The following is a 72,089-nucleotide window of genomic DNA, read 5'->3' as shown; positions in this document are numbered from 1 at the left end:
TTGATACTCTCCCGTTTAAGGTAGGTTCATTACCTGTGAGATATCTTCGGGTTCCCTTAATTTCAGTAACGTTAAATGCTAAAGACTGTCAGCCTCTCCTGGACAAGATAGCAGGAAGGATTGACTCATGGGCAGCAAAGAGCTTATCATTTTCAGGAAGACTCCAGTTGTAACTGTCGGTTCTGTTCAGCCTTCAGGTATACTGGTCTTGCATCTTTAATTTGCCAAAGAAGATTGTTAAGGCTTTAGAACAAAAGTTTGATAGCTTCTTGTGGCATGGAAAGCATGCCTTGGCTATTGGGGCTAAAGTCTCATGGGATGGAGTGTGCAAGCCAAAAGAGAAGGGGGTTTAGGCTTGAAAACTGGAAAGGGTGGAGGAGTAGAACAAAGCTGCAATTCTGAGACACATCTGGAACCTGTTTGCAAGAACTGGTTCCATCTGGGTGGCCTGAGTTCACTCCTATCTTGTAAAAGGAAAAAGCTTCTCGTGTGTGGAAGCTCCTCAAAATAGTTCCTGGGTGTGGAGGAAAATCTTGAATCTTAGAAATTTAGTCAAACCCTTGGTGAGATTTGAAGTGGGGACAAGTAGCAACATTTTCCTTTGACATGATTGGTGGCATCCAGATGGAGTTCTAATTCAGAAATATGGCGCAAGAATCATATATGATGCTGCTAGTACTTTACTTTGCAAGGGTCTCAATTGTGATAAGAAGTAAAGAATTGTATTGGAAGCCTGAAAGATCAGACAATTTGGTGCTAATACAAAGCAAGCTTAATTTGATTTCTATTGGTGACTCAGATCAGGCAGTGTGGATCCCCTCAAAATCGGGTCATTACACAAGTGCAGAGACTTGGGAAAACATTAGAGCCAAACTTCCAGTTGTTAAATGGTGGGAGTCAATTTGGTTCCCTCAAGCAGTACCAAGGCAGTCCTTCAATCGTTGGCTGGCTATGGGAACAGACTTAGTGCTATAAGGGTGATCAGAATTGTGTTTTTTCTAGAAATAATGTTGAAAGTAGAGATCACTTTTTTTTAGTGCTCTTAATTTAGCAGAATTTGGAAAGAGTTAATGAGGTGCTGCCATCTCTGGGCTCCCAAGTTTGTATGGGAAGACATCACATAATGGAGAGTGGAGAAGTGTAAGGGAAAATCTCTCCAAGCTGGGTGTTTAAGCTAGCTTTAGGAGAAATCTACGATACTTGGCATCAGAGAAATGCAATTATCCATGGAAAGGGTTTTGGTACAGAGGAAAGCATTTTGAAATATGAAGGCTCTCTCTCGAACAAAGTCATTGCAATACTTGGAGTTTCAGCTTGAAGATTTTGCAGAGCTTTTCTTAAATGGGGTTCGTTTAGATTTTGGTTGCTAGTAGGGTGGTTTTACAAAGGCTACCTCTTCCTTATGTGTGCTTTTTGTCCTTTACTGTGACATGCAAATGTATAGCTGCTCTTTACTAGGAGTTCTTTTGGTCTGTGAGTTGAGATAGTAACTGTACATTGCTTTTTAGTTTTTAGTAGTTTATAAAAATATTTCTCATTCATCTAAAAAAAAAGCATTGAAAGGAATATCTAGAATGCAAAAAGTGATTTCAAAGATAAAACTAACATATGCATGGCTGATCCACATCAATATTATCAGATATCTTGCAATCTTCTTTGCCAAACAATTCCTTTTGCCTAAAATGATGTGAATATAAATATCCATGTAAGAAAAATCACCTGTCATGGAAGATAATTGAAGTAAGAAGTGAAAGGGTTCTGATGTTTGTAAATGACCAAAACAAGGAGAATGAATAAAAATTGGTTCTTGTACAAGTCAGCTATCTTCTTGGTATGCAGAACAGAAGATTATATAAATATTACTAGCATACCTTTTGGATACTCTATATTGTAATAATAATATGGTTCTTATACAAGTCAACTATCTTCTTGGTCTGTAGAGAAGTCAGGCTCTTCTGGCTTAAACAACTTGGGCATTTGCAAGGTGGTGGCATCAGCTTTCTGTTGAATCCCTCTTCTGGTGTTTGCTGCAAACTTTGAAGCCAATATAGTAGCTCCCAATTGCTGTGCTTTGTCCACTGATGATCTGCCAGCACCATCATCCTTATAATCAGCGTTTGATCCATCCCAATAGCTGAATTCTTGGTCCCAAACGTGTCCATGGTGGTTGTCCTCTTGTCTTGCCAACTCCATTTCCTTCTTTCTTCTCATGTACCGTCTCCATGCAACTTGTAGAAAGCAAGCTCCCCAAGTTCTCCACTGGTGGGAGTAGTACCTGAAAGCATGCTGGAGTTTCTTGCTGTGAAGGCGCTTAAACTGACTGGCAACAAACTTGAGGTCTTCAGCTCTGAGTGCAAATGCCTCAACTTCAGTTAGGGACTTGACTGTTCGAGTTGAGGATGGAAGGTTGAGGCTAGAGGTGGGCATTAGAGCCCATGTCAGTAACTCTTCACCACAAAAGTCACCAGGCCTGAGGGTAATAGAGTTAAAGAATCCTGACCTTCCACCATTGGTTGTGGAGCTCTCTAGTTGGCCTCTGATGATGAATAGCATCTCATTCACTGGATCACCCTCCCGAACTATGTATGTTTCTTTGGTATTCAAGGATGAGACCAGGCGTTCACATATGGCATCTAGGAGCTGATTATCCATTTGTTCAAAGAAAGGAACCTGAAAAATAGAACTTTCGTTATTGATTCAGTGGATCCAGATGGGCGATATCATCAGCATAATAAGAGTGAACTACGTAAGTTAAGGTATTGCCCCACATGTTCTGGTATAAACTTAAACAAATCAAATACCTAAATGGTGAATTAGTGTCTCAAAAAAGTTGTCCACAGTAATGGACCTTGATGATATAGCCATAAATGTGAAGGATGAAGCACAAATTTGTACACCTGAAATTCACTATAGTGTGTTTTGGCTACCCCCAAGTAAAATAAAAGTCATGATCAGACTTAAATTATTCTTAGATATCTGATACATGAATTTTTCCTTTCCACTTGTATTTGTGGATCAGGACTATACAAATTCTAAATAGCTTTGAATCCTCCCCCAATTTGCAGCTGACATTAACATTACTCAGTTAAATAAAATTTTGCGGGTATGTGCATGTTCAATATGTCAAATTCATCTAACTCCCAAATAGCCAAATCCAAGGATACTAAGTAAAAAGTCCATATTCCTTCTTCCATGTCCTAGGCTGTCTACGTAATATAGCATGACAGATACATGTAGTTGAGACAGTCTAGTAACTCCATGTTGCTAAGAACAAGAATCTTGGGGAACTTGCAATTTAGAAAGCTACTCTTCTCCTCCTTTGCAGGACAAGCTTATATGGTTAAGTAGACAAAAGTAGATAAGACCAACACACCTTATATAAACACTAGAAGTATATGGTGTCTGATTATCATATATGCTAATGAATTTTTGTTGCTGCTAAAGAAGATTTCCTTGTAGTTGCTTAACAACTTAAAAAGTCATTTATGATGTAAGATGCTACTGAAAATCTCATTACAAACGAGCTATAGCAAATTTTCCCCTCCAGTCTAAAATACAGATAGGGGTAGGTTTTGTTTCACTTAATATTTTAAAGGTATTATTGCCAAAGTAGTGCAAATGAAATACTAAAATTATTGGCTTATGAAATTTCAGCTACTAGTTACATATTTTTCCTCAAAACCATTGTTGCTTGCAAAGAATATCATGCAAAAAAGACTTACACGGCGAACAAGGGCCAAACATAGATGCCTTTGAATATCACGTCGAGTGTCCAAAGGCAACGAGCGCAAAATGGATTCTTCATCCACACCTCTGGTGGAAATCCATTTGTATTGAACAAACCGACGAACACGTTCTTGTAGTTCTGGAGGTAGTTGACGGTTCCTCATCCACTCCTCTGTATCTCTTCGTTTGACCCTCCATTCTTCTAGTCTTGCTGTTGTAGATTGTAGATAGTTCTTCAAGAAAACCACAAATAATCAAAATTTCACAACTAGAAGAACTGAAATAAAATCATAATTGCATCTGTTTCACCAAATTTAGCAATTCAGTGTCATGAAGGGAACTGATTGTTTTCAAAACTAAACTAGCCCCCTACCAACTCCTTTCTCTCAGATGCAATGCCTGCATCACTGTGCTATGCCAGCTTCAGCTAGCATATACTAAAAGATGAAGGTGGTCCAAAAGTTATGAATAAGCAAAAACATATTGATATAGATAAATTATTCAACATAGGGAAAATAATACCTGCATGTTTCCTATGAGGTGTGAGAATAGAACAAGACCAGCTAAGCAAATAAGAATGCTGAACAATATTTCACCCATAAAAGTGCTTGTCGCTAAATTTTGTCCATATGAACTGCATATGACAACATCATTGAGCAATCTATTAGCATAACCATAAATAAGGTGGTATTTCAACGACGTTAATTTCTGATTCTCAGACCTAAGTCAGCTAGAGAGAGGGAGAAATTCTAGTAACAAACTGGAAATTCGATGAAGCTAAGAACTAATTACAAATTGAATTTAACAATAAAACCTAAAAATCATTTGCGACATACTCTTTTGGTTTCATTATTTTCTTTAATAATTGTCAAACGTCTTTTAAAGTTGAGAAAATTGTGAATCATCCAGTTATAGGAAATAAATTCAGATGTATTGATTAAATAACTAAGTTACAAAAATGCATAGGTTTTCCAGAGTGTGTGTAAGTTCATCTAGAAATTTAAGTCAATGCAATCAGCTAGACAACTTTTGATTTCTTTTAACCAACTCTTGTGGCTTAAGCATGTAAATACGCATCCACTATTTGCTTCTTGATCCTGAGTTGAACCTAAATTTGACCATCAATGGCATCCAAAAAGCCTCTAATCTGTTAATGAGAAATGCAATTCCAAGAACTGAAAGTAAAAAAATTTCTCTCTCCCTGAATCTTAATCCTCAAACCAAGATGAAATCTGACATAGAAACCCAAGGACTCTTAGGCATTTGTGTCATAACCAGTTTATTCCAGGTGCCAAAGTTGAAAGTTTATGAGAATAATTCCATCAATATGAGCTGATAAAAAAAAATACCACAAAAACCACACATCATGATATAGTTATTGAAGAACCAACAAGAAAGGACTCGTCAGATACCAAAAATGCATTAAAATTACCCCGAATAACATAATCCATGAATTCTCAAATGACTACTAAAATTCTCTTTATGCAATATCTGTGCCAATTTAGTATTGAAGGACTACTGATTTTAGTCAATGACTCAAATGCAGAACCCAAAAAATAATACTTGTAAAGAAGTTGTGGAAGGCTTTCTCAACAAACAAACAGTAAGGTATCCAAATAGATAAAACTCGGCTGCATTAAAGGAAACAGAAACTAAATCAGGTTCAGCCAGTACTTAAACATGTGAGATCAGCTAAGCATACCTTAAATTCCTCAAACCCCACCAGAGGCAATAAAAGTACTTCTCAATGATATTGGAAGAAGCAACATCATTAGTGAAAGCATCAGCAAACAATCCGAACTGAAAATAGTCATCATTTTGAGCATCACAATTAGTGAGCACTTTAGTGACACTCAGCCAAAAACGGCGTTCAGGATTGTTCAAGCTACTGCAATCAAGAAACGTAGGATTACAAGATGGAGAGCGTGTGGCATTCCTCTCCTTGCTGCATTCAATACTCCAGCACTGATGCTGCCGCTGAATGGATAAGACATACCACGAAGCTCCAAAAATCTGCACTGACAGAGTCAGAGATTGAATTGAGATACTAAGCAAGATATATACATAAGTCGATTGATCCTACAGCTATTATAAATTTTACTACAAAAAATCACTTTTACAAACTGATGTGTTAACTTTTAAACTCACAACAGAATAGTAATTTCAAACTTTTGTGTACTACTATTGTTAATTTGGCACTGGTCATATTCATTGTCACGTCAATTTGTAAGCTTTTTGTGAATTAAAAAACTGTAGTAACTTCAGCATTTTCATATAAGAGTGAAGCAAAAATGAGGAAATTTAATTTAGTGCTTACATGGCTAGCTAAAATATAGAGAACGAGATTGTATGCTGCCCCTGCCCAAGCAGTCTTGGCTATAGCTCCAGAAGTTTTAATAATCCGCCGGTGCAAAGGGAAAATAACAAAAAATCGAGGAACATACTGGATGAAAACAATCAGAGAAATAGTGTGGTTCGCATAATCAGCCGTCCGGGTTTTTAGTGCTGGAATTACAAACCATATCACAACCTGCCAAACCAAAAACAAAGTACGAATAAAAAATTCAACAGTGTGGTACATAAAACCTTGTTACATTAATGTAAAATTCCTCTATGTTGGTATGCACAAATTAACAAATGTGATACAGTCAGGTCCACATTAGATCTGCAAAGTTGTTTATCTTGTTGTATATTACTAATATTAACAAAATCTCCACCTGGGCAAGCATTAGATACTAGGTACCGCATTGTAACCAAAATCAGCTAAATTTACAAACTTTGAATGATAATTGAATGACCCACCTGAGGGAGAGGCAAGGTGGCGGCGAGATCAATGATGAAGTTGGACTTCAAATACCGGGCGGCAATGGCAGAGCGGTCCATAACAAGCTCGCCGCGGCCGAAGACACGGGAGCTTGGGGCGACGAATGCTGTTTGGAACTTCATGATCATGTGGAGGAGGTGGAAGAGGTCGGCAATGGTCCTGAAGACAGTGACGGCGATGCTCAGGTTGTAGTCGATTTCCATGCAGGCGGGGCCGCCGATGACGGGGAGGAAGAAGTAGAGAGGGTCGAGGAATAAGGTGAGGAGAGAGGCGACGAGGAATATGAAGTTCCATCGGGTCACGATTTCGGAACCAGGGTCGAGGACTTGGTGCCACCATGGGTCCTCGCGGCGGAGAGAGAAGGATTTCGGGAAGCGTCGGACGAGAGGGGAAGCAGCGGGTAGAGGGTGAATGCTATGCATTTTCCATTGAAGGAGAGAGAGAGAGAGAGAGAGTTTGTGGACAGCAAATGGAAGTTGCAGAGGTTTTCTCGGTGTTCTTCAAACGACAGTTAAGATGTCTTGAACGAGGATTGCCCGCCAAAATAGCTAACTTAACTTACAAGGTAATTGTTAATGTAAACTCATTAATTATTTCTATAAATTTTTTTATTTTTAGAATTTCAAAATATGATATTCGCTTTTAATGGTTGTCCTTTTTATATTATTAAATTAATACATCGATCAATTTTTTGTGTAAGCGTAGATTGAATCACTGATTTCTTATTTAATTATCAAAAAATTTACCAGTTGAGTTAATTGAAATTCACTTTAAAATTTTGTTTTATACCTACATCTAAATTTGAAAAAATTATTACATCCGTCGGAAGGATTGTCGAAATGATCATTCCAACCAATGAAACGAAGCCACCTATGTGAATGTGTGAGTTAGCTTCCTAATCTAAATAATAAATAATAAATTACTAGGTGACGTCACATTTGAATAAATGACTGCATTTTATTGGTTGAGAAGACTAGGGAGGACCATTTCAATAATCCTTTGATGGACCTAATAATTTCTCATAAATTTGGTCCAATAGGTCCAAAATTTGATTGATACACTTTGTTAAATTATGCTTTCCATATCTATAGGCTTGAATATTATTACCTTTTTTTATTCAACAAAGATTTTTGACAGCTAAAAGGTTTCATTTAGCGAAAATATCCAACTCATCAAAAACTTGATACTAAACTTAATATCATAAATTTAAAAATTTCTTATCCCTTTATAATTTTTTTTTTAAATCATCAATTGATCTTCAAATTCAAATTATATCATAAGAAAACACTAAAATTGTATAATTCACTCAAAAACTAAAAATGCTAATATCATACATGGGAAAAAAAACATAAAGAATGATAATACTACAAATCATTAAGTTAAACAATTAAAAATAATATTATTACTTTTTGTCATCTAATTTTTTAATAAATTTGGATTTAGAATAGGTACTCTCAACTCAAATATTCTTTTTCTCATTCTTAAGTAAGTGCACTTATTCTATAAAATAAATAAATAAGAAGAAGAAGAGTAAGTGCAATGAAATAAATCAAATGAACTGAAGTGGACTGCAATGGACCAAAGTGGACCGAATTAGATCAAATGGACTAAATCATCGGCCACATCCCCATTTCTTTTTTATTGATTTGTTCTTCTAATTTTTTGATAATATTAAATATATTAACTAATTGACTTTACACATTCATTTTAGACAATTTTTATTTTTAATAATAATATCTTGGAAAATTTTAACTTTATATATGCATTACCTTTACACATTCATCTACTTTAATTTAAAAAGAACTACTTTCACTTTTATTTTTCTTCATTAAGCTTACTCTTTTTTTTTTCTTTTTTCTTCTTTTGAAAGGATTACTCTTACTTCAATTCATTAATCTTAATTTTTTTTAATATTATAAAAAAATAATTAGAGGAAAAAATGGTGACATGGCCAATGATGTGGTCAACAAGAGTATAACAACATTAAATGATACTCTTCAATTTTTAGATATTATATATGGGCATTGTCAGAAACAAACAATGCTCATCAACTTAGGCTTCCAAAATTACATCAAGAACAATTTTAATTTAACATATTAAACCCCCCATGCACTGCCCAAATATTTAGAATCAAACATTTGAAATTTTCGTGCAAAAATATTAATTTTTCTTTTCAGGTTGCACTTGTTCTCACAGCCCTTTCTTTAATTGTAATAAGCAATAAATTAATTTCAAACAAATAATATATTTTAAAATTTATGAAAAAATTAAATGAAAGTCTATCAAGAACCTACAAATCTAGATAGGCCAACCATTTGGTCATTCTACCTTGGCCAAGAGGGGTGGAGCATAATCTCCCTTGGCCAAGAGGAGGCATGATTCATTGATTCTAGATGGTCTTCTTCAACCTCTAGAATCCCTAATTTTAGAAAAATTTCAAATTTTGACTCTAACTTCGATCTATCATAACTCTCTTAATTCTTATTCAAATCAAGCAAATCATATACCTTTGGAAAAGCTTATAAGATGTAGATTCTATCCATGCAGTTGTTTTTCCAAAATAACCGATTTATTTCATCAAAAACGGGGCACAAAGTTTTGGGTTGCAAAAATAGGGTCTAATATTTTATCTCTCAAACCACACCACAAATGGCCATGAAATTTTAAGGGCATAGTCTGCATTATTATCCACAGTGTGCATGTGCGTGTATATATATATGTGTGTGTGTGTGTGTGCATGTGTGTGTGCGCGCGTGTGTGTTGTGGGCTAACTCAATGAAATTAGGTGTGTGCTTGTGAGATTCATTTGAAAGAAAAAAAAATGCAGATTAAAAATACACGGTTTCTTTTCATGTTTTCTCATCAAGAAAACATTTAGACGTAAGTAAAATGAGAAACGCTTAGTGCACTCTGATACCAATATTGGAAAGTGAAAACAATGAACTTTACCTTAAATCAATTTTACAAATGTCTTTTGTAACTGTGGAATTTGACTTCAATGTGAAAGATGTGCAGGATTTGAGAAGTGGGAAATTCATAAGCTTTTGAGTGATTATTGAGCTAAAAGAAAGAAGGACAAATTACATGCCAATCTCTCTCAATATTTTATGAAATGACACTCCTCTCCAAACGTTTTAAAAAATGACATTCACATACAAGAATTATATTTCAATTTCAAAAGTCCAATATAATATGTAATCTTGGAGAGGCTGATTTACAGATCAATGCAATAAATCAAGTTCTAAATTATTTTGATTGGGAAATTAGAGATTGTTGCTGAAACCATATCACTTTTGGATTCATCTTGCTCAATTCGGAAAATGATAATTTTATTAATAGAGTCTCTACCTTCTAGCCCCCATTTTTGTTCCCATCTCTGCCATCCCTCTTGGGTTTTTTGCCAAATCAGAGATGGGTTTGGCCCATAGGGATTTGTATTCTCATTTTATTCAGGGGTAAAAGGTCTAAGAAGTTTAGAATAGCATTAAAAAAAATCCAAAATTCATGGTAGAGACAAAAAGCCACTCGAACACTATTAGGTAGAGACAGACACAAACAAAACAAAAACACTGGAGATAGTCAAATAGGCAAATAGCTGAGCAAACCACGTGCACCTTTTTCATAGGAAAGTCAATGGATTGCGACTTCTTAAATACAGCCACTTTTAACATTTTTTTTCCTAAAAGTGTGAAAGCAATTGTTAGGACAAACAAATAAACAATTAAAAATAATAAATAAATATCACATCAATTTCACAATATTTTTAAATTGGCAAGTTAACTGACACATGGGTCCATCACAATCTTCAATTTAAATTTTTTTTAATGATATAGTATGTTAATTTAGAAATTTTGTAAGACCGTTGAAACTTTTTATTGTGCTCATAGCATTACTTAAATTGTGATATTATTCAAATGGCAGTGTTTTTAGTCTTTAAGGGCTATAATTGGAATGAAAAAGTTCATAGACTGAAACTCAACCAACTTTTTCACACTATTGTATATAGAGACAGTTTTTGGACTAAATATTCTTTTGCACTTGTTTATATATACTATTCCACACATTATTCATAATAGATAAAAATGTTTGCATTTTAACATATAAATAAAGATTTGAAATAGTGAATGCGTGAGAATAAAATCTTAATTTTTTTGCCATAACTTTTGTCTTTGGATTGAAATCTCACATCCTCGTGTAACTATTAAATTCTATAATAAAGAAAATTTTCCATTAAAAAAATTAAATAAAGAAAAATTTGGCACAAGGAGACCAATAAAAATAGTATATATTGAGGGTATGGTACTAATAACATTCATAATTCATAACCATGTATTTTCAAGTACTTTAATCTTTATCATTCATTTTTTAATGTAAATGAAACAATAATAAGATAAAAACCAGATATTTTCTTAATTCTATATATGCATAAAGATTTTTATGCACAAGCCCCTCTCAACAGAGTTTTCACTTTTAAATTCACATCAAGTTGTAGCTTAAAAAAAAAAGAATCGATAAGACGTTAATCAAGCTTTTGATTATTATAAATGAGGTCAATACCAAGATGTTAATTAAAATTTTGACTTGTTAAGATTTAAGACTTTTGTAATTACGTGATATTATGTTCAATTTTTTCATGAAAAAAATATATGGATCCCATTCCCCTTCTCTACTTTTTTTTTTTTTTTTTTTTTGATAACCCATTCCCCTTCTCTACTTGGTCTCATTAAATAGATTTTTTCCCAAAAAAAATCTTTGATGCAGAGGTGGTTACAACAGTGTCGAAAAAGGTGATGTGATGAACATGATGACCAACAATGGCAAAGTGAGAGGGTTGGGTGGGTTGAGGAGAGAAAGGTGAATGGCCTGACCCCACCACTTTGGCCTTGGCCTTGAGCCGTCCCTGCGTCGAAGATAGTATGGTGATAATGGTGGTGGCTGTGTTGTGGGCAGTGGTAGCAGTGATGGTGTCATTGAAGTGGCAACGGTGGTGATAGTGGTGTTTGGCATCGTAAAGAAATGGACGGAAATTAGGACACAAATGGGAAAATGACAATAAGTTTCCCACTTCTTTTGGTTTAGTTTTCCCTCAACTACAGAAAACCTTTTGTTTTCTTTCATTCTTCATTATATCAAATACCAAAAATAAAAAAGGGGAAACAGTTTCCACCAGATCATCAACAAGATAGAATTTTGTCAGAACAAGGGAAAATTGTGTAAGATGCCCATTGTTTACAAACCTAAGCAATCATGAAGGCAAGAATGCACATATGTCCGTTATCATTTTATGTCACCAATATTTCTTTGAATATTGTTGGCATGCAATGATTGGTGTACTTGGATTCAGTGCGGTGTAATATTATTACTTCTTAAGTTATAATCAACCATATGACTGAAAGAAAAGCATGATATATATAACTCTCTTATATAGCATCTTCCTTGGTGAACCATTTGATACTTCTTTTTTTCTCCCAACTAGCTTCCCATTTTCCAATAAAATTCTTCTTTGGATCTCTCAACTTTCAAAGAGAACATTGAATCCATCAAATCATCATCGAAATCACACAAGAAAGTGACATTAATTTAGTCAAAGAGTCCAATAGTTTCCCAAATCTTATTTAAGCCGCATAGAGTGAGTTTTTAACATATTTGTAGTGGTTCACAGTATCCAAGAGCCCTACATAATGTCAACAAAACTCACGGAAACGACAAGCATTGTTCTACGGCATTCTTCAAGGATTTGTAACTTGAAAATGACAAAAGAAGATGCAGCTGCGATCATCAGCAACAATGGAGAAAATGGATTCTCAGCTGCTCAACCCGTCCCTGCTGAAATGTTGGAGGAGGACAAGAAAAATCCCGGTGATCTTAAACATCCTAGCATTCCTGGTTGGTTTTCAGAGTATTGTCCAATTTGGCCAGGTAGGCTTCACTTTCAATGATGTTCGCAAAATCTATAGGTTTTCTATTTACACTAATTAAGTGGGGTTAAGGGATCTGAACCTAGATTCTCCTTAATGAGAGTATCGGGCAATATGGCTATAAGGTTTTTGGCCTCAATATCTATGAAATAATTTATTCTAACGTATTGGATTATATCTTTGTTCATATACATATATTTATGAATTATGGTGTTAATAAATTTTAGCTGAATTTATAGGCTATAACTTATTTTTTTACTTTCTCATCAGTTTTATACATCCTATTGTAATTTCTATCATGATGGATTTCCCCTTTGTCCATAAAAAGGAGGTAAGTCCATGCATGCCCTCATAATGGAAGACTGTAAGTCATTATATATCCAAATTCAAAGCTTTCTTTTGCTTTTTTTTGGTTTATTATTTGATAGTTACAACGGGATAAGAGAACTTAAATCCTGGAAATCTCCATTGGAAACATCAAGAAGCGTTAATTATTTGAGTTACAAAACTCTCAACAAATTCAAAATATTGAATTTATGTATATAACGGGATATAATTTTGTTTCAATAGTGGAATATAATTGGATTCTTATATATTTTGTGTCTGATTGGTTAGAAAAGTAGAGGATAGAAAAAATTTTAGTTTTTCCTCATGTGTTTTTGTTTGGGAAGATTTCCCCTTTGTCCATAAAAAGGAGATAAGTCCATACATGCCCTTGTTATGGAAGACTATAAGTCATTATATATCCAAATTCAAAGCTTTCTTTTTGCTCTTTTTGTTTATTACTTGATAGTTACAACTGGATAAGGGAACTTAAATCCTGGAAATCTCCATTGTAAACATCAAGAGGCATTAATTAGTTGAGAATTTTGTTTGGGAGGATAAGAAAGTAGAGGGATAGAAAACCTCTTTATTTAGTTGAGAAGAAAAATAAGAGGATAAAAAATACTCTCTCCGTCCCATTTTTTTTGTCCTCTATTCCATTTTGAGATGTCCCAAAATATTGTCCTGTTTCTAAAAATAAAAGTCATTAATTTACTAATGTTCCTATTATATCCCTATTAATTTATTAATTTAATTTTTTAATAAATTTTTTTAAGGGTAGTTTTGAAAATTTATACATTTTTAAAAAGTAGACAATACAATAAATAATGTTCCTTTAAAAAGTTTGACTTTTCAAACAGGACAAAAAAATTGGGACGTAGGGAGTATAACTTATATATATTTACTCTCATGTCCCTATTACATTAAAATATATATATATATATATTAATAGTTAAAAGGAAAAAAAAATACTGTTAGGATACCCAAAAAAAAAAACTCAATCATATGCGTTGAAAAAAAAAAAAAACAATGTTAGGTTTGGTTGAAGGGAGGAGAAGGGTAAATAGGAAACTTCCTATCTAAACCTCTCTCTCTCTCTCTCTCTCTCCTATTTTTTACCAAATTTTGGAGAAGGGGTAAGAATTTGCTAGAAACAAAGTTGCAGCACTTCCTATATATTAGTATATGTGTCAAGATATTAGGACACCTGTCCATGACAAAGTTGTAGAATTTAACAGAATTTTTCTTCAAATTGGTCTTGGACAGGTGTCCTTCTAATATCTTGACACATATACCAGTATGCAAGAAGTTCTGTAATTTTGTTTATAACAAATTCTTACCCAATTTGGAGAATAAGATTTTGGTAAGTTCAGAGAGAAAACACTTAAACTCCATCATTTTCTCTTCCTTTTTTCCTCTCAACCAAATACCCTTTTATTTCTCTCCCCTAGATTTCACCTCAACCAAAGGCAATGTTATGCATGTCTAGGCACATAGCATCTCGGAGAAAGAATTGACAAAGGCAAATAGAATTAGTGTTTCACACCCCAAAGTACTATTATAGTGTGGTATGATGGAATATTTTTGGAGCACCTTGGTCCTGTTATTTTGATGGGGTAAAGTTTCATGTAGTTGGTTTATCCTCAAACATGTGCCACACATAGCCATCCAAAAAAAATAAGTGTCACACGTGTCCCACGTTTAGATATGGTACTTATAGTGCTAGTTCTGCATTCGTTAATGCGAAAATTGCAATACAAGTGGCTGCTCCTAGATATATATGAAAAATCTCTATTCCTCTATTTCGTCACAAAGACGTAACTTAATTATTGCATTACAGCTGATTGTGACTAATATTTTATCCTCAAAACTTTTAGAATATACTGAAAACAATTCACAAAGCTTCCAAAAAAATCGCATATTTGATGAAGATCTTGCGCATGCGTTCTTAGTTTCAACGTAAAAGTTGTTTAACTATTAATTCTGGCTTTGAAATTTGTCTATTCCACTTGCACCCAGATGGAGCATAATCAAATTTTATATGAATATAATCTTGTAGGACAAGCTCACTTTTTAAAGGTAGAGAAAATCTTATTTCAAGGATCGTCCAAATACCAAAGTATGATGGTGTTTCAGGTAAGCAATATATTTTGCCAAGCTTTGAGTTAAATTAGTACTATGATGTAAAAAAGCATGTGATCAATGCAAAACTCAAATACATATCTTGAAAACATTGTTGACTACTTTATTGCAGTCATTAGCATATGGTAAAGTTTTTGTCCTTGATGGAGCTCTACAACTCACTGAGAAAGATGAATGTGCTTACCAAGAAATGATTAGCCATCTTCCACTTTGCTCAATTCCAAACCCAAAAAAGGTTTCTCTCTATATTATATTCAAGATATGCACGAAAATCTTATGGGAACTCAATGTGTCAATCTTATAAACTTTTCAGGAATATGACCCATATAAACTATTTGGCAACGGAAAGTATGTAGAAGATAGTCAAAAACATGCTTTTGCTAGTAATAGTACCAACTTTATAATAATTTACTCCATCATCTTTTGCTTCAGGTATTGCTTATTGGGGGAGGAGATGGTGGCATCCTTAGAGAAATCTCTCGCCACTCTTCTGTGGAGAAGATTGATATTTGTGAAATAGACACAATGTTGGTTGATGTAAGTATAAACACCCAGTTGTATAGAAGATATCTCATATGTCGGATATATGCATTCTTCCTCCCACAGCATATAAATAGTTAATCAAGAATACAAAATGGATGTTCGATTGGTGTACCATAAAGCAGAACACTCAAACTGAACTAAAAGATTTTTAATCTATTGCTATCTTTGGAACCCAATATATACGTCTTTGTTCAAGCATTAACCTATCAGACCATGCCTCATAAAATTTAAAAAAAAAAAAAATTACTCAAAAAATGAACTTAAAACTTTAAAAATGTTCAGGTATATTTAAATCATTATTAAATTTCAAGTGCCTTTAAACATGGGAGCATTATGTGAATAAACTAAGTAATTTTGTCTCCACTTAGTGTAAAATATATATGTAGCTCGACCTGTCTTCGTTTGGACAAAACTTTGTGTGATACGCATGCAAGGTTGGTGTCATTTTCAGGTGTATAAACAATTTTTCCCAGATGTTGCAGTTGGATACGAGGATCCTCGGGTCACACTTCATGTTAGAGATGGTAAGTCCAATTTTGTTGCCGTAAGCTTTGCCATTTTGCCTTCTTTGGAAGTTCCTTTGTATGTTACAGTTTGTCTTCTTCTTCTTCTTCTTCTTCTTTTTCTTTTTTCTTTTTTTCTTTTTTTTTTCTTTTTTTTTTTTTTTGTGCAGGAATTGCATTTTTGGAGTCTAATCCAGGAGGAAACTATGATGCAATAATAGTGGATGCATTCGACCCAATAAGTATCTCTCTCTCTCTCTCTCAGAAAATTTATTTTCTCCTTTCAAGTTAAGTGTTTTAAAGAAGTCATATGTGTGTGATACAATTCAGGGCCTGATCATGAGCTTTTCAAAACCTCATTCTTTGAGTTTGTGGCAAAAGCTCTCCGACCTGGTGGAGTATTGTGCATCCAAGCAGAGAGCATTTGGTTTCACTCCCTTGACATTGAAGAGCTTGTCACAAAATGTCGCCAAATATTTAAAGGCTCGGTTGAATATGCATGGACTATTGTTCCTGCATATCCAAGGTATATATGAATGCTCTCTCATCTCTATCATATGTAGCATCAGTGGTGGCTCTATGAATTTTTCTATAGTAGCCATCAAGAAAATTAAATTATAAAAAATCTAATTAAAAAATAATCAAATATATAAAGTTTTACAATTTCCCTACTATTAACAAAATGAAAAGACAAAAAGGGACTAATAAGAGATAAAGTGAAACTAAGAGTGCTGAGATAAAAGTAATAGAGAGAGAGAGAGAAGAGAAAAATGGAGAGAGAAAAAAATCAGATGGGAGCAAAGAGCAACGAATGATACATGTTGCGACTATGAGCCGAGCCGCTGAGTAGAGTAGAGCTACTGCCACTACAAAGCCAAAAAGAGTAGATATGTTGGTGCCACTGAGGAGAACTCATTGCCCAAGTATCTTTCTTGGTACTATTTTTTAGGAAAAATGAAATTATTGATTATTTATGGAATAGGTTAAACAAGTCATGAATATGAATGATTAGAAAATTTTATTTTTTGTTTTTTCCTAGGCTTTTTATTGAATATGTTATTCATTTGTTGTTGTTTGGTCTAATCTTCTTGCTGTTTAGGCTATTATTGTTATTTGAGTTTTTTTTTTTTTTTTAATTTATTTAAGGCAGTCAAGATTATTTTATTGAACTCAAATTCTTGAGATTCTCAAATCATGGTATTAAATATATAGACAAAATAGGTTAGTTTAAAAATAATTGTGTGTGTCTATATATATATATATATATATATCTTCTTCTTCTTTTTGCAAGTCTTGCTTGTGCTAAAAATCTTGAACACTATAAGTTGTACCTTAAGCTGCCCCTGCCTGTGCTATATTTTCTTATCAAACAAAAATCTAGACCAAAATATATCCGAATTTGCCCCTCTTCCAACGCACATTTCCACTTCTTCCTCCTTTTTCTATTTTTATTACTTACACGCCCTTGGAGGCCTCAACTTGTAATTTACGGTGTGAAAGAATAAACATGTAATAATATCGTTGTCCAATAGTACATTATTGGTCAAAACCAGAAGTTACACCAACTTTCTTGTTGAATATATAAATCTTAAATTTGTCAAAGTAATTATTATTTTGTTTCTTAAAGGGTTTGGAACTTTTATCATCACTTGTTCTAATTAAAAAAGGTTGTGAGGTAGGACAAACTTTTTTTTTTAAAAAGACAAATTAAACCAATCAATATACATAATGTAATTGAGCATATACAACTAAATTTGACATATTAAAATTAAAGATCAAGTTACTTTTGTAACATTATTATTTTACTCTCTTCCTTCCCACTTTTTGCCGACTGCTTTAACAACCCCCAATTGATCCTGTCAAGTATATTCTTCTTAAATTATTGCATTTTTTCATTCTAATCCAAGCTCATTTTGTGTCTTATCCAATATAATACTAGTAAGTTGAGTCTCAATTTCTTTGACTCAAATTCAATATCAAATCTTAATAATTATAGCAATAATAATTTTAATAACAATGTGTAAACGTTCTAGGATGTGACTATTAAGATTTTCTCTATTTCTTGCTTAATTTGTTTTATTTATTTATTTATTTATTTATTTATTTTCTTTTTTTTTTTGTGCTTTTTTTTTCCTTTAAATTTCAGTGGGGTTATTGGTTTTTTGCTTTGCTCCACCGAGGGGCCGCCTGTCAATTTCAAAAGTCCAATCAACCCAATTGATCCAAATAGTTATGGAGTAGCAAAAGGGCCCTTGAAGTTTTACAACTCAGAGGTATCAATGTGTACAATACTACAATTCCTTTGCCACTCAAATTTGGAGGACAACCCCTCCTCATGTAGGGCATAATTTTTATTGATATGTTTTTTAACTCCTAGTATATTCCGTTTCAGGTACATTCAGCTGCATTTTGTTTGCCATCTTTTGCTAAGAAGATGATTGACTCCAAAGTTGGTAGCACCATGAATGGAGTGGGTACAACTACAACTACGACATAAGTGAAAGTTCAAGTAGAAGAAAGTTGAGTAGCATTATTTGCCACAATTTATAGACACTCTTCGACAATAATCTTATCGAATTCAGACATCATGATTGTGTTTTGATTGTATTGCCAAAAGTTAGATTTGCTAGAATTTTATCGATTTGGTTGGCTGGAAAACAGAAAATTCACAATATATGCAATCCATGTATATTCAACATGGAGAATTTTATATATAACAATCCTTCTTTTTTATTGCATATATATTACATTACTTAGCTAAGCAAATATCATAATATTTGCTACATATGAATTGCAGCAATGCAAATACCTAGAACCAATCTTTACTCTCTAACCTTAATATGGAATTAATTGCTTGAGCTCCCAAGCTTTCTCATTAAAGTCACTAGGAAGATAATACCTTGCGTGAAAAGGTTTGCGCTTTTTTTGAAAATCCTTCCATATATGAGGATAGATAAAGCCTCATCTAAAACCGAACCATAAGCCTTAACTCCTGGTTTCACCTGCGAAGGTTATGAGACCTATTGGTGCATAAATCAACATACACACTAATTCTCTATTTTGTATCGGTTTAAATATCATGTCATATTAAGGTTATTCTAATCATTCCAAGCGAAAACTCTATTTCAAATCTAAATGGAATTGGGACTGAGTTGTTTTTTTTTTTTTTTTTTCAACTTATAACATTTTGATAAATTTCCTCCCTGAATCAGACCTAATCAAGTACATTTAAAGTTTTAATTGGGTTTGTTAATTAGACCGTGAGTTGTGCCACTCTACCTCAAAACTAATTAGTGACAAAAAAGACATACTCAAATCTTTTATGACATTCAACATCACATCCCACGAGCCTATTTTTAGAACGATTGTAAGGAGTCAAATTGTGGTCCACCAATATGGTTATTTCTAAAAATTTGAATGTTCTTTTTCTTTTAAGAATAATTCTTGAGATGAGAATATGAAATGATTTGGTTATTGTTCACCATTTTCTCATGATATTATTAAATAATCCTTTTATATTGGCTAATGAGATGGCATGAATTATGTAGTTCTTATATTATTTTAGAAGGAGTATTTATATTTTAGTAATTTTGAAACAATACACCATCGATATCGAAATATTCCATTCTTGTGACCAATCTAAAAAATCCCACAAAAATTTATTCTAACCTTTGGTTAGAAGGAAGTAGGGACTGCAATGGGGTGGGCAAAGTCAGATCATGGTTGCCCCATCCCTGCCCAATCTCCTCTTTGGGGTGAGAAAAATCTGTGTTAGGCAGTAGCGAGCCAAGATAGGTCAGGTTGGAAATTTTTTTACTAATCCTAATGAGATTACTCCAACATTGATAAGATAAAAATAAAATTAAAAAGGAAAGGATGACCATGAGAGCATTAAGAGAAATGTAGACACAAGTGTTTTGAAGATAGTACTAAATAAGTAAAATATATAATTAAATAATAAACATTCAAGGTGGAGCAGGGCAAGCAAAACCCGTACCTGCTCACCTCTTCGGAACAAGGAAAATCCGCGCGGGATGAAGCAAGACAAGTCTACTTGTTTTTACCATCCTAGAAGGAATTTTATCTTAAGGTTTAAAAGAGTTAGAATAAGAAGTCAAACTACTCTACCATAGGCAAAGTATGCCAAGCTCGCTGTCAATCAAAAATATATCAAGTTTGATGCAATATTTTGGGACAAAATTGCCCTTTGCCCTTTTCGAACAAATTATATAGCCTTATGCCCCCCTTCTCAAACTAATTAGGGAAATGTCCCTCTTTTAAAACTTGATTTAATACAAATCAAGTTAAGCCCTATCGTGACATTTTTAAGGACCTATAGTAGCGTTTTTTAACTTGACCTCTATAAAATCAAGTTATAGGTAAAAAAATTGCCTATAACTCGATTTCATGGAGGTTGAGTTAAAAAACGCCACTATAGGTCCTTAAAACGTCACTATAGTCTCCTTAAAACGCCATTATAAGGCTCCAGAATTTTTTTTTTTTTTTTTTAAACTCGATTTGTAGTAAATCAAGTTTTAAAAGATGAGTATTTTCCTAATTAGTTTGAAAAGGGGGGCATAAGGCTATTTAATTTACCCAAAAAGGGCAAAGGGCAGTTTTGTCTCAATATTTTGAGTGTTACCGTAGTCCGTAGATACCTTACTTACTTTAGAGGTACCATAGAAGGACCACGCGTTGAATATGTCAAAATATATGTACTTTAGATGATAAAATGTGAGACTCTTGGATAGTTGGATGTGAACATCTAATTCATATGTGATTCAGCCGACAAGATATTGGGAGCAGATACTCCATAGAGGTAGTGCTTATGTCCCTCATGAAGCATGAATCACCAAATGATTGAATGCCCTGTTATCAGATTATGACTTAGTGAAGACTATTTTGGTTTGTAGAGTACCTAACTTGAAACTTGGCTCTTTCTATTAGGAGTCAAAACAATTAATATGGGACCATTAATTATTGGATTTCATCAATTATCACAAAGGAAGAATCTAAGAAAAAAAAATTTCCAGAATCCAATTTGATGCCATGAACGTGATCAAATTTTGGAACCACGTTTCAATTCACAGGGTCCATTGTGTCTCTCAAGTGTCTCTTGAGTATGACCCCCATACAGATAGGAAACATGTGATTTGTAGTAGATAAGTCATACTCATCACAAAAGGACAGTAAGCAACAATATATAGTGGTGATATGGTGTGGTTGTGATCGTTTTAAGAATATATGGTGAAGTGGTAAGGCTAATCATACCATTTGTTTGTTGCAGAAGTTGTCCTAATAAAAATGGTGATGATGTTGGTGGTAGTACTGGTACCAATACTGGCAAAATTGTGGTGTTTATTGTGGGAGGACATAGAATCGTGATAGGGCTAGTATCAAAGCTAGCAAAGGGTCGTGGCATTCATTATCTATCTTCCAAAATGTTTTGTAAATACTCTAAGAAGCATGGACACGACATGATGTGGCGATACAAAAATTTTCAAAAAAAATTATGTCACAACCTAGTGGAAATATGACAATTAATCAATTTATATATACTATATCTTTTAATCTTTAGATGTATTTTAACTATTTTTAGATATTTTATGTTTATTTTAAAATTTCAAAATAAATAATAAGTATCAAAATCTTTAACAAAAGGAATTTTTGTTTAAATGAACAAGATTATATATTTTTTATCTCTTGTTACATGGTGTAATATTGTTCTCAACATGTCTATATTTGATGCATTTTAAATAAAGACACATCAGAGATTTTGGAGTATCCATACTTCTAAAATTAGATTACATCCAAAACTTTTGATGTTAGATGGAATTGAATCACATGTTGAGGAGAGTTGTAAGATATCTTGTTATGCATAAACAATGAAGGTTTACTTCCAACCCAAAGAAAAGGAATGAGATTGATATCTTAATTTTAGATTACATCAAGTGCTTTACTGAACAGATTCAACTATTTCCTTGCGCTTACAAATCCTACCAACTTACGAATCTATTTTTGTGTTTATATTATTTGGCTGAAATAATAACTTGTGAATCATGAGGTTGATACGTCATTGCATTCAAACATTGATTGAGAAAAAGGAAATTTAGACCAACCCAATCACCATTTAAATAGATTCTTCTATGGTTACAATCATAATGTTATGCTGCCAAAAGGTAAAAAACACAATGATAATGTTAACCAAAGCAATAATTTCTCATCTAGACAAATTATGTGAAATCTGGACTTTAATTCTTGCCGGTAACTAAAAAACAAAAAACAAAAAAAATTGTCGTAAACTTACTCTGGTAGTTGTTGGTTAGTAGCAGTACTGAATTATGTTCTGAAGGAGAAGGAATTACAAAATAGGTCTACATTTTGGGCCCATTAAGTGTGTCATAGTTGTGTATAACTATAGACCATGTTATAATAGAGGTTTACAAGCTAGATCTGACCCACACAACATAGCATTAAGTGTCCAAATTTATGGTGATTAGTTGAAACGGGCCCAGAAAGTTTTTTTCTTTTTCTTTTTAAGATACGATAAGATTTTGAATCTATAGTATATCTCTACTCTACAATAATTGTTTTTATCATTTATATAAGACACTTATTACTTTTTTATGTGGGCGGAGTTTGAATCCATGTTTTTTATTTAACAATAATAAGCTTTATTAGCAATTGAACTAATTGGAACATATCAAATATATTGGCTTTTTTTTTTTTTTTATCTTTATATATTGGCATTTATAGAAGGAAAATCATAGAACTCAGTTAAGTAGTTTGATACTATATATAATAATTGATAATAAAGAAAGTAAGTAATCTATGCAATGCATGGAAAAGTTTAACATAATATGATGGTGCTTGTATACGAAGCTAAATATGAAATTTTATTATTATGTTAATTATTTATAGGTTTTTATTATGAACTGAGTTTATATATGAAGCTCTATATTCTAGAATTAGACTCTATTTACTATTTAATTTATAAATTCATCTTTGATGCATACTTTTAAAATTCAAAAACTTTAACTTTAACCACCGCACACCTGTAGTGCGGTAGTCACTCAACAAGTATAAGTGTTTGTCGAGTGTGAGGAGTAAGGGCCGGGGTTCAAGTCTCCAAGAGGGAGCTTCACACATATATACACTTAGATTATGCTAGAGTATAATTCTATTTTGTATTTAAAAAAAAAAAAAAAAAAACCTTGGAAATTTAAATATTTTATTGATAGCTTAGTTATTGATCTTTGATTGATTTAAAATTTTTCAAACACAAAGAATATATGAAAATAATATAATTTAACAATGAATTTGTTAAAATTCTCATCCAATAAAAATATGTTGAAGGTGTAACATTGTTTAAATATATATGCGCATGTGTGGGGTTGAGTTTAAGCAACTGTGTCCATGCCCAGACGTGTCCTTGAAACCATGAACGTATATATGGTTGAGTTTAAGCAACGTAGCCCATGTGTGTCCTGGAAACGAGACTGCTCACATCCTTGCTAAATGGTACATGAATAGTAGCATATTTTGGTTCTTTTGATATTGGCAATAGCCCCCTATTTTGTTTCTGTTATCAGGAGGGAGGCAGCTTGCCTTTCTGTCTTTTAATATGTTCTGGTTGCAATAAAATCATTCATTTCATCCAAAAAATAAAATAAAATAAACCATGGGGTTAACAAAGATCATAAATATGGAGAACCAATAATAATTATGATGGATTAGGTAAACCATGGAGTTAAACTGTTTGACTCAAGCTTAATGGGTAAAGCATCCTCTATGAGGCGATTGAGGAGAAAGAGTTTTTCCTCCTCTCAGCTTAATGGGTAAAGCATCCTCTAATCTCTATGAGGCAATTGAGGAGAAACTATTCACTTTTACGGAAAGAAATTTTCCTCCTCTCATAAGTGTGGGACTCATGGTAGGGCCCATACCTTTTGTGAGAATGAGGATTTTTTCCGTAAGAGTAAAAAAAAAAATTTGACGATTGAGAGTACAGTATTGTCTCAACAAAGAAGACTTAAGCCAATGTTTAACTACGCAAAAATAAATTGGATGTGAATTTAAAAGTAATTATATGCGTAATTAAAATAATACAATTGATGACAATAAAGTAAATCGTGTTTAAATTAAACCAATCGAAACTAAGCTAAATAGAAAATTAAAATATTGGAAATAAACTTGCATTAATGTGATGGAACAACTAGAATCAATGTTTAATGTAAACTAAATTTTAAGAGTAAATAATCAGAATTTTTGTGTATTGTTTGGTGATCATCCCTCTTTCTCAAGTGAAACTCCTATTTATACTTATGCTTCTATAGTTATTATCAATTATGATAGGACATAAATATGTCTCTCTTACCCTTATTTTTTTGGGACATTTATTATGATGCTTCTTCTTCTTCTTCTTCTTTTGAGTAAACAGTAATATTTATTAAAACACACACAAAAATAGTAATACTAATGTTTTAAACCTGATTTATAATACATTACCTATTATGATGCTTCTATTAATCCTTCTTTTGTTATAATTATTTATAATTGTTTGGTTAGAGTATTCACATCATGTATGTCAAATACCAAATATTTGACATTTGGCACACCAAACAGCAAAAAAAATCTCACATCAAATATTCTAAATGTTAAAAACTTTAGCATGGATGAACAGTTCCAAATTTGGAATGGTATGGATGAAATGCTAAAAAAAATTTACTTTTTTTTTTTATTCTTCCTTTTGTATAAAGCCGATTCTCCCTCTCTCTCTCATACCCACTTCCTCTCTCACTCATTTCCTCCCTCACCACCGCCGACCTCACAAGCTACTGATCTCACACCGCTATCCGAATCTCGATTACCATCTCTCTCTCTCTCTCTCTCTCTCTCTCTCTCTCTCTCTCTCTCTCTCACACACACACACACAAATGAACTTGCAACACCTCGCCACCACCACCATTGTTGCCTCGCCATCTCACCCCTCGCCCCTCGCCAATCTGAGTGTCTAGTTGGTGGGTTGTGGGCCAACCGATTTTTTTTCCTCTAGTTGTGGTGAGTTTTAGGTGTTGATGGTGCTGTATTTTTTTTTCTTTTGTTCCTCCGATGGTGGTGGACTTATTTACTTTCCTCCAACGCTTTTTTTTTGTAATTGTGGTTGGTTTTTCAAATGATTTTTGTTGCAAATTTGGTTGGATTTTTATGGGTTTTGGTTGTGGTCATGGTGGCCGATTGTTAAGTTATGGGTGGATTTGGTGGCCGAACTTAGGGGTGAATTTGGGTTGTTGAAATAATTTTTTATTGGGTTTATGGGTTGTAGTGGAAAATGAATTTTTAATTGGTTGAATATATTATTTTAATATATTGAATGTTAAAATAGAAGATATGATGCAGGGTGTTTTGTAAAATAATGTGTTAAAATAGATAAAGTAAGTTTTAATGTGTGAAAATGGCATTTGAGATAGATCGGTTGATGCTAATGCTCTTAGTCAATATTTCACTGCCATGTAATACTCACATGTTTTAAGAAGAACATGCATGTATTACAACATGTTATTAAATTATTGTAGACATGTTTTGTCCCTTACCCTCTCTTCATTGTCGTGGGTTCAAACCCGATCCCCCTCTCCTCTTTTTGAGAAAAGTCAGTAGAATTTTATTAAATAAGAAGTATAACGCATGTATAACTTGGGAATAAAAATCAAATGAAAGCTCAATTAGTGTGAAACACTAAAAGCTTGTCTAGACTCCCAATTTTAAAATACAGCTTAATTGCCTTTACTCTAATTTATCTAAGTGCGGAACAAGAGTAAATGATACACAATGAAACTAAAACAACTCTCTAAGGCATAAGCAAATACAATAAACAATAAAAGTAAAGCTTAAAGAGTAAGAGAAGAGAGATGCAAACACAAGATAACACCAAGACGTGTTATCAAAGAGGAAACGGAAGTACTCGATGAAAAATCTCTCTGCGAACCTCCAAGTCGAAATCAATCCACTAGTGAATAAGTTGGAGTACATGAATATCAAAAAGACCCTCCAAGCCTAATCTGTCCAATGTACTTGAGCTCTCCAAGCTCCAGCTACCAACGGACTTCTCGAAATCTTGTCTTCACTAGTTATCCGGATCCCGAAATACTGCTCAATTGCATCTGCCAAGCCTCATTGGTTTCTTTTGGCAAATCTCAAATGCTTCCTAAGCTCCAAAACACTCTCTACACTCTGAATAGGTATAAGTTGTGTTTGGGTACAAATTTCCTCTCAATATATAATAATGGGAGAGTGAAAGGAGAAGAGACTATAAGGATTTCTCTATTGAGGATGAGTAACTCTCTCTTACAATGGTGGGTGTGTTGTAGAAACCTCTCTAGGGTTTTCTTCTGAATAGCGTCCTAACACTTTGTGAATAATGAGGGTATATATAGTATGGGTGAAGGATATAAGAGTCACACTTAAAATCATCCAGGCAGAGAGTTTCGCAGGTCACTTGTGACTTGGCTTGAGTTGCGAAGTGACTCACGAAATGTAACCTAGCACTTGACTCTTTAGCTTCTAGCATGTGCTTCTCATGTGACTTTCGTAGATTGCACCACTCGCGAGACAAGTCGCGAGATCAACTTCTTAAGCAATCTTCACCAACTTAATACTAAACTCATTTCAAATAAATCCCACAAGATACAAAGAAATAAATTAGTGCAAATACAACACTTTTTGCCATGAAATAAAGCCAACACAAATGTTATGTGAAAAACCATAACTTAACACCAAAGAACAAAAACATGGAGGGGTTATCTCCATCAAAAAGACCAAAATGCAACCATTTAGAAATTAAAGCCAATACAAAAATAGCCCTATAACAAACACACTTAGTGCATAAATAAGAAACATAAAATCAAACAATCAGCTCCAATGAATGAAATGCTAAAAATAGCAAAGCGGCCTTAGATCTATAAAAGGGAACCCACCTAGGAGGCTGGGAGACCCATAATTAGAGGTGAAAAAACTTGAACCTTCAACGTCTCCATTGAAAATACTATAAGGTGCTAGTTGAATTACAAAATTATTAGCAACTACACTATACATATTATTTTATTTAAAGAAAACATGATTTAGTAAAATTCTAATTTAGATTTTAAATATAGAATAGAATCTAAACTCAATTAAGAAATATATATTTGAATATTGACGTGCAAAATTGTGAAGTTTCAAAAGGTTATGTGGCAAAATATCATAAAGTCAGCTAAAAGTGAAACATATTCGGTTTTATATAATAAAAATGCAAAATGCACTACAAATTTTACTATATAAAGTTTACAATCTAATATACAATGAATATTATAGTTGGGCTTCAACCACATAATAAATGAATGTTTTGTTTTTTAATGATTGATGACTCATTAAGCTTTATTAGCTAGTAAAACCGAAAGCTCGATAGTGCAAAACTACTAGCGCTTGTTAAGACCCCTAATTCTTAATTACGGCTTGATTAATTTTAATCTAAACACACTTAATGCAGAATATACGTGATTAGAAAATTAATTAATCAAAGCCATCAACAATTGCATGGATGAACATATAAGTGCAAGGCAAATATGTAAAGGGCAGTAGGGAAAAGAATAGCAGCCCTAAGCTAACACCGCAATGTGTTATCGAAGAGGAAAACCAAAAAACTCGACGTAAAAACCTCTCCACGGCCCTCCAAGCCGAAATGATTCACTAGTGAATAAGTTGGAGTACAATGCTACCAAAAAGACTCTTCAAGCCTAATCTACCCAAAGTACTTGAGCCTTCCAAGTTCCAGCTACCAACGGACTTCTCAAAATTTTGTCTTCTCTAGCTTCCCGAATCTTGCAATACCGCCCGATTGCACTGCCAAGCCTCACCGGCTTATTTTGGCAAAGACCCAATGCTTCCTAAGCTCCAAAACACTCTCTACACTCTAAATATCTATGGATTGTGTTTGGTTACGAATCTCATCTCAATGGTTAACAATAGGAGAGGGGAGGAGAAGAGACTACAAGGAAATTCTCACTTAAGGATGAATAGCTCTCTCTAAAATGGTGTGTGTTGTAAAAACTTCTCTATAGGGTTTTCATCTGAATAGCCTCCTTACAATTTTATGGCTAATGAGGGTATATATAGTAAGGATTAAGGGTATAAAAGTCACACTTAAAATCTCAGCTATCAGTGCATCTCATGTGTCATCTCGTGAGTTGGCCTAGTCACGAGATTCACTGACTCTTCAGCTTGCAGCATGTGCTCCTCATGTGTCGTTCAACTATCTTGATCAAATCTTCACCACTTAAGACTAAACTCATTACAATTAAATCACACAAAATACAAAGAAATAAATTAATAAAATTACAACACTTTTTCTCATTGAATAAAGCCAGTATAAATGTTACATGAAAAACCATAACTTAACAAAAACCATAATAACTGTAGCATCACTCTTGTATAATATATGATAGATTGTAGATATTAAAAAGCCTTACCACATTTAAACTTAATCACCAAACAAATATGGTTATTGGGCTAGCTTTCCCAATTTGTTCATTAAAAGAGGGGGGGGGGGGGGGGGGATGTTTAGGGCTCACTTAGTTTTCATAACTCAGCACTTAGTTTTCATAACTCAAACTCAAAACCCATAACTCATAACCCAAACCCCACTGTCACTCAAAAAACCCAACACTTTTGTTTGGTCACAAAACTCAATCATATATCTCAGTTTTTAACTCAACTTTTTGCCAAAATGATGGACCTACCCACTGACACTACACAGAAAATTATGGTTGCTACCCACGTCCCTTTTCTTTTCTGCTCTTCAAACCCAACTACACCGAAACCCAGCTCCACCACCACCAACGGCAAACCCAAAATCCACCACCATCAACCAAGCTCCATCACCACCAACGGCAAACCCAGAAATCCACAACCACAACCTCCACCACCAACAGCCCTCAACACAACCACAACCTCCACCAAAAAATCTGAATGAATCAAAAATTCAAACCCACCAACAGCCCTCAACCAAAACCACAACCTCCACCAAAAAATCCAACTGAACAAGCTCCACCACAGGCCAAGCCTCAAACCACCACAACCACAACAAAAAACCCAAACCCAGATCCTTAGATCGGAGCCCAAGTTTCAAACCATAACCACAAACACAGAAAACCCAAACCCACCAACATAAAATCTTTTATATTGGTGATCCGAATTGCCAAATCCAAACCCACAAACACAAAAAACTCAAATCCAAGAATCCTTAGATCGAAAACCAAAATCTCAATAATGAGGTGTGAGTTTTTGTTTATGAGTATAAATTTATGCAAGTATGAAAATGGTGGAGTGGGTCTAAAGAAGAAAGAAAGAAAGAAAAAGAAAGAAGAAGAAGAACAAAAAAAAAAAAAACCAACAACAACAACAACGTTGGAGTGGGTCTGAAGAAAGAAAGAAAGAAAGAAAAGGAAAAAAGAAGAAGAAAATGCCATTGGTAATGAGTGGGTCTGACTTGACAACACACAAGCTATAGCCCTTGCTATTTCCTATTTTCATCACTCTAAGTCAATTTTTTTAGTTTTGAGTGATGGAAACAAGTGTTGAAAACCAAGCCAAACAAAAAAAAAATTGTGAGACCCACATGTTTTGAGAACTCAATTATGAGAACTGAGTGATATGATTCAAAAATCCACTGATCCAAACAGCCTCTTACACTTTAGACTTCATCAATCCATTATATTATATATGAAAAGGTGATATTTACTCTCTAGACTCCATCAATCCATTATATTATATCTAAAAAAGTTTAATAATTCAATGGTTATAATAATGAGAAAAAGATATTTAAATTCTGTACTTTTATTTGAGAACACTGATTGATGTGTCAGATGAGCTGTGAATACTTAACTAAAACCCATAATTTTAATAGTTTCTATTGAAAAAATGATTGAATATAGAAACATAAAAAATCTATAAAAATAAAAAATAGAAATAAAATTATTTCCCAAAGTCTCTTAATTAGAAGCAAAATAGATCAACCACACAATGACAACTTAGCTGAAAGAGACCTCTGTGAACAAAAACGAGCTCTAGAGAGCTGGATATTGTACCAACTTGGCAACTTGTCCCAAGAAGTTGGGTCTATACATGGAAAATGTTAAAAAAAATAGAGACATGTGCAATAATCAATTATAGAATGCACCAAGCATGTACTAGTCAGACAACAATGGGCAGCGAAATGAGGTGCACCATTTTGAGCCTCTAAAAACAAACGATTATTGCCCAATTTAAATGTCCCCATGCACTTGTTGTCTTGCATCTCAAGTATCTCTCTGTAATTAAAAACTGCAAAGACCCCAGGAGATCCAATTCATGGAGAAAGAGAACAATGGCAGTAATGGTGTTGCAGCTTCTAGAACTGTTGCCGCCGACAAATATTGTGCCACCATGCTGCTACAAAAGCATGAACATGTGAAAGATGAAGTAATTGTTAGACTTAGCCATAACAACAACAATAGGACCACATTTTTATCCTCAAATGGTAATGGTGTATCTACTGCATTTCAAGGATGGTATGTTGATGTTGCCAAGGCATATCCAGGTATAGATGCTATTCCTTGAACTTGCATGCTCTTAATTTCTTTTGAAAATGTTTTTTAATAATAATAATAATAATAATAATAATAATAATAGTCCTCTTAAAAATCAGATATGTTTTCATATTGTAATATTATTGTTATCATTATTTATATTTTAGGGAAGGTAAATTTATTTTCAAATAGTGAGCACAGTTATCTTGACCAAATGGTCTCAAGGAGTCTCTAAGGAACTGGTGTTTGTGTGGGTGACAAGTCATTTTATTTACACTACGTTTTTACAAAATGAAAGGCGGAGAAGAGAATAGGAAATGGAATTAATAGAAGGGAAAAATTTCTTCCCTCATGTTGTTTGATTAGTACGTGGCAATTTTATATTTATAAAAACCAATAAAAATATAGCATATCCATTATATTATGGTTAATCTTAATTATTAATTTCTTGTTTTCTAAAAATTAGGTTAACCTTTGTCGTTTCCGTTTCACTATGATAATATACAGGGCAGGCCCAATAATATGAGACGGAAAAGATCCTCTTCCATGGAAAGTCAAAATATTAGGAGCTTTTTGTATTTCAGGTGCTTGTTATTCTAAGCCAACAAAAATAATAATATAATATAATATATTTATTTTTCTAAGTAAGTAAATAAATTAAGTAATAATAATAATAGAGATTAAATTTTGTAAGGATGTAGTGTAAAACCCAAGCTTTATCCCTCCAATATCAACATATCACATCATCATATTACATATTAAATAATAGACATAACCACTTTTAATCAACTCTAATACCTATTTGAAAATCCAACTTAACTATAAGTTTATTGAGATATTATTATGTGTGGTAGGGTGTATTAAATTTTAAGTAAAGAGTTGATGTGGCAATTTAGGCCTGTCCACGGGTCAGGCCAGTTCAATTTTGAACCCGACCCGCGGGCGTTGGGTAGAAGGCTAAAGGACCCAAAACCGACCACCAACATCAATTGGTCAAGTCGGTTTCAAGTTCGGTTGGTGTTTGGTGGTGAAGTTTATGCAAATTTTCTCCGGAATTTTCAAATTTTTGCCATAATCTGCAAATTTTCGCTAAAATTTGCTAGAATTTGGCCAAATTTGGCTAAATCCCAGTCAAGATCTCGCACAATCTAGCTTGATCTTATTGAATTTGGCAGGATTTCTTATAAAGAGTGACTTGGGTTTTGGAGAAGGAAACTCGCCACTCGACCTGCCAAGGTCGGTTCTTGGAATCAGATACCTATCGTCGATTGACTAGAGCTTCAATGCAGGCTGGAATTAGGTTGACGTCGGGCGGTTTGGTCGGGTTTTCGGGCTCCGTTCGGGTCTAGACACCCCTATGGCAATCTCTATTTATTTATTTTTAAAAAATTTTAACTTATGGCATCCATTCCTGATAATAGTTTTTTATCATCAAACCAAGACACCAATCGATTTTTGGTATAGGCGGGAATTGAACCCTAAATCTCTTATTTAACTATCGAAGACTCTAAATCATATATTTTACACCCCATCCTTACCAAATTCGAACTTATAATAATAATAATAAAGAATTTTTACAAATATGAAATACCACCTTAATTTGGACTTTACTGTAATTATCAATTTGTTCTTTAGCTCTAGATTTGAACAATTAACTCCGTATACATTAGGTTTGTGATAAATCAAACATTTACTAGTATTTATTAGTTAAGAACTTACAAATTAATCTAAACACATAGTTTATGCCACATGAATATTAGTATTAATAGATCGGTTAATCTACTACAATCTTAATGTTAGAGATACTCTTGTACATTGTAATGCAATATTATATGGTATGATTGATTGAGTCTTGTAGTGCCATTGTATCAATGTTGATATTGTATTAGTGTTAGTATGATGTAGTGTAATAGAGATATTAGGCTGTTGTATAAAAGTTAGTTAGTGACAGGGTGGCAAGGTAGTTAGTGACAAAGTGGCAAGGCAGTTAGAAGTTAGTTGGAATTGGTTGTTTAGTCATTAGTAATAGCTGTGCAAGGGAAGGGGATTGTATAAAGGGAATTTGATGTGTAAAGAAGGGGATAATAAGAAAATTGTTCATTTAAGTACTCTTTCTTCTCTGTTTTCCTTCTCTACTCTCCTGGAGGACCAGCTGGTCTCAAATTCAACTAGAAAACTAGTTCTTCTTCAATTGCATCCTTAACACTTAATGTGCAAAGGTTAATTGTTCAAATTAAGGGTGTGTTTGGATACTGCTTATTTGCTGAAAACTAAAAACACTATAGCAAAATAATTTTTAAAAGTGTGAATAGTGCTGTGGGACCCAAATTTACCTAAAAATTTGTGTTTTGCTGAGTTTAGTGATGTGTGAACAATACCCATGGAACCCACTAAAAAAACGCAAAACGCACGGATTGGGCAAAACACCCAATCCAAACGCACGCTAAAGATTTCAAGACCGAACTGGCACTTAGGGTAAATTGCCAAGATGGTATTTAATAAAATCTACTAATAAATAACAAACATTTTGTTAGGTTTCATTTTAGCTCTTCTTAACAAATGGATCTTTTTCTATTTTAGGTACTTGTTGTGGGGATAAAAGCCCAAATTCATATATTGGGCCTTAAATTCATATATTAGGCCTTGGGGCCTATTTGAAGATGTGGGTACGTCCGAGGAGGAATAAATGATTGAGAAAATCCCCGAAGTGGAGAATTACGTAAGGAAAAGATAGAGTAATATAGTCCAAAGAGTGTATCCTTCTCCGATATAAGGAATATCAGTCAAGCAAACACCTAGGCGGTTTGGGTGACCTTCCAGGAAGTTCCAACGATAAGTATGAACTTCAAGTACGTATAAAGATGATAAGAATAGAGAAATATCTAAAGAAAAAGCTGCTACCACCACATTAAATGCACTGCAGCAACCTTTCTGGCCACATTTATGTGGAGAAAACCCCTGAACAGTACAGTCTCAGCTGCCACCACTCATAGAGAACCATAGAAGATATCTGATGGGACATATACTCAAGTGAATGTTTAGATGAAAAACAAGTGTACGATCAAGATGGTTTGAAAGAAAACTATATAAATGTAAAAGACCTCTAATAAGGGGGGGTTGAAAAAGAGAGAAAGGGAAAAAGTAGGAAGATTTACTTTAACTCTAAGAATTGTATTAGCTTTTTAAACAATAGTTTATCTCTTCGGACATCAGTTTATTCAAGTTTCAAGTGTATTTTTGTGATTGCTTGTCTTTTAAATCTTTATTAACCGTTGTTTAATTCACAAAGAGCCCAGCTCTTTCACCCACTCTCTACAAATTCATTGTATTGGGCTCATATCCCACATCTTTTGGGCTTGGGCTACAAATTTTGACCCTACAATTGGCGCCGTCTGTGGGAAGAGTTTGAGTACAAGTGAGAGCAACGGTTAATCATGGCAGAACCAGGTCAACAGCCGGCAGAATCCAGGGCATCCCAACACGTTGATCCTTTTCTCAACCTAGAGCAGAAAGGTGGTCGTGAAGGTAGTGTACATACCACATATACTAACTGAAACCAACCACGAGGTGGAAGTTATATGTCTCATGTAGAGAATAAAAAGAACATGCAACCGGAGATTGACCGGTTAAAAAGGGAGTTACGCCATGCAAAGAGGAAGCGGACTCCTTCAAACTCTGATGACAATTCTGATGACGAGCAAGATGTTACTTATAGACGGATGTTTCAAACACCAATTAGTGAATCCTTTTCCTATGAAGAAGAACATTATCGTAAACGGCAACCTCGAAGCCCATCACGTGGAGGCGTAGGGAACGACGCTATGAGCAAAGCCTTAAACCAAATCTCCAGATCGCCTTTCACATGTAGGATTGAAGAGGCAAGACTTCCTCGTCATTTTCATCAGCCAACATTCACTATCTATAATGGTCGAACAAACCCTGTGGAACACGTGAGCCATTTTAACCAAAGGATGACTATCCATTCCAAGGATGAAGCTTTAATGTGTAAAGTTTTCCCCTCCAGCCTAGGACCAGTTGCAATGAGATGGTTTGATAGCCTGAAAGCAAATTCTATTAGCTCCTTCAAAGAACTCACTCAAGCATTTAGTTCCCGTTTTGTCACCTGTCGAAGAGTTGCTCGGCCCTTAGCTTCCTTGCTATCCTTGAACATGCAAGAAGGTGAGACCCTGAAAACGTATTCAGATAGGTACTGGGAGATGTTTAATGAGATGGAAGGTGATTTTGACGAATTGGCTCTCAATACATTTAAGCTCGGCCTCCCCACTGACCATGGTTTGAGGAAATCTCTTACAAGAAAACCTGTCACCAGTGTGCGTCAACTGATGGACAGGATTGATAAGTATAAAAGAGTTGAAGAGGATCAACAGCAAGGAAAAAGGAAGGATAAAGTTATCCCTCAAGAAAGGAGGGATTTCAGGTCGGATCGTTACAGTAACAATAGATCACGGAGAGATTTCGTTGGACAGTCAGGATCGGCGAATCCTCAAGCAATCAACGCAGTATTTCGAGAGCCAATGCATCAAGTTTTGGAGAAAATTAAAAATGAATCATTCTTCAAACGACCAAACAAGATGGTGGGAAATCCCAAAAGACGTAATCCTAACCTCTACTGCCAGTATCACCAAGATCATGGGCATACCACAAAAGATTGTAGGAGTCTCTAGGATCACTTGGAACAGCTTGTCCACAAGGGTAAGTTAAAACAACTCCTGCATCATTCCAGTAGTCAAGGGAATCAAGCAAGCTCAGAATCCTGAAGATATGTTTCTTCAAGACCCCCATTAGGAACTATCAATGTCATCTTCACTACACTTGGGAGAACAAGATCCTACCCATCCAGGGTAATGTCCGTAGCCCGTCTACTCATAGGAGACGTTAATCAAGATTCGAAGAAGGCTAAAACGGATATTCCACCAGTTCTAGGTTTCTCGGATGAAGATAAGATTAGAACCATTCAACCCCATGACAACGCTTTAGTAATCACCCTCAGAATTGGAGGGTATGATATGAAGAGGGTAATGGTGGACCAAGGCAATAAAGCCGAGATAATGTACCATGATCTCTATAAGGGGATAAACTTAAAACATAATGACTTAACACCCTATGGTTCCCTCTTGGTAAGTTTCGACGGAAAAGTTGTTATCCTGAAAGGTCAAATACGACTACCTGTACAGACTAGTCCAAAGTGGTAGAGGTAAATTTCATTGTCATAGTTGCATATTCACCTTATACTGCAATCATGGCTAGACCCTAGCTTCATACGCTAGGGGCTGTTTCTTCTACTTTGCATCAAAAAGTTAAGTATCCATCTAAAGGCTAGGTTAATGAAATTTTGGGAGATCATTCTATGGCTAGACAATGCTTAGTGGCTACAATTCGACATAAGCCCGAGGCTAAGTCTTCAGCCCAAGCAGGAAAGGATTTATAGCAGTTAAAACCTCTGGCATTGCCCATTGATAATTCAGCTGAGGGTGCGAGGTGTGAATATTTGATAAAAGTCGCTGTTGGAGACGATCTAAAGAAGTTTTTTCAAGTTGGATCTCAGTTACCTCTTCAAGAGAAGCAAGAGCTGATAGAATTCCTTAAAAGAAACATCAATGTATTCGCCTGGAATGCTTATGAAGCCTTGGGGGTGGATCCAAAATTCATATGTCACCACTTGAAGGTCAACCCATTGATCACCCCTAAGAAACAGCCTCCTCGACGCCCATCCAAGGAACACGCTAATGCAGTGCAAGAGGAAGTAACAAAGCTCAAATAAGCTGGAGCTATTAAAGAATTTTTTTACCCTAAGTGGTTAGCGAATACTGTGGTGGTGAAGAAAAAGAATGGGAAATGGCGAGTGTGCGTAGACTTCACGGACTTAAATAAGGCTTGCCCTAAGGATCCATTCTCTATGCCTAAAATAGACCAGCTAGTAGATGCCACTGTTGGCCATCCTCGGATGAGTTTTCTGGATGCTTTTCAAGGTTATCACAAGATACCTTTAGCCCTGGATGATCAGGAAAAGACTACTTTAGTCACCCCTATTGGAAACTACCACTACAAAGTAATGTCATTTGGCTTGAAAAACGCAGGATCCACCTACCAAAGAATGATGACGAGAATGTTTGAGCTGCAGTTGGGTAAGAATATTGAGGTTTACATAGACGACATGGTGTTGAAAATCAAGGTTGTTCGTGAGCATGTGAAGGATCTTGGAAACATTTTTGAAGTTCTTAGAAGATACAAGTTACAACTAAACGCTTCCAAATGCTCGTTTGGTATGGGATCTGGCAAATTCTTGGGTTACAAGGTAACTCACAAAGGAATTGAGGTCAACTCCGATCAGATAAAGGTCATCAACAATTTACAACCACCTCAAAATTCCAAAGAGGTCCAGAAATTGACTGGAATGGCTGCCACTCTGAACCGATTTATTTCTCGATAAGCAGATAGGTGTAGACCTTTCTTCTTACTGATCAATAAGTCGAAAGAATTTGAGTGGACTGAAGAATGTGCTTTAGCTTTCCAGCAACTTAAAGACTATCTAACTCGGCCACCAATCATGTCTAGACATAAGAAAGATGAAGTTTTATTTGCCTATATTGCTGTGGCTCCTTATGCTGTAAGTTTGGTGTTGATACGAGTGGATCGTGGTGTGTAAAGGTCAGTTTACTATATGAGTAAGTCACTGCATCAGGCCGAGATTCGTTATTTGCCACTAGAGAAAGCCATCCTGGCAGTTGTGCTTGGTGCACAGAAGTTGCCTCATTATTTCCAAGCATATATGGTTGTTGTTCTTACCCAACTCCCGCTTAAAACCGTACTTAGAAGTGTTGATTACACGAAGAGAATAGCTAAATGGGGCACTGTCCCAATGAGGTCAACCCTGATCAGATAAAGGTCATCAACAATTTACAACCACCTCAAAATCCCAAAGAGGTCCAGAAATTGACTGGAATGGCTGCCGCTCTGAACCGATTTATTTCTCGATCAGCAGATAGGTGTAGACCTTTCTTCTTACTGATCAATAAGTGGAAAGGATTTGAGTGAACTGAAGAATGTGCTTTAGCTTTCTAGTAACTTAAAGACTATCTAACTCGGCCACCAATCATGTCTAGCCCTAAGCCAGATGAAGTCTTATTTGCTTATATTGCTGTGGCTCCTTATGCTGTAAGTTTGGTGTTGATACAAGTGGATCGTGGTGTGTAAAGGTCAGTTTACCACGTGAGTAAGTCACTTCATCAGGCCGAGATTCGTTATCTGCCACTAGAGAAAGCCATCCTGGCAGTTGTGCTTGGTGCACAGAAGTTGCCTCATTATTTTCAAGCATATACAATTGTTGTTCTTACCCAACTCCCGCTTAAAACCGTACTCAGAAGTGTTGATTACACGGGGAGAATAGCTAAATGGGGCACTGTCCTAGGGGCTTTTGACATCAAGTATATGCCCCGTACGCCCACAAAGGGACAGGTCCTCGCGGATCTAGTAGCTAAGTTCACTAAGCCCTCATTAGAAGAATTAAAACCAGCATAGAACATGGATGAAAAATCGGTTTGCGTGATCTCTCAAAAAAGCCCCTCATTCTGGGAGGTGTATGTCGACAGTGTAGCAAATTAAAAAGGTTCCGGAGTAGGGCTAGTGTTAATATCCCCAGAGAAGATTGTTATTGAAAAGTCAGTAAGGCTAAACTTCACGGCCACAAATAATAAAGCTGAATACAAAGCTCTACTGATGGAAATGGTAATGGTTCAAAGAATGGGAGGAAAATCAGTGGAAATGTTCTCGGACTCAAAACTAGTCGTCGGTCAAGTAGAAGGGGAATTTGAGGCGAAAGATGAAAGAATGCAAGGGTACTTGAGCCAAGTTAAATGTCTATAATCAGAGTTCGAATCTTTTAACTTGCTACACATCCCCAGAAATGGTAATGGACATGCTGATTCTCTGGCCACGCTCGCAACCTCCTCGGCACAGGATCTGCCTTGGGTTATCCTCATCGAAAACTTGCATAAACCCACGAAGATAAGAAGAGAGGCAATCCGAGTTCATCAAATCAGAGTTGAGCCCAACTGGATGGACCCTATAATTCAATTCTTGAAGGAGGATACTTTGCCTGAAGAAAGGTTGGAAGATGACAAAGTTCGGAAAAAGGCTACTAGATTCTGGCTATCCGAGAACCAGAAATTATACAAATGTCCCTATTCAGGGCCGTATTTGTTGTGCATACATCCTGAAGCAGCTGAATCACTCCTCGAGGAGTTACATGAAGGAATCTATGGAAGCCATACTAGAGGTAGATCCTTGCCACACAGAGCCATTACCCAAGGCTATTGGTGGCCAAATATGGAAAAGGAGACCCATGAATATGTTAAAAAGTGTGATCAATGTCAATGGTTTGCACTAAACATATACCAACCAGGTGGAATCCTTAATCCATTATCCAACCCATGGCCATTCACTCAATGGGGCTTAGATATCGTAGGTCAATTCCCTAAACTAATAGGAAACAAGAAGTATCTTCTGGTCGGCACAGATTATTTCACCAAATGAGTTGAAGCTGAACCCCTATCTAATATCAAAGACGTAGACGCAAAGAAATTTGTCTGGAAAAACATTGTCACTCGGTTTAGGATCCCTCACACCCTCATTCTGGACAACGGTCTTTAGTTTGATACCAAAGCATTCAGAAGTTATTGCTGTGAATTGAGGATTACAAATAGATATTCTACTCCTGCTTATCCTCAAGGGAATGGGCAAGCAGAATCTGTTAACAAGATCATACTAAATGAACTGAAAAAAAAAGACTAGATGACACAAAGGGCAAATAAGTGGAAGAACTGCCACATGTACTCTAGACATACAGAACTAAGCCTCGTAAGTCTACTGGGGAGACCCCCTTTTCAATGACTTATGGGACTAAAATTGTTATCCCTCTGGAGACTGGGTTCCCAACGTTAGGAACTAGTTCATTCAATCCGATTAGCAATAATGAATAGCTAGAAAAGAGTTTAGATCTGATTGAGGAAAGGAGGAAAAATGCAATGATCCAATTGGCATATTACTAACAAAAGCTCAGGCAGGGTTATGATGCCAATGTAAGGCTAAGGCCTTTAGCACCCGGTGATCTAGTGCTTAGGAAAATTGTGGGCACTGCAAAAAACCCAGCTTGGTAAAAATTAGGACCCAATTGGGATGGGCCATATCATATTACCTCAGGGGCTAGCATTGGGACATATTTTTTGGAAGATTTAGATAGTCATGTAATGTCACGCCTCTGGAATGTAAATAACCTTAAAAGGTATTATTATTAATCGAGTTTTTTCTTTGATCAATATGTTTATTTATTGCATAAAGGTTTCGGGGAAAGTGTTTAAACTTAAATCCAATCATTCCTGAAATCCTCGGACCAGATAATATGGGTTAGTTAACACTCCCTTAAAATTCTTATAAGTGTTTAAACTTAAATCCAATCATGTCTAAAGTCCTCAAACTAGATAATATGGGTTAGTTAACACTCCCTTACAATTCTTATAAGTGTTTAAACTTAAATCTAATCATGTCTGAAGTCCTCGGACCAGATGATATAGGTTAGTTAACACTCTCTTACAATTCTTATAAGTGTTTAAACTTAAATCTAATCATGCCTGAAGTCTTCGGACCAGATGATATGGGTTAGTTAACACTCCCTTATAATTCTTATAAGTATTTAAACTTAAATCCAATCATGCCTGAAGTCTTCGAACCAAATGATATGGGTTAGTTAACACTCTCTTATAATTCTTATAAGTGTTTAAACTTAAATCTAATCATGCCTGAAGTCCTCAGATCAGATGATATGGGTTAGCTAACACTCTCTTACAATTCTTATAAGTATTTAAACTTAAATCTAATCAGGCCTGAAGTCCTCAGACCAGATGATATAAGTTAGTTAACACTCCATTGCAAGTCTTATAAGTGTTTAAACTTAAATTTAGTCATACCTGAAATTTTCGGACCAAATGATATGAATTAGTTTACACTCCGTAACAATTTTCATAAATGCTGAAATGGGTCTTAAACCATGTTAGACTTCTTGGACCATATACTGGATTTAAAGTTAACGCTCAACGATGTCCTTTGTAAGTGCTGTACATAATCCAGTTCAGGTAAAGTCTTTAATCATTCACTTTAATATATAAGACTTTTCTACCTGTCATTACTTAATAAGTACGGTAACAATTCTTATATGATCTGATGTTTGCCCATATTTATCTAAGTTATTTGCATCATTAGCAAAATATAATTGTTGAGCTTACTCAGATTAAGATGGTTACAGGTTAACATTACTTGCAATAACAATAAATTTTATGAGGTGTGCAATGAAAATGTAGAGAATAAAAGAAGCACGCTTTCATTGATCAAAAAGATAGTATTTCTCAGTTCCTTACAGAGTAAAAAAAAAATCCTAGTATCTAAGCCTTCTTTATAGAGACTATGGGGTCAGTAATCGGGCTGGACTGGGTGGCAGCAGCATCTAGGGCTTGGTCCTTTGGTTCAGGAGGAGTTTTCTTCTTACCCAAGTCCTTACCCTTATCTTGAAGATCCTCAGCTTGCTTGCCTTGACCACCAGCTTGATCAGACTCTTTGGGAGCTTCAGGAAGGGCAGGAGGGACTTGGCCGACCAAGGGCTGTTCCAAGGCCTCTAGGAGTTGTTTGGAAGGAGAGGAGTCAGGACCTAGGAGTTCGCAAATTTTAGGATTGTAGTAGACGCTCCTAGGTTGCCTCAAGTCAGATTCTGCAGGGACCCCAGCAGCATCAAGGGCTTTACCCCAGGCTATATCACAGTATTCCCTACAGACTACAAAAAACTCCTCTGTGAGCCTGACTTAAGTCTCTTCCACCCCAAACTTGTATACTGCCTGCTTTTCAGCCTCGACTGCCTCCTTGGCCAATTAGGCATTGTCCCTGGCTTTCTAGAGCTCAGCTCGAATGTCCTTCACCATTTGCTTCTCTATTTCCAAATTGATTTCAGTTATATGCAACTGACGGCGTTGGTCTTCGGCCTGCTTTTTAGTATTATTAAGGCTTGCATCAAGACTATTCCTTTCTTTGGTCATCTCTTTTAGCTGCTCAGACAGCTTAGAATAATCTTCCTTTAGATTACCCAGAGATTTTTGAACCTCAGACCAAGAATGGGCCTTTGCTTTGGCTTCATTGCGGGCATCTTTATTCCATTCTTCGGCCACCTAAACTTGTTGAGTAATCTGCATAATAGAATAAAAAAAAATTTAATTAATATAAAACCAAGGGATGAATAAAAATAACCAATGGTTTACTTAGAGAAGCAGATCAAGTCACCTACCATGGCCAAGTCCCTCTTTAGGGATAGGAAGAACTCGTGCTGATTGAAGCACTCGTAGGCCTCCATATCTTTTGGTAAAAGAAGTGGTTGCTCCAAGGCTTCAACGATAAGACCTGCCTGCCCCCCTTGGTAGTTCCTGACCGAAGTGTCCCAGGAGAAGGGGGCACCATCTAACTCCAGCTTAGGAGACCAAATACGCGGTCCTCAGTGCACATCAACAACGAGAGGGTCCTCTCAGCTCTCAACAAACGCAGCCTTTTTGCTTCGTTGGTCCCTAGCCACTCTCTGTTGTTTGTTTCCTTTCAAAGGTTCCACCTTACCCTCCTCAAGAGCGGCATTAGGCCTTTTCTTCTTCAGCTCGAGGTTTGGCTTTAAGCCGAGGTCAAAAGGGAGCTGAGGAGGGGGTGGAGGAAGATTAACAGTTGGCTGGAACTTGGTGATACTTTGGGCACAACTGCTTTATTCCTTATCTTCATAAGATCTTTTAAGCTCTTGCTCCCAGTATTCAAAGCCATCTCCTCTTCCTTTTCTGATGAGTCATCTGGAAGGGTAGTTATTAAAACAGGAAGGTGGACACTGGAATACCTATCAGCTTCTTCCTCGGTGTCCGAGAGGGGAATTACTTGAACCTCCCTTGATGCCTCTTCTTCAAAATGAAAATTTTCAATCTGTTCCTCTAGTGAAGAGGTCGAGGAAGCAACTCTTTCCCCTGCTGTAGCGGCTTCAAGGGGAATCTATTGAACTGGATGGACGAACAGTGGCACACCCTGTGGAACCGGATGCGGTGCAGGGGGAGATCAAATGGAGACAAAAAATTTAGCCGAGATACGTCTATCCGGTTTATACGATAGTCTCCCTGTCTTATCGCGTTGCCGGCCGGTTGAAACGTGTTCGAGAAAGGCTTGAAATCGAGAATAAGATGGACAGCCTGAAGTTGCTCATCTTCACTTACAAAAATCTCTGATCTTAGGAGGAAATTAAGCGCAGCAATGTTAGTCAGGCTGAGCCGAAGAGCTACGTGCCTTTTATCTGTTAACACCACAACAGAACTAAGTATAATTAGAAAATTAAGATAAAATACTAATACAAATAGAAGAAAGACAATGCTAGTAATGAAGATTCTAAATCTATTGCTGGGGAACCTAGGTCTAGGATATCCCACCTAGCTCTCCTGGTTGGGTTGGGCAATGAAGACCGTTATGCCACGCTCCCGAGACGATCAGGTAGTCGTCTTTCATCCCCTTGTTAGACTTGGGAAGACAAGAGATAAGCCTAACGATGTTGGATCAGGATTTAAGGTAAAATCCCGCCCCCTTTTGTTTATGACACTCGTATATATGGACTACATTAAGCCAGGTGAGCCCCAGGCCTAAATGCCGATTCAAGGCATCAGTTGCTCCTAAGATCCTACAGACGTTAGGTGCGCATTGATCAGGACTAATCCTATGATTACGAAGGTATTTTCTTGTAATGGAACCCATAGGAAGAGTCATTCCCCCTTCTATGAAAGCTATAACAGGGATTATGACTTCCCCACCCTTCGGTCTGTTGCTAATCTTTCTGGGGGACAATACTGCAAGTTTACGTCTTGTGGTATGTGATACATTTCTTTAAATATCTCTATCTGGACAGGACTATCCACTAAATACTTAAATCTACCCATTTCGGATAAGCAAAAAAGGAAAACACTAAGAACGATAACTGGGAAATGAAAATGGGAAGGTCGAGGAAGATGGCCGAGGAGAGAATGAAGGGTTCGAAGAAATTGGAACTTACACAAACTGGGTTGGGGAGTGATCCTTAAATCCTTAGAAGGATTCTTATGGATTTTTAAAGAAATGTAACTGATGATTTGAAAAACTTTGTGAGTTTGAATGCTTGAGTTTGCTGGAGAGTCTGAGAAATTGTGAAGTAAAGGAAGAATGATCTCCTTTGAGGCTTTATATAGGGCCCAAAAAATGAGTGGGAATTATCCCACCCAAATACTGAGGAAAAATGTCGTTCATTGGATCAATGGTTCACCGTTGGATGCCAAAGACATAGCACCGACTGGAGCAATTAATAACGCTTCGTAAATACCGAAACGTCAACAGCAATGATGAAGCGCCTAAATCTATGCTCTCACACGTGTAAATTCATGTATTCTTACATTTTTAGCCTTTACCTCTGTGGCAGATCAAAATCCCATTTTTTTTTCCTCGAATGCGAGGGAAAAATTAAAATTTCGAGGAGCTATTGTGGGGATAAAAGCCCAAATTCATATATTGGGCCTTAAATTCATATATCGGGCTTTGGACCCTATTTGAAGATGTGGGTACGTCCGAGGAGTAGTAAATGATTGAGAAAGTCCCCGGAGTGAAGAATCACGTAAGGAAAAGATAGAGTAATATAGTCCGAAGAGTGTATCCTTCTCAAATATGAGGAATATCGGTCAAGCAAACACCTAGGCGGTTTGGGTGACCTTCCAGAAAGTTCTAACGATAAGTATGAACTTCAGGTACGTATAGAGATGATAAGAGTAGAGAAATATCTAAAGGAAAAGCTGCTACCACCGCATTATATGCACTACAGCAACTTTTCTGGCCGCATTTATGTGGAGAAGACCTCTGAACAGTGCAGTCTCAGCTGCCACCACTCATGGAGAACCAAAGAAGATATCTGATGGGATATATACTCAAGTAAATGCTTAGATGAAGAAAAAGTGTACGATCAAGATGGTTTGAAAGAAAACTATATAAATGTAAAAGACCTCTCATGAGGGGGGATCGAAAAAGAGAGAAAGGGAAGAAATAGGAAGATTTACTGTAACTCTAAGAATTGTATTAGCTTTTTAAACAATAGTTTATCTCTTCGGACATCAGTTTATTCAAGTTTCAAGTATGTTTTTGTGATTGCTTGTCTTTTAAATCTTTATTAACCATTGTTTAATTTACAAAGAGCTCAGCTCTTTCACCCACTCTCTACAAATTTATTGTATTTGACTCATTGGGCTCATATTCCACATTTTTTGGGCTTGGACTACAAATTTTGACCCTACACTTGTTATTCTAAGCCAAAAAAAAAAAAAAACCTGATTGACAAATAAAATATTAATTCAGCTGTATTGTTATAAACATATAATTGTGTGGTGTTTGTGACTGCAGTCATCAACACATGGCAAGGTTGCTATCTTGAATGGGTCTCTTCAACTCACAGAGAGGGATGAATTTGCTTACCAAGAGATGCTCACTCACTTCCCACTTTGCTCAATTCCAAACCCAAAGAAGGTTTCATATTTTTCTCCTCTTCTCCTTTACGATGCTATCATACATATCGTAAATAGCTATAATCTAAATACTAAAATCAAAGCAGAATTTCATGCAACCATAAGAGTTTTTGGCATACGTCAAGAGTCTTGTAATTTAGTTGTGTTATTTTATCTTCTTTATGAAGACAAGGATTTGAATTCCCTCTCACTTATTTCGAACATCATTTTAAAAAAATAAATAAATAATAAGACCCATTATCTTAGTAGTTGTAGAAATAAGGCAATTTTTTTCCTCAATTTTATTTTTATCGTAAAATTTGCTTTTATATATGCTAAAAGTTTTGGATCGTTATTCATGGTTTTGAAGGCATCATTGATTCCATCATACTTTTTTATTCATTTTGGTAGACAGTGTGGTAATAATATTGAAATTTTCATTTTTTTTTTTTAAATTTAACCGTGGAAATACATGATAATTGATGAATTTTACTATTTGAAAGATCACCATCAAGAATAACTTTGGTAAGAAATTATAGATTTTTTTTAGTATTTTTTTTATATTTATATTATCAAACTAAATAACATTTGTATATATATATATATATATATATTAGAATTTAAAAAATGATAAGTTCTCTTCAAATTAAAACTATTTAGTAATGATAATTTTATATGTAATATGTTAATGAATTTTGACTTAATCTTAGTATGTGCACTCATACACACACGGGATTTGTCTTAACTAAAATATCAACAGCATAATGCGAGCCCCCAAATAAAATTAATAAAAATTCCTGGCTCTGTCCTAACCAAAACAATGCTAATTAGGTTTATTATTTTTCTCTCCTATTTGACAATCCATGTCTCTACCCTTTTTCATTTATCTTTTTTACACACTTCTTTTAAAAAACAAAACAAAAACCTCCTCTCTCCTTAATTCTATTCTTAAAAACTTTTTTTAATTCACTTGTATCTCATTTTTTTACCCATTTCAGGTGTTGCTTATTGGAGGGGGAGATGGTGGCATTCTGCGGGAAATATCTCGCCATTCTTTCTGTTGAGCAAATTGATATATGTGAAATTGATGAAATGGTGGTCAATGTGAGTAAACCATGACCTCAAAGTCTATGTTGCTTTCCTTGCGGGCTAACATCTAATGCTGATCTCATGGACAAACAAAAATTGACACTTTAACACGTAAATATTCAATTATGGGTTACAATGTAACTAGTTAACAAAAGCCTAAGGAAAAAAAAATGAACAATTCAAGGTGGTAAAACCTTGAGTGTTGAAACATTTTACAAAATCTCAAAAGGACATCACATATAGATGTTGAATATGCACAATTCAGGTATACAAAAAGTACTTCCCTGACATTGCGGTTGGCTACAAGGATCCCGAGTGAATCTACATATAGGCGATGGTATTAATATGTCATCTTTCTGTCCTCTTGATCCTAAACTTTCTTTAGTCCATTCTATGTGCCTAATTTTATGACTAACATGCAGGAGTTGCATTCATGAAATCGGTTCCTAAGGCACATATGATGCAATTATAGTGGATGCATTCCAGTCAATGGGTAATCTCTCTTCCTCTCAATGCCAAAGGTCATTATATTGAAAGCATCATATTGCAAGTGCTAAAGACATTAGATATCTGATATCATACAGGGCCTCAAGCAGAAGAACTGTCTGATGTATGCTTCCTAGAATCTGTAGTGAGGGCTCTTCGTCCTGGTGGGGTCATGAGTACTCCTGCAGAGAGCTTGTGGTTCAAGAATTTTGTCATTGCAGATACCATAGCACACTGCAGCAAGATATTCAAGGGTTCTGTCAACTATGCTTGGACAACAGTTCCTGCATATACAAGGCATGGTCCTTTCGAATTTAACACAATTAATAGCATGACATAACATTTTTTTCAACTATTAACATGTCTTGTTATAATTGGAATAACATTACTTTCCCTTGAGTCCATCACCAACACCACTTTTATTATGCACCAGTTATAACAAGTCATATCAGCAGTTGTCAAAAATATTATGTCCTTATATGTATTGATTAAAGAATTTTTGAAGCTTTGAAAATTCTCTGCTGAATCTTTGAAGATCCACTATTGTATTCAGTAACAATGTAGGCTTGTGCTTTGTTTATATTTCCATTTTCAGTGGGCTGATAGGTTTCATGCTCTGCTCAAGTGAGGAGCCACCAGTTGATTTTAAACACCCAATAAATCCACTGAATCCGGAGAGTTATGGAGTGGCAAAAGGACCCCCCAAGTTCTACAACTCAGAGGTAATTCCATGCAACTAAAAATATGTTCTCGACTCCATTGTAGTTTACAGTTTGTAGATCCACTACAGATTGAAAAGAGAACTATGGGTTGAAAGTAACAGTTTCTTTCTCAACTCCTTTTGTAGACNTTGACACAAATATATAGTGTTTTTTATGTAGTGACATGATACTTATTCTTCTCACAATTACAATGAATCTCACTAATTAAATTCATAATAAAACTAATCATAAATACGAAAGAAATGAGCATTATCGAAATTACCTTATAATTTTTCTAATTTTTACTTTACTTGGTTTTATGTTAAATGTGTGAAAATTACCTAAAAGCTAGTAATTTACTTTTAAAAAAAAAAAAAAAAAAAAAAAAAAAAAAAAAAAAAAAAAAAAAAAAAAAAAAACTAGTTCTATTCAAAGTCTTCTTTTTTTCTTTTTTCTTTTTTTAAAGTTTGAGAAATAAAGCAAAGGAAAGACAGGAAGCCTGATGCCAAAGGACATGTAGGGAGAGTGGGAGAGTGAGCATTAGAATAGGGTTGAAGCTGACAAAATGTCGGTGCAAATAAGCCGTTTCATTCATCAATAGTGAGGGAATCATTGCATATGGGCTAGGTCTTGGATTTTATTTCGCCTCGATTCAATACACATTTTGAAATAAGTACATTACATATATTTTGTAGTGTAGCGTAGATTGAGGTGAACGTATCTAGTACTTATATATGTATTTTTAATCTGTGGAACCAAATCCAAACTTTTTGATGACTGTGCCAACCCTTAATCAATGGACTGTACAAGTGTGCTGTCGTATACCATATTTTAGTAATACCAACTCAGCATCTGTTTTGGTATTTCCTATCCAATAAATAAGTAACACTTGTTTCAAAAAACCACATCAGATCACTTCAATAAATGATTAATTTATCTTCCCGGTAGTATAGAAGATTGTGATTAATTTATTAGAGTAGTCTGATGTGATTTTTTTGAAATAAATGTCACTTATTTATTGGATAAAAAACTATCAAAATAGATGCTGAGTTGGTATTACCGAAACATAATATACTTTCTCTATTCTCATAATCTCAATGTGACTGAGCTGTGTCCTTTTGCACATGACTCCATTTCTTTCACCATTTTGGTATGCTACAGAGTCAACACAACACTATGTTCTTCATTCACATCACATTTCCCAATTCCTATATTACACCCATTTTTCACACAGTAAATCTTTCTCATTCTTTAAAGAATGAGGCAGGCAATGAGAGAAATGGGCAAGGGAGAAAGAGTTGAAGGAAGTTTTGGGAAGTGGGAGGTATGGCAAAGAAACCAACAACCTTTCTTTGCCGATTCCGCTCATTCCTATGATTTCCTTTGGTTCCTCTCTTTCCTCTATCCTCTGATCTTTAATAAAAAAATCTCAACTATTTGTTGTTGTTGTTCTTCTTCCATTATCATAAAGAGTGAGAGGAAATGAAAGAGAGAGAGAGTTGAAAGAAGGTTTTGGGTTTGGGGTGATGGGAAAGAATGACTGGTTTTGAAATCAAATTCTTTCCTAGTCCCCTACGACCAATGTCTTCTTTCAGCTCCCCTCCCTTTCTCTTTTTCATGGTTTGAGTCACCATTTTGTTTTGTGGTAACATTGGCTTGTCTTGTCTTTCATTTTGTATAAGTACTTATTTATGTTATTCTGATCGGGCTTCTCTATGTGGGTTTTTGGAGTTTTTGTTTGTTTCACAGGTTAAGCATTTTATGGTTGGATCTGTGGGTTGTTGCAGGGAAAGTTTGTGTTCTTGGTACTTAGAAGAATCATAACCAGGTTTCTCTTTAAAAAATCCAAACTTTTTGTGTAAGGCTGTAAGAAATAATAGCAGAAACTACAGTCATCTGCAATGAAACAAAATCACAACTTTGTTGTGCTGTTTTATTCAAAATCTATGAAGTTTTGTGACGGTAACCATACTTGATTCTTTTGCTAAAATACACTACAATAAAAAATGTTTATTACAACAAAAAAAAAAAAAATCGTTGCAATAACATCGAAGTCATTGCAATAGTTTATGCAAAGTGTTGCAATAAAATTTGAGGTAATAAGTTTGTGCTACAAATTTTTTTTGTTGCAATAAACCTTAAATATTTTAATGAAAATTTTGATGTAATAATATATTTGCTATTGTAATAAACAATTTATTATTTCGAATATCTTGTAGCAATAGGCAATTATTTCATGAATTTTATTACAATAGATTGTAAAGAATTGACAAAAATAATTTGGGTTCAAATTATTGCAATGGTATATTTATTGTAATAGTTTTTTTCATATTTTTTCTTACAATATATTGTAAAATAATTAGAATTAGATCATTATAATAATATATTCATTGTAGCTTCATGTTTGTCATTGCAATAGATTGTAAAATAATTGATATTTAGTTATTGCAATGTTAAATTTGTTGCAATAAACCATCTCTTTGAAATTTCTATTATAATATATCACAAAATATATAATTGATATCAGGTTATTACAATGGTTTCTTCAATTTAAGCTATTAAAAAAAATTGATTTCTTCAATTTAAGTTGTGGGATAAAAGCCAAATTCTTTATTGGGCCTTAAATTCTATATTGGGTCTTGGGCACTATTTGAAATGTGGGTACGTCCAGGAGGAGTAAATGATTGAGAAAGTCCCGAGTAGAGAATCACGTAAGGAAAAGATAGAGGAATATAGTCCGAGAGTGTATCCTTCTCATATGAGGAATATCGGTCAAGCAAACACCTAGGCGGTTTGGGTGACCTTCCAGGAAGTTCCAACATAAGTATAACTTCAGGACGTATAAAAATGATAAGAATAAAGAAATATCTAAAGAAAAAACTGCTACCACCGATTAAATGCACTCAGCAACTTTTCTGCCGCATTTATGTGGAAAAGACTCCTGAACAGTGAGTCTCAGTGCCACCACTCATGAGAACCAAAGAGATATCTTATGGAATATATTCAAGTAATGCTTGATGAAGAAAAAGTGTACGATCAAGATGGTTTGAAAGAAAACTATATAAATGTAAAAGACCTCTCATGAAGGGATCGAAAGAGAGAAAGGGAAGAAATAGGAAGATTACTGTAACTCTAAGAATTGTATTAGCTTTTAAACAATTGTTTATCTCCTCGGACATCAGTTTATTCAAGTTTCAAGTTGTTTTTTGTTGCTTTCTTTTAAATCTTTATTAACCTTGTTAATCTAAAGAGACTCACTCTTTCACCACTCTCTACAAATTATTATATTGGCTCATTGGCTACATTCCACATTTTGGCTTGGGTACAAATTTTGACCCTACATGTTATTGGAAAAAAATTTCTAAATTCAATTTAGTATTAAAATCTCTATTGCAACTGAAAATTAAAAATTAATACAACTAATTATTATTAATGTAATAATTTACAATTTTTAAGTTACTATTGCAATGACTTTTAATTTGTAGATGTGATATTATGTCTAATACCACTATACTAATTTTGTTGTATTAACACTTGATGTAATAGACTTATTTTAGTGTAGTGATAGTTTTGTAGATTTGATGAATGATCAATTTACCCAATTCAAATAGCCTTAATAGCCCCATGTAAAACAAATTGGGTAGCAAAGCCTTGAACACGTAGACCCCTTTAAAATGAACCAGAGTAAAATACCATGCAAATTGTTGGTTTTTGAGGTTGATTTTAATATCTTTTCTTGGCCATGAATTTATCTTATTCAAAAAGAAAGAAAAAGAAAGGGCTTCAGGAATCTTGTCTCGAGAAACAAAGTGCAACAACGGAGCTTGCATTATGTTCTATTAATTAATGTGGTGCTTTTGAAAAACAATCTAAACTAGCTAAATGGACCCAATATTCTTCTTGATTGTAATCCAAGACTATATATAACAGTTGCTAGTGGAAGATTTAGAAAACTTTGGGCAATAATATCAAAATATGCTAGTAAACCTATTAGACTTTTAGCCTTCTTAAGAAATTTCAAAGATTTAGAAAGTTAGCAACAATGTGATTTGGGAGTCCCAAATTGTCTGGGGAAGGAAAATGGAAAGACCATGCATATAATATACAAAAAATGGTAAGACACGTTTCAAAACTGTGAGAGGCAAGACGCGAACAATATGAGGATATGAGTTGTTACAAGCAATATCAATATATAATTCATAAGATTAACTTACCCTTATGTTTCAACCAAAAAAAAAAACTTGCACTTGTGATAATATCTAAAAGCTTTGTTTTTGTTTTTGTTTTTTTAATCTTTTAAATTTACTCAAAAAAAAAAATATGTTGACTATATACTTTAATTCGAAGATGGTTCTCATGTGCTTTTTTTTTCCTTACAATCGTCAATCCCTGTGCCATTAAAAATGACATACTGAAATATCATACATATGTTTTTTTTTTTTTTTTTTTTTTTTTTTTTTTTTTTTTGTCATCAAAGCAAGCAAAAAAGGAATCTCTTCGTACTGATGGTATTTGATTCTGGTGAGCTGAACTTTTTTGGTTATCGTTCATTACTAGTTTTCGTCAGAAATAGCCTCATGTGGTTACATACATTATTAAGCTTTTTTTTTTTTTGAGAAACCATACATTATTAAGTTATATGAACGAGTTTCTTAATGCATTTCTTCACTGCAAACATTGTTGACACAAACTTGCTTCATGATGCATTGTGTGTGCGCACGCACAGAGAGAGAGAGAGAGAGAGAGAGAGAGAGAGAGAGAGAGAGAGAGAGAGAGTTGGGCTGTTTGGGATGAGGTCAGGGTTCAAGTAATAAAGATATGAATTTTGTGGGGAACGATAAAGCCAACAAATTATGGTACAGTAGTGATAGTGTTTTCAAAACACATGTTTTCTCTGGAGTGCGTATAACTTAGCATATGACAGTGTATATATCACACAAAGTCTATAACAATAACTAGCATTATGGTAGTACCCCGATTCCAATAGAGTTATGTTTATTACAATTTTCATAGTTTTACACAACCTAAAAAACAACTGAAATTATCATGATTTGAAGTCATAATTTTTAACTTAAAAATCATAACTTTAAATTACACTTTCAATTTTATTTGAATTGTGTGTAAAACTGTATAAAACTGTTTATGTGCTATAAGTATTTCTCATCTCGTCAAGGTGAGACTTGCGGACTTGGGAGAGGGTGAGGCCTAGGGTGCCCAAGACATGCTTGCTTAGTGGGCCTGAATCATGTTTCTTCTCCCTTAGTGGGCCTAGATCTCTCTAGACTCTAGCTGAAGGGAAAGGAATCCTCTAAAGTTCACCTTGTTGCTGGACTTCTTTGTTTTTCTTTTTACCCTTTTTGGTTATGACTCTTTGAATTTGGTTCCTCTAATTGTTTATATGACTAACATGACGCTGAGGCATGCCAGTTTTCAAGGTCAAATTGAATCTGTTGGAAAAATAAATTCCAATGCATATGCGTGAATTAAATTAAATGAATTTCAAGCAATAAAATATATATATATATATATAATGAAAATAATCCAGCAAGCATAGTGAAAACACAACACAATCCTCTAGTGTAAAGGAAAACGCTACAGGACAATTCTGACAAATCAACTATATAAAATAGAGATTACAATATACTAATGGTTGTGCAAGATTTCAGTTCACAATAAAATTTGGTAATACAACAATAAATCTAGAGTAAATACAATCTGTCTACAAAACACTGGGACCAGTAAAACTAACACAATAGCAAAATCTTCCCTTTAAATATGTCTACTGTTTGTTGGTGTAGCACTGAAGAATTTCTAAAATAAAATACCTCCAATTTATTTCCCTTCTGAGTAGCTTGAAAAAAAATAAAAAAAAATAAAAACTCTTTTTTTATCCGTCACTCACTCCATTGCTATTGCTCCCCCACGATATTTAGATAAACTACAAAAGTTTAGCGCAAGCTTGCACTATGCATTTACCGTTTGTTGTGAGACGTAAAAGTCAAGATGGTAAAAAAAAAAAAAAATTCTTTACCTTTTTAATATTTTAGCTTGTTACTATCATAACCGTTTTACAATTCACAAGAAACTTTGACTGATGACTGATAATTGCATGCACTGCTCTTCGCACTCAATTCGGTTATTGAGATCTGGTTTGATTATTGATGGCCAAGATTAAGAGTTAAAAAGTTTACTTTTAATCTTAACCCTAGATCAAAACGTTTACTTATTTTACCGTTTCTTCCTCTCACAATTGCATGACTATATATCGCTCGTGAATCGTGATCCGAATCCTCAGTGATCCAACGAATTTCTATATTTCTTCATCGTGCTTGTCTTCTTTAGGAGGTATTTGGTAATATTATTCTAGTAATATTATTTGTATTTTTTAGAAGGAAAATGTTAATAAGTGTCATTGGGGTATTGGTTAAGACTCATTTTAAAAAAATTTTAATATCACTTTTATGAAAAATAAAAAATACTGTCAAAACATTAATTACTTTTTTTTTTCCTTTTCCTATAAAAACTTTATTTAATTAGATTGTTAACTAATGTTTTATGACACTCGTTAACATGACATTTTTAGAAATGTATATAAATAAATAATTATATAAAAATACATATAATATTATTTAAAAATTAAAACACGTTGTTTAAAATCCCTTGTCGAACACCCCTTAACGTGTAAAAGACACGCTCAAATCAAAATCACATCTGCTTCTGACTTTATTTACTGCTTCAAAGGTGTACACTGCCACAACAACAGGAAATACAGAAAAGTTTGACTTCTGTACATGCCTTGCTTATCAGGCAACCACAACACATGGAGGCTTGGAGCAAGTAAAGTGTTTCTCATTCTGAAAATGAAATGAGGAAAAGAGGTAAAATGGGAAGGGGAGATAGAGGTGGATGAAGTTTTTGGAGCTGGGTAGTTTGTCTTTTGCTTTTTGTCTTTCTTTTTGTTTATGTAATTTTTTTTTTCTTTTTTTGGTGTTATTCTGACCAGATTTCTTTTAAGTATTTTCGTTTGAGTAAGCTGAGATGTTTGTAAAGCCTCGGATCATGATAATAGTATATAATACTGATTGATATTGGAATAAAAAAAATATATGGAAATACATTTATATAAGCTGAGAATAATTAGCATCATACAGCCGAAGCTTGCATGAGTGTAGAGTATAGACTTCAAGTCGTGGATCAGTCAAAACGCAGAAGCTACAGCTTGTGTTATTATTAAGAGATTACATATCTGCGTTTAGCTCCAGCTTAAAAAATCAGCTTATTTTACTATTTAGCTTATTTTTCCTAATATTCATGGTCCCACTGCATTTTTTGGTACTATTCATAGGTTTCACTATATTATTTTAGCTAACTTTTACTTTTATTTACTGTCCTTTCAACAAAAAATTTTCCGTTTCAATAAGATAAGTGGATCCTAAACATAAGCCAGATTGTGTAATTTAAGTGGCACATTAAAGTGTTGTTATCTGATTTTTTTTTTTTTTGGTAAATGAGTTGTAGACTTGTAGTTACATTATGTTTCTATATGAAAAAAGAAACACTCAACTTTCTTAACTTATAACCAAGATCCATAACTTTGGGCATATTCAGTAATATTCAACACTTCGCATTATTTGCAAGTTGGTTAATGGGATGGGAATGAATAAAAATGTGTTTAAATACCTCACGTGTCAAATAATTATTCAAGAGAAAAAGTGTAATTTCATTGGTATTTTCATTTTAATATTGTTCAAGACTAAAAGAATGGCATATTGTATGGTTCATCCATTTAATTAATGAGTCTCCAATTTAAATGAAGGTTTGTAAAGCTAGCTAAGAGCATTCATAGGATGCTACAAATTTAGTTTTTAGCAACTCAACAAACTATTTTATTTATTTTAGCAACTCATTTTATAATATACCTAATATTCTTTTTTTTTACCACTTTATTTTAAATAATATAAATAACTCATTAAAACAATAAAAAACAATCACCACAAAAACAGCCACAATCACCTCTACACTAACCACAACCATAACCCACTGTAGATAAAATAAAATAAGAGCCACAACCCATTACCATCAGCCACGGCTACCACCACTACCATCATAGAGAATGAGAGATAGATATAAGAGGAGAGATAAGAGAGAGGGAGAAAGAAAAAAGAAGAGAGAGAGAGAGAGATGGGATACCTAGCTAAGTGATTGTGGTATGCAAATTTTTATAAAGAAATTACAATAACTTTTGTTAAGAACTTACAATAAAGAACAAGTGTAAGTGTTTGTGAAATTACAATAACTTTTGTTAAGAAATTACAATAAAGAGTAAGTGTTTGTGAAATTACAATAACTTTTGTTAAGAACTTCCTAACAAAAAGAATTATATAAAAAATAATTACACTTACTCTTTATTTTTAAAGTCGAAAATACTTGTAATAAAGATGTGCAAAATTTAAGTCAAGGTGTGTAAAAAAATATTTTTAAAAATAAATTAAGTATTAAGTTAATAAAAAAATTATATTTATATATATATATATATAGTTTTTTCTTTGGAAGTCAGGGGGTTCACATTGAATATGCTTTATCACCACCCTTGCTTTGGTGGGAAGTTCTTAACAAAAATTGTTGTAATTTCTTGGGAAGTTCTTAACAAAAGTTATTGTAATTTCTTTATAAAAATTTGCATACCACAATCACTTAGCTAGGTAATTTCTTTATAAAAATTTGCTCACACAAGGATTAGTGTAGATTTTTCTTTATATATTAGTCGAGTTTCAGCCTGTTGAACATCAAAAATTATTCTCAAGTTTAAGGCCTTGCAAACCCACAAATCTTCATTTGTTCCTCTCCATATCCAAAATGGATGCCAAGACTTCCATCAGGTTTTTCATCATTCAGATGCTTATTATCTTTTTGTTTCTCTCATCTACGTATACGATGGTGGTTGCCGAACCCAACAATGTCGTCCCACGAGCGAGTAAGTCCCTTGTTTTCCCATCGTTGCATGCAATATCTTTGTAAACGTTTTATATTCATGCACAGTTAGGTTTTATATTCATGCAATATCTTTGTCATGTTTGCAGAGAAAAACAGTATCCTGCGAGGAAATATTGTCCAAATGAAAATTAGTGGGAAACCCGGGCCAAAACCTTCCGCGCCTGACAACACAGGTTGTCAAATCTGCAACAAAAGTTGATCTGTATCATTCAATCGAATGAAGAAAATAAAATTGTGACGTTAATGGTATATAGATTGTCTTTTTCTATGAACAATACTTGTAATATAGGATGGAAATAATGGAAATCAATAAGCTAGTCCAAGGGTGTCCCGTGTTTTGGTCCATATTGACACATGGAAATCTTGTAATAATTACTACGTAATGTGAAACTAATGTGGAAATCTCCTTTAACAAAGGTATTCAGTACTAAAAAGTTTAGTACATAATATAAGGGTTATAAATATTTGAGACCTCGCTCGTGAATTTCCATTGCTCCTACTTGAAATTCATTGTACTTTTCTTCATTTTCATTGGATATGGGTTCATACATGATATTCCATTTGCCTTTTCTCTCTCTCTCTTTTTCTTTTTCATTAAATATGGGAAAGTGTTCATACTTGAATTCATTTTTCTTGCTTTTAGGATCTCCTTTCACCAATGAGAGAGAATTAAGTATATGTTTGGTACATTGAATGATAATTGCAACATGAATAATAATCTTTATTACTGATAATAAAATATGTCGCAATTGAAAGACTAAACATACACATACATTGGGTTATATATATATATATATATATATATATAATTTTATAACTATTATGTACATATGGAAAGTTTGTATATTTGAAAATATATTAATTTTAAAAATTATTACCTCTACTAAGGAATAGCTATTACCTATTGCATAAACCAAAGAAATATGACACAAAAGGAAAATGCATAGAAACATTTTTACAAACTTGTTTTGGGTGGTGAGAAGAAATGCTAGACCGAACACTTTTTCCCCAATTCGTCACTTTTATCGCTCACAATTTGCCACGTAATGAGTTGTGGAAAAAATTATGTAATTTTATTTTTTATTTTTTATTTTTTGATAAGGCAATTTTATGTTGTCCTAACATTACTTGGGTGGTGAGTAAAAAGTGTTGCCCTTTAATATGGTTGACACAAATATATAGTGTTTTTTATATAGTGACATGATACTTATTCTTCTCACAATTACGATGAATCTCACTAATTAAATTCATAACAAAAATAATCATAAATACGAGAGAAATGAGCATTATCCAAATTACCTTATAATTTTTCTAATTTTTACTTTACTAGGTTTTATGTTAAATGTGTGAAAATGGCCTAAAACTAGTAATTTACTTTAAAAAAAAAAAAAACTAGTTCTATTCAAAGTTTTCTTTAAAAATTTTTTTTTTTTGAGAAATAAAGCAAAGGACAAGACAAGGAGCCTGATACCAAGGGACATGTAGGGAGAGTGGGATAGTGAGCATCAAAATTGAGTTGAAGTTGACAAAATGGACGGTGCAAATGGGCTGGATCATTCATCAATATCGAGGGAATCATTGCATATGGGCTAGGTCTTGGATTTTATTTCGCTTCGAATCGATATACATTTTGAAACAAGTACATTACATATATTTTGTGTTCCAATAGATGCAATAGGAATCATAGGCCTCTTGTCCCATCCTCTCTTTACACAGGTAGTAGTGTACTGTAGATTAAGGTGAACGTATCTAGTACTTATATATGTACTTTTAATCTGTGGGACCAAATCCAAACTTTATGATGACTATGCCAACCCTCAACCAATGGACTGTACAAGCGTGTTGCCCTCATCTATTCTCAAAATCTCAATGTGACTGAGCTGTGTCCTTTTGCACAAGACTCCATTTCTTTCACCATTTTGGGATGTTGCTACTGCACAGTCAACACTATGTTCTTCATTCACATCACACTTCCTAGTTCCTATATTAATCTCTGCTCTCACCCACCCAGTTTCACAAAGAAAGAAATGGGCAAAGGAGAAAGATTTGAAGGAAGTTTTGGGAGATGGGAGGTTTGGCAAAGAAACCAACTTTTATTTTCCGATTCCGCCCATTCCTATGATTTCCTTTGGTTCCTCTCTTTCCTCTATCCTCTGATCTTTAGTAAAAAAAAAATTCCAACTGTTTGTTATTGTTCTCCTTCTTCCATTATTATAAAGAGGGAGAGGAAATGAGAGAGAGAGAGAGAGAGAGAGAGAGAGAGAGAGTTGAAAGAAGGTTTTGGGTTTGGGGTGATGGGAAAGAATGACTGGTTTTGAAATCAAATTCTTTCCTAATCCCCTAAGACCAATGTTTTCTTTCAGCTCCCTTCCTTTTCCCTTTTTCATGGTTTGAGTCACCATTTTTTTTTTTTGTTTGTGGTAACATTGGCTTGTCTTTTGTCTTTCATTTTGTTTATGTACTTTCTTATGTTATTCTGACTAGGCTTCTCTATGTTGGTTTTTGGAGCTTTCATTTGTTTCACAGTGATGAAGCCGAAAAAACCACCAGTAAACCACACGTACTCGCACGCTCTAAAAACAACCTACACAACACGAGAAAGGAGAAAAACCTAAACAGAGAGCACCGGTGTGGTGCCGGCCGAATACCCTCCGAAGATCAAGTTAGAATCTTTGACAACTCCAGAGTACTAGAGAGGGTCAATTATGCGTCCCTTGATTTGTGAGGGTATTGGTACTTTTATAGTAGATCGAAAGTTGACATCTTCTACTTAAAGTTGAAGTACTTTCCTTGTAGAAATCCCCTTCAAGAGTTCAAAACGTGATGGACAAGTCTTTTCCTTATAGAGAAGCTCCTCATTAATGTGTGCCACAAATAGAATCCTTTCTCTGCTAGGATTCTATTTTTGTTAGGATACTATGCATGTGTCACAAGTATACTCATCTAGGGATTGGCTAACGCGTGGCAATCAAATCCGTCCAGTTTGTATAAGTTGACGATGGATCCGTCCCAAAAAGGTCTTGCACATAACGGGCCGGTTTGGCGTCGGCCCACGAATGAGAAACCGTCCAGCCCACTTTGCAAGGACCCATCAATCTCGAATTTTGCCTCTTCAGTTGTCCCCTCACCCCATGGGCCCGTTAACTCAAAGAAGGGACACATGGGGTGACCGATCAAGATTGGGCTGACAGTTGTGAATCCACGGGTCGACGGCTTTAACTCAATGGGTCGTACTGTCAGATTTGTCAGGAACACATTTATTACCTCACGACACGTGTAACATTTCTACCGACTGTTGTCTAGAATCGAAGGGTCGCTTCGTCTTCCGTGCACTCTTCCTATAAATATCAACCCTTCTCTTACTCATTTCTTTTACTTTTCCCAGAAATACTTTGTCAAAGCGAGACTGTCATCCTTGTCAGAGACCAGTCTGTCCAGTCTCTACACAGTCGTCAGCACCCTCATCCGTTCGTTTCTTAAATCGGTAAGTAGTTTCTTATCCGTCCTCTTTTTAGTTTTCCTTTCAACTTTTGGTATTTTGTCTTTCCTTAGACTTTATGTCCTTGTCACCCTTTTTCAAACCCCGTCAGAGTCTTAGGTTTTGTCATTACATGTAGGTAATGTCTAGTGCGTCGAGTAACCAGTCAGTTGTCTGTGATGAGGCGAACTACAAAGAGGTTTATCCGTCAGGTCACAAAGACCAAGACGATCTGAGTGAAGAGAGGAGTCTGTCTGCATCTTCCTCGTCCTAAATAAATGAGGATATAGAGATGATCGAGCTAGAGGAGGATTCTAATGACGATGGGGATCAAAGGGTCATGTCCATCGTAGGTGCTGATGGACTTAAGGAGTTCATCATGCTACCAGAGTGGACGGTGAATTCTTTTACTTCTACTATTAAGGAGCCTCATTTCAATACCTTTAGAGCCCACTACCAAATCCCAGATTACATCCCCATCCATCTACCCTATAAGTTAGAAAAGTGTTACTATAGAGGGGTAAACGGTGTTGGAGTGTACGAGCAGGTGCTCAAGGCGGGCCTTAGATTTCCTCTGAGTTCCTTACACCGTGAACTTCTCAAGTACCTGGGCTTACACGTCAGCCAGATATCCCCTAATGCCTGGAGGGTTTTTATAGCCATGGAGGTCCTGTATGGAGCCATGTCAAATGGTACCCGAAGGTTGACGGTTCAGGAATTCCTCCATTGCTACCGTCCAGATGAGATAGACAAGTCAAGGGGGATGTATAGTTTTGTTCCTAAGAGTCCCGTCTTGATGGTGATTTATGAGACCCCAGATTCCAACAGGGACTGGAAGAGCCGTTACTTCTTCATAGAAGGTGACGATTGGATGTGTCATCCGGGGGAGACGGATCAAATGCCCGTCGACACTTCTTGGGGGATAATTAATCTGTCCGGTATACGTCCGTCAGTTTTTCTCTTCTTCTTTTTTTTTTTTTTTAATTTTTATGCCTGTCCCCTTTTTGCAGTTCGACGGCGCCCTCAGGTAGACCTCAAGGAGTTTACATTTCTTGAAAAGATTTTGGCAAAGTCCAAGCCAGAGAAACGAACTTCGGCAAAACTCGTCAGCCTCAATACCAACCATCCACTGGTACTGCGACGGTCTTGAGCCAACCCCAGCAACAATTAAATACGATGAGTGAATCTGTCAATGTGAGTCCGTCATCTCTTATTTTTAAGTAGTTTATGCTATTATCTTTACCTTACCCATCTACTTTTTTAAAGATGGACGACGCAAAAAGGAAGGTAGCGATCAGATTGCAGGTGGCCAAAAACAAAGAAGTTGGTGCAGACCCTATGGGGACGGGCTCAAGTAAGCCGTCAGTTAAAAGGAAGCAACCGTCCAAGGGGGACCGTGCACCCAAGAAACCCAAGGTTCCTTTGGAGCCTGTTGTTGGGTTAATGGGTAAGGGTGCTAAAATGGTCACCCCAGCAAAACATGGGGCTGACAAGGGCCTAATGATTGGTTCGTCAGTGAGCCAGAAAAAGCCATCCGTCCTGCTCCGTGAGGACTCCAAACACGCCTTAGAGAGGCTCTCGTCCATCATAACCTCTGAGAATTATGAGGACTTGGGTAACCACTCGACAGAGGCTATGGGAGATACGGGCCTCTTTAGCGTTGCTCAGGTAACTCATCCGTCGTCATCATTTTTTTTTTTTAAATTCGTCTTCATTTTATTTTGAAATTAATTTGTCTTCCTTCAGGCAATGCTTATGATGAAGGGGTTAATGAGACGGTGTCTTAACCATGAGACAACTCTAGGCCGTGTTCGTGATAAGGTCAAGCTGACATAGGACGAGCTAATGGAGTTGAAGAGCTGGAAGGTGACGGCGGAGCAAAAACTCAGACAGACATAAGAGGCCCGCAATAAGTACTATCAGATGACGGAGGATCTGAAGAAAGTTCTGGAGGACAAAGAAAAAGATCTCCATCAGGCTAAGGAGACGGCAATAAAAGAGTACCGTGATTCCGAGGCAGTTCTGTCAGAGTTGGGGGTCTCTTATGACGACGGGTTCGATGACGCGCTCCGTCAAGTGAAGAACTTATACCCAAATCTTGACCTGTCATCCATCAACATTAACATTCCTAAACAGACCTACGTCCAACCTGCCCAATCAAAAGACACCAATAAGCTCTTTGGAGATGATGCCCCTGTCAGTAATATCCCCGTGGACCCGACGGTTGTCGATAGTGAAAAGATCCGTCAAGTTGAGGAGACTGTTACCCCTGCCACAAGCTAAAGTTTATTTATTTTTATTATTTTATTGTTTCTTTTCTTTTCTCTTTTTATATGCAAAAATTGCAAAACAATTTCTATTTCCCCGTCATGTTTTGGGGCTTATGAAGACATTTCCCTTTGGTGGGTTCTTTATTTATCTACTGAACTTTGCTTAGCCCGTCAATGTATTTGATATTTCGTTATGGAATGCCCGTCAACTTTGTTTAAACACGTTTTACTTTTTACGGACTGGATTTTATCAATACTTTGACAGACTCCATCCATTCTGTAACATTTGAGAAAGTTTCTCATGTAGTTAATCCGTCCAGTTTGTGGGCGTCTGGCTGATATCCGTCTGTTTAAGGTTTGCAGACTTTTTGGATGATCTGTCCATTTTGCATACGTAAACCTTATCTGTCCACGTCTGGACTTAGAAATTTTTATCCTCTTAAGAGGATCCGTCCAACTTCTGGACTTTGTTTATGTCCGTCCATTTTTAGGACTTAGGAATTTTTGTCCTTGTGGGACGATACGTCCATCTTGTGGTCTTAGTTTATATCCATCCATTTTTTGGACTTGGGAATTTTCATCGTCCATTTTTTGGACTTGGGAATTTTCATCCTCATGGGATGATCCGTCCAACTTGTGGACTTAGTTTTTATTCGTCCATTTTTTGGGCTTAGTAAATTAAGTGAGAACAACACAATCGTGTCTGAATCAGTGGAGTCAATTTCGTACTGTACCGGCCGGTACGGCCGAAATTTATCGTACTGATAGGTGCACCAGTACAGAAACCTCCATGATTCATACCGCTTAAAATACCGGCCCTTACCAAACTATACCGGACATACCACCGAATATCGGACATCTCGGCCGAAAAATGAAAACCGGGTGGTACTAAAAACTTGAAGAAAATGGAAAACATTTGCAGCAGAAAGCTCACAATGCTGTCCTCAGTACTGGTTGTTCCCATGTTGTCAGCCATTCCCACAGCCTTCCTCCTTCTGTTTTATCCCGCTGCTTCTCTTTTTTCTTCTTCTTCTTTTACTTTTTCTTCTTCTTCTTCAGTTTTGACCGAGACTGTGAACCTCCGTTTTTGTGCCTTCTGTTTTAGTTGTTTGTGTGTGGCTGTTGTTTTGTGTGAGTTTTAGTTGTGTGTGTGTGGCTCTTGTTGAATTGTTTTGGGTGAGTTCTGAGTCTTCCGACACTCCACGTGAATTGCAATTGAGTTCAAATTTCAAACATATTTGACTTAGTTGGCTGCCACCCAAATATCATTTCTCTTTTTCTTTTTCTTTGCTTTCTTTTTCTTTTTTTTTTAAAAATAATTAATAGCATCTTTTTAGCTTTTTATTATTATTACAATATAGTATGTCAAGTGATATTAATAGGTTTATATTTGAGCAAGAAATAATCATATTAAAATAAGCAATTAATTTAGAGAAATATGCTAATGCTATTATAAATTTAAGGATTCTTATATAAATTTATAAATAATTTTAAATAAATAATAAGTATGTCTATATATATATATATGATTATAGCGATAAACCCGAAACGGTACACCGGTATTAACTGGTATCCGAAATATATCGTACCGCTAGCCAAACCGGTACAGCCTCTGGTACGATATTAACTTCCTTGGTCTGAATATTTCGCTTATTGAAAGAAAACCATGTTGAAAAGTACCTGCCTCCTTGGGCTTAAAAATGCACTTGTAGAAAGAATTGTTCGAAGTAAAAACTAGCGATAGCAAAACAAAAAATTGTTCAAAGTAAAAACTAATATAACTCAATAATAAACTGGAAACTGGGAAGCGTCGAATCTTTTCATGTCGTCTCTACTAGTAGTATCTCTGTAGGTGCTCCGTATTCCATGGGTGCTGTAGCTTCCATCCGTCCAAAGTTTCGAGGTGGTAGGTCCCTTTCCTTTGCTATGATGAGATCCTATATAGTCCTTCCCAGTTGGGGCCGAGTTTTCCTAGTGAAGGATCTCTAGCAGCTCTCATTACCTTCTGTAGCACAAGATTTCCGATCTGAAAGTCTCTATGTCTGACATTGGAGTTGTAGTATTTTTCCATGAGGTTTTGGTATCGTGCCAACCTCTGCTCTGTTGTAGCCTGGACCTCGTCCACCAGGTCTAGCTAAAGCCACAAGGCCTCTTCGTTCTTATCCTCGTTGTAGTTCTCCACCCGATAGCTCGTAAGCCCTACCTCCGCTAGAATGACAGCCTCACTTCTGTATGCTAGTCTAAACGGTGTTTCTCTAGTGGGTGTTCTTATCATAGTACGATATGCCCATAAGACACTTGGTAGCTCGTCAGGCCAGATGCCCTTATCCCCCTCGAGCCGGGTCTTGATGATCTTGAGCAAGGACCGGTTCGTGACTTCAACTTACCCATTGGCCTGTAGGTGTGTAGGTGACGAGTAGTGATTCCTAATACCCAGTTCCGAACAAAAGTCCATGAACGCACTGTTGTCGAACTGCTTTCCGTTGTCAGAGACGAGCACTTTGGGTATCCCATACCTGCATATGATATTCTTCCATACAAAACTTCGAATGTTCTTCTCCGTGACAGTGGCTAGGGCCTCTGCCTCCACCCACTTAGTGAAGTAGTCGATACCAACTGTCAAAAATTTTAGCTGCCTTACTGCAGTCGGGAAGGGGCTCATGATGTCTAGTCCTTATTAGGCGAATGGCCAAGGGGCCATCATGGGTGTCAGCTCCTCGGTTAGTTGCCTGATTAGATTACTGAAACTCTGACATTTGTCGCAAGTCTTGACGTAAGTTTGTGCATCCTTTTACATTGTAGGCCAATAGAACCCTGCTCGAATCAATCTGTGTGCTAAGGACCGTGCCCCTGAATGGTTTCCACAGATACCCTCGTGGACTTCTCTCATTACGTAGTCTGCTTCCTCGTGACCCAAACACCTCAGGTACGGTCGTGAGAATCCCCTTTTGTATAAGACATCATTGATCAGCACAAATCGCGAGGTTTGGACTTTCAGTTTCCTAGCTGCGTCTTTTCTGTCTGGTAGTGTGCTCGTCTTCAGGTATGCTATTAATGGCGTAGTCCAATTGTTCTCAGAATTCACCTCCTGCACTTTTGTTCCGTCATCAATAATTGAGGAAACTTAGACGAACAACAATACCTGATCGGGGAGTAGCATAAATTCTGCAGAGGCTGCTTTTGCCAAACAGTCGGCATATTCGTTCTCTTCCCTTGGGATTTGGACAAATTTGACTACGAGGCTGCCGATCCGATTCTTGACTTCTTCTAGGTACTTCTTCATCCTTTCATTTTTGCACTCGTAGATGCCGTTAATCTAACTTGTTATTACCTGGGAATCGTAATGTACGACCATGTTTTCAGCACCTGCTGCCTTTACGAGGTCTAATCCTGCCACCAGCGCTTCATACTCGGCCTCGTTGTTGGTCGTTGGGAAGTCCAACCAAATCATACATTTGATTTTATCTCCGTCAGGTGTTTGGATTACCACATCGGCACCTCTAGCTTGCCTGTTTGAAGATCCAACCATGTGGATGCTCCATTGTCTGAGGGTGTCTGCCCCCTTGCCTTCTAATTGAATATTTGGCGATAAAGTCTGCCACTACTTGCCCCTTTATCGCAGTTCGCGGGCGGTACTGTATATCAAACTCGCTCAGCTCTATTGCCCACAGAGCCATTCGTCCGGCAGCTTTAGGGCAACTCATGGCTCTTTTTAGGGGCTGATCCGTCAAGATTATGATGGTATGGGCCTGGAAGTACAGCTTGAGATTTCGGGCTGCAGTTACCAGTGCGAAGGCCAACTTCTCCATGTGGGGGTACCTTTCTTCTGCCCCCTGGAAACCCCTACTTATGAAATAGATGTGTCGTTAAGATCCTTACTCTTCTCTTACTCAAGCCACGCTTATCGCCGCTTGCGAAATTGCTAAGTACAGGTAGAGTTCTTCCCCTAGTTTGGACGGGCTGAGCAATGGTGGAAAGGCAAGGTATTTTTTCAGGTCTTCAAATACCTTCTGGCACTCGTCCATCCACTCAAATAATTTCCTTAAGGTGCGGAAGAATGGTAGACATTTATCCGTTACTTTAAAGACAAACCTGTTCAAGGCTACAATTTTGCCATTCAAGCTTTGCACCTCTTTCACCATCCTCAGTGGTTCTAACTTCATGATAGCCCGTATCTTTTTTGAGTTGACCTCTATACCTCTTTGGGATATCATGAATCCCAAGAATTTTCCTGTCGTTACTCTGAATACGCACTTGCTTGGATTCAGCTTCATGTTGTATGACCAAATGGTGTCGAACGTCTCTTGGAGGTCATTTAGGTGGCCATTTTCACACAGGCTCTTGACCAACATGTCATCAACGTAGACTTGTACGTTCCTCTCAATCTAGTGTGCGAACATTTTGTTCATTAGTCTCTGGTACGTCACCCCCGCATTCTTGAGTCTAAATGGCATCAACTTGTAGCAAAAAAGTCATTGGCTGGTGACAAAAGAAGCTTTCTCTTGATCAGCTTCCTTCATCTTGATTTGATTGTATCCCGAAAAGGCATCCATGAAGCTTAGGAGCTAGTGTCTGGCCGTTGAGTCGACCAGAGTATCTATTCGCGGGAGGGGGTAACTATCCTTCGGGCACGCCCTGTTGAGGTCCGTGAAATCGACGCACATTCGCCACTTCCCGTTAACCTTTTTGACCATGACTACGTTCGCCAACCAGTATGGGTAATATACTTCCCTAATGAAATTCGCTTCTAGTAGTTTCCTGACCTCTTCCGCTATCGCTCTGTCTCGTTCCAGAGTGAACACTCACTTTTTCTGTCAGACGGGTAAGGATGTAGGATTTACGTTAAGCTTGTGAACCATGACTGAGGGATCAATCATGGGCATGTCCTTGTGGCTCCATGCAAATACGTCTTGGTTTATCCTGAGAAATGCTGTGAGGGCTTGACGTACTGGCTGGCTGGCTAATGTCCCTATCCTAGTCGTCCACTTAGGCTTTGATTCATCGAGCGCTATCTCTTTCAATTCTTTAACCGGCTCTGCTACGGTTCGTTGCTTTTCCATACACATGGTCTACTAGTGATCTTCTATTTCTAGCATGGCAATGTAGCATTCCCGGGTGGCCACCTGGTCTCCTCGCAACTCCCCAATCCCATAATCCATAGGGAACTTGATCATTAGGTGGTATATCGATGTTGCCACTTTCCACGAGTTAAATGTGGGTCGTCTGAGAATACCATTGTAAGCAGACGAGCAGTCTACCACAAGGAATGTTACGTCCTTCGTGATCTGTCGTGTATAAACGCCCACCGACACCGAGAGTGTGATCGAGCCTAACAGGAATATCCTTATTCCTCTAAAACCGACCAGCGGAGCATTCGTTGGTATCAATCACGTTCTGTCAATCCACATTTGCTAGAACGCTGAATAGTATAGAATATTAACCGAGCTGCCGTTGTCGACCAACACTTGGTGAACATTGTAGTCCCCCACACGTACGCTGACAACTAGTGTGTGGGTGGTGAAGTCTTCTCGCGCCTTCTTCGGAGAACCCAATGATGGGGCTTTCCCTCCGTGCTATCTTAGGTACGGAGCCTATTAGCTAGATGTTCTGGACTATCCTAAGGTACGTCTTTCGAGCTTTTTTGGAGGAGCCAGTAGTCGCGGTTCCCCCTACAATCATCCTTATGTCTCCGATAGGGGTCTAGAACGCTCATTATCCCGTCGGGGGGCCTACTCTTGGTGACTGGAATCTACTCCCTCTTTGCTGACGAATTTCTACAACTTCCCTTGTTTGATGAGGGCCTCAATCTGTTGTTTTAAGTCGTAGCAATCGACCGTGTCATAACTGTGATCATGGTGGAAGCGGCAATACTTGTCTCTAGGTCGCTTGTTTGGATCGCTCTTTTGCTTCCCTGGAAACGTCAATGCCCCCTCGTCCTTGATCTGCATCAGGACTTGGTCTATTGGGGTGTTTAGTGGTGTAAAGCTTGTGAACCTTCCTCCCTAGGGTTTAAGGCGTTTTTCGTCCCTTCGGTTTCCTGTCCTTGGTCTCTTCTGCCCTTGATCCTACCATGCGTCTCCTTGTCGTTCTCTCTTCCTGGGTTTTTCTTCCCGAGCCTGTAGTGCGTCTTCTACGTTCATGTACTTAGTGGCCCTGTAGAGCACTTCTGAGTTGGTTTTCGGGTCATTTTTGTATAGCGAGAACAAAAATTTACCCTTTCGCAACCCGTTGGTGAAGGCTGCTACCAGGATCTTGCCATCAGCTTCATCTATCGAAAGTGCTTCCTTATTGAAATAGGTTATGTAGGATCTTAGTGTCTCATCCTCTCGTTGCCTGATGCTCATTAAGCATGCCGTGGATTTCTTGTACCTGTGTCCCCCTATAAAGTGTGAAGTGAACTGAGCGCTTAGCTCATTGAAAGTGCAGATGGAGTTCAGAGTCAGTCGACTGAACCATATCCTCACGGGACCTTTCAGCATTGTAGGGAAGGCCCTGCACATGATCTCGTCCGTCATTCCTTGGAGATGCATCAAGGTCTTGAAGGTCTCTAGGTGATCTAGATGATCATTGACTCCATCGTAATTCTCTATCTGTGGCATATGGAACTTCTGTGGTAGGGGAAAGGAATTGACAGGAGTGGTAAATGGAGAGTCGGTCCGGTTGACTAGGTCGTCCAAATCGTTAGAGACTCGTCCCTTGAGGGCATTCATCATGACCTCTATCTGTTCCTTCATTGCCTGCATCTCCATGACAATAGGGAGTGGGGCCGTGTCCATGAGGAACGGCATGCTCATATGTTGTCATTCTTGCCTGTTTGGGGCATTGCTTCCCTCAGACCCTTCTTGATCTCTTCACATGGCACTGGTACCTTCCTGGTCCTCCCTCTGATTGTTTGGGGCTGCGTTTTTCTGGCACAGCTGCTCTTCTAAGTTGTTGTTTTGCTTAGTGAGACGCTCCACAGCTACGGTGAGAGTTTGGACCTATCTCTCGAGGGCAATCGTGGGTGGTTCCTCTCCTTGGACGTCGTTGGTTATTGCCATTGAGCGAGTGAGCACCATGCAACTCTTTGTCCGAGAAGCGATGATATGGCTTACGAATCGCAAAGAATTGCGTTATGTTCCCCACAGACGGCGCCAACTGATGAAGCCGAAAAAACCACCAGTAAGCCACACGTACTTGCACGCTCTAAAAACAACCTGCACAACATGAGAAAGGAGAAAAACAAAAACAGAGAGCACCGGTGTGGTGCCAGCCGAAATACCCTCCGAATGTCAAGTTAGAATCTTTGACAACTCCAGAGTGCTAGAGAGGGTCAATTATGCGTCCCTTGATTTGTGAGGGTATTGGTGCTTTTATAGTAGATCGAAAGTTGACCTCTTCTACTTAAAGTTGAAGTACTTTCCTTGTAGAAATCCCCTTCAAGAGTCCAAAACGTGATGGACAAGTATTTTCCTTATAGAAAAGATCCTCATTAATGTGTGCCGCAAATAGAATCCTTTCTCTGCTAGGATTCTATTTTCGTTAGGATACTATGCGTGTGTCACAAGTATACTCATCTAGGGATTGTCTGACGCGTGACAATCAGATCCGTCTAGTTTGTATAAGTTGGCGATGGATCCGTCCTAAAAAGGTCTTGCACACAACGGGCCGGTCTGGTGTCGACCCACGGATGAGGAACCGTCTAGCCCATTTTGCAAGGACCTGTCAATCTCGAATTCCGCCTCTTCACACAGGTAAGCATTTTATGGTTGGATCTGTGGGTTGTTTGTGTTCTTGGTACTTGGAAGAAGCTTAACTAGGTTTCTCTTTAAAAAATCCAAACTTTTTGTGTAAGGTTGTAAGAAATAATAGCAGAAACTACAGTCATCTGCAATGAACCAAAATCACGACTCTGTTGTGCTGTTTTATTCAAAATCTATGAAGTTTTGTGATGGTAACCGTACTTGGGACTCATAGTATAGACTGTAATAATCAATTTATGTTAGCCTTCTTGTGTTGTTATAATAATCCATTGAGGATCTGTGTAGTTTGGAAACTTTTTAGTGTTTTTAGACTTGATTCATTTGCTGAAATAGTTTTGTAGATTTGATGAATGATCAGTTAACCCAAATCAAATAGCCTTAAGAGCCCCATGTAAAATAAATTGGGTAGCAAAGCCTCGAACACAAAGACCCCTTTAAAATTAACCAGAGTAAAATACCATGCAAATTGTTGGTTTTTGAGGTTGATTTTAATGTCTTTTGTTGGCCATGAATTTATCTCATTCAAAAAGAAAGAAAAAAGAAAGGGCTTCATGAATCTTGTCTCGAGAAACAAAGTGAAACAATGGAGCTAGCATTATGTTCTATTAATTAATGTGGTGCTTTTGAAAAACAATTTAACTAGCTAAATGGGCCCAATATTCTTCCTGATTGTAATCATAGACTATCTACAACAGTTGCATTGGCCATCGAGCCCTCAATCGGGGGTGTCTATAAGATGAAGACTACGACAACATAGAATTTTTAATGATATCTAACTCAAAACCATTTAAAAATAATTTTCATTTTTACAAGGATATATATTTTTCTGAAAACCCCATGATTTTTTTTTTTTTTTTATGAGACCCCATGATTGTTCAGACCCCCACACAAGTATACATAAATATATGACATAAAATGATCATACTGACATATTATTTTAATTTTTTTCTTAAGAATCAAGTTCGGGTTGATATTTTTAGGTCAACTATTTTTGCCATGAACAATTACCTGCTATTTTTTAATAAATGTCCTTAGAACATTAGTAAATTAATATTTAAAAAAATTTAATATCATTTTTATAAATAATATAAAAAGCTATTGAAAAAGATCAATTTATTTTTTTCTTTTTTCATAAAAAAGTTCCTTTCCCTTTCTTTTTTGGTTAATAGATTGAGTCATTCAATGCCTGTGAGTTTCGGGGAAATATTAGTTAGCTAGTGTGAATGCATCTTTGTATTGTACTAGTAAGTGTTGTAATTCACCATAGTACATCTTTGATGCGGTTGTCACTCTATAAGTATAAATGCTTGTGAGGTGTGAGGACAAGAGCCGGGATTCAAGTCTCTAAATGGAAGCTTCACACACATATACACTTAGATTATGTTAAAGTAGGAATTTTATTTTGTATAAAAAAATAAAAAATAAAAAGTGTTGTAATTCATGAATAAAAATTAAGATTGATAGAACTATGTAAAAATAAGTCAGGATCCTGTGATTCAAAAAATAAAAATAAAAGTCAAGATCCTGTCAATTTGAGCCTACTTTATAATTAAGATTTATATTTTTTCTCTTTTTAATTGAATAATGTATTTAAAATTTTAAATGTTACATTTTCAAAATTTGTAATAAGTTAAAATTTATCAAAAAGAAATCCGTAATATTTAATTTAAAAAAATAAATTCATTTCAAAATAAATTTTTACTTTTTTTTTTCTTTACATTTGTTATACTGTCATGGAAGTTGGCAAAAGAAAGCTGTGCCCATGGAGTCGAACAAAGCTGTTGCCATGTGGATGACACTCATCTCCTTGGATGCAATCACTCCCGTTAAGATTTCCAATGCAATCTTCATTCAAATATGGCAAAGATCCGGAGATATTTGCTTCTCTGTGTTGCTACCAATTCGAGACCGTGTTGTGGTGTTGTCATTATTATGCACAAATCACTACCAGAGTCATTGTTATCATGCACAAATTACCACAAATTATGATAGAATTAATTAAAAATATTTTATCCTTAGACTTTTGTTTATGGTATGGAAATTTAGTTGATAAAATTTTATTTCAATAGTTTCATATTTTGATTTTAGGGTTTATTTAGAGGGTATTTTGGAGGTTTTTAGGAGGTTTTAATGACGTTTAGGAGATTTTAGGGTATATTTA

At 35.9% G+C, this 72,089-nt stretch overlaps 2 protein-coding genes and 1 pseudogene across 2 annotated transcripts; 2 read left to right on the top strand and 1 right to left on the bottom strand.

Annotated features, from left to right (window-relative positions):
• Positions 1 to 1,756: 1,756 nt before the first annotated feature.
• On the bottom strand, positions 1,757 to 7,086 carry LOC112020178 (probable cyclic nucleotide-gated ion channel 16). The gene is made up of 6 exons (XM_024052734.2): positions 6,529 to 7,086; positions 6,044 to 6,256; positions 5,429 to 5,739; positions 4,249 to 4,360; positions 3,723 to 3,959; positions 1,757 to 2,670 (listed from the first exon to the last, which is right to left on the bottom strand). Exons 1-6 carry the CDS (start codon positions 6,970 to 6,972, stop codon positions 1,918 to 1,920), a joined length of 2,070 nt encoding a protein of 689 aa, XP_023908502.1. The 5' UTR covers positions 6,973 to 7,086; the 3' UTR covers positions 1,757 to 1,917.
• Positions 7,087 to 11,963: 4,877 nt separating this feature from the next.
• LOC112020179 (spermidine synthase 1) lies at positions 11,964 to 18,711 on the top strand. Its single transcript, XM_024052735.2, has 9 exons — positions 11,964 to 12,469; positions 14,852 to 14,928; positions 15,047 to 15,169; positions 15,367 to 15,471; positions 15,929 to 16,001; positions 16,151 to 16,222; positions 16,311 to 16,506; positions 18,127 to 18,253; positions 18,373 to 18,711. Exons 1-9 carry the CDS (start codon positions 12,232 to 12,234, stop codon positions 18,475 to 18,477), a joined length of 1,116 nt encoding a protein of 371 aa, XP_023908503.1. The 5' UTR covers positions 11,964 to 12,231; the 3' UTR covers positions 18,478 to 18,711.
• An 11,651-nt stretch (positions 18,712 to 30,362) lies between these two features.
• On the top strand, positions 30,363 to 60,190 carry LOC112020163 (spermidine synthase 2-like; annotated as a pseudogene).
• The last annotated feature ends 11,899 nt before the right edge of the window (positions 60,191 to 72,089 follow it).

This window comes from Quercus suber, unplaced genomic scaffold (genome assembly GCF_002906115.3).
Source record: "Quercus suber isolate HL8 unplaced genomic scaffold, Cork oak 2.0 scaffold_1, whole genome shotgun sequence".
NCBI classification, from domain to species: Eukaryota; Viridiplantae; Streptophyta; class Magnoliopsida; order Fagales; family Fagaceae; genus Quercus; species Quercus suber.
The sequence above is the reverse complement of the archived record's forward strand: the minus strand, read 5'-3'. Positions and strand labels throughout refer to the sequence as shown.

Excerpts from the sequence above, each read along its gene's own strand:
- LOC112020179 (XM_024052735.2), top strand. The coding sequence starts at position 12,232 with ATGTCAACAAAACTCACGGAAACGACAAGCATTGTTCTACGGCATTCT. Across the intron at positions 16,002-16,150 it reads CACACTTCATGTTAGAGATG|GAATTGCATTTTTGGAGTCT; the intron begins GTAAGTCCAATT and ends TTTTTTGTGCAG. Across the intron at positions 18,254-18,372 it reads TGAAGTTTTACAACTCAGAG|GTACATTCAGCTGCATTTTG; the intron begins GTATCAATGTGT and ends ATTCCGTTTCAG.
- LOC112020178 (XM_024052734.2), bottom strand. The coding sequence starts at position 6,972 with ATGCATAGCATTCACCCTCTACCCGCTGCTTCCCCTCTCGTCCGACGC. Across the intron at positions 6,257-6,528 it reads CCACCTTGCCTCTCCCTCAG|GTTGTGATATGGTTTGTAAT; the intron begins GTGGGTCATTCA and ends TTGGTTTGGCAG. Across the intron at positions 4,361-5,428 it reads TGGGGTTTGAGGAATTTAAG|TTCATATGGACAAAATTTAG; the intron begins GTATGCTTAGCT and ends TGTCATATGCAG.